This window comes from Castanea sativa, chromosome 2 (assembly GCF_040712315.1).
Source record: "Castanea sativa cultivar Marrone di Chiusa Pesio chromosome 2, ASM4071231v1".
In the NCBI taxonomy this organism is placed as follows: domain Eukaryota; kingdom Viridiplantae; phylum Streptophyta; class Magnoliopsida; order Fagales; family Fagaceae; genus Castanea; species Castanea sativa.
The window spans coordinates 53403151-53474399 of record NC_134014.1 but is presented as its reverse complement, the minus strand read 5'-3'; the positions used below and the strand labels follow the sequence as shown (position 1 = coordinate 53474399).

The window sequence follows — 71249 nt, the reverse complement described above, 5'->3', positions numbered from 1 at the left end:
CCTGTTTTCTCTCAGCAGAAAGTGCAGATCCCCCTTTCTTTCCTCTCTCTTCTCCTTATATACTTCTTCTTCTTCAATGGTTTATTCACGTGTCGTACAAATCTTCCCTTGGATACTTGTCACATCCACCGCCTTCTTGAAATCTTCAAACAATAGCAGGGAGGCTGAATTCTACTGTTCATAAGTCACTTCACCATTAATGCGGCCAGGGAGGTAGATGCAGGGTCTTTAATGCAGAGGTAGCAGCATTTTCCTTATATATTTCTCACACATCCTTACTTCTAAAGGGTGCTTGGATCACCCTCTTACCCTTCAGTTTTTTCAGAATTTTGCCTCTAACCCGTTTAGCAAGTCCCAGGGTCATTGCTGGGCCTGTCCGAGGAGACATTCTTCCTCAGACAACTCTTCAGACCTTTACAGTGCAGACTGACTTGTGGACCTAGATGCCCTGATCAAAACAAACTGGTACCAGCCAATCAAGCCCAAATGTTTATTCAAGAGTTTTTACCCCCCACAGGTGTAATTCCCACATAAATTTAGACACATAGCGCAAAATTGGATTATAATTTCAAATTCTAATTCAATTGTCTCTAAATTTTACCAATTAATATATATATATATGACTTATAAATTTGAATTTTTTTTAGTTATATGATTATGTTTTTTATGGTTTATTATATTGGACTCCTCATTTTCTACACTAAATTAACTAATTTGGCACAAAAATTTAAAAATTTAGATTAGATGGAACACGTAGCGCAAAATTAAACTCTAATTGAAATTCAATTTTTACACTAAATTAACTCACTTGGCACAAAATTCTAAAATTTAGATTAGATGAGACACATGACGCAAAATTAAACTGTAATGGAATTCAAATTTGAAATTTAATTGAATTTTCTCTCTGCTTTAACTATTATTATTATTATTATTATTATTATTATTATATATAGATAATTCATATAGAAAAATGCTAGAAATATTTTAAATTTTACTTCAAAACTTTTACAAATTGATATAACAATTAATATGATTTGTAAACGTAAACAACTTATTAAATGCATTTTTGAATTACTTTTTGTAATTGGTGATATATCTTTATAAGCCTCATGTTATAAAATTTATAATACCCTAACATCATTCATTCAAATATTTGTTTATTATTTTCTGAAGTGTCACTAATCACACCATTGCTACATTGTTTGTAAGTTTTTTTTTTAATAATAAAATTCACTATAACTTTAGCATTTTTTTCAAAAAATAAAGCATATTACACAAAAAAAATAACATTTTGTTATAAAAAAAATTATGATATTAAATACTTATTAAATATTATTTAAGTGATAACAAAAAAAACTTATAAAAAAAAGTGATAACAAAGAGGCCTTATTTAAATATATCGCTTTAGGCCTCCAAATTAATTAAGCCGGCCGGCAGGAAATGCTTTTTTTTTATAGTTTTTATACAAGTTGTTTCCAAGAAGAAGAGGAAGAGTAATAAACTAATGATCGACATAAACAGAGGCAGTATTTGAAAATCCAAGTGCTATCTGACCCTCTCCCTTGGTATTATGGAGGTGTTAATACTAATTAAAATGTTGGCCTCATTGCTTAATTACTAATGAAGTATAATCGATTGGATAGCTAATGAACACAGAAAGCGATTGACGACTTGATGTATGTATTGATAGGTTCACATAGGTCAAGTCAATTATTAACGAGAGTATAGGTTAGCCAATAGGCTCCGCAGTCGTCCATTTTAGGAAGTCCATTCTACACGCTGAGTGGGATGTGCAAGAACGAGAAGGATCTAGGATCTAGGATCTAGGATCTAGTAAACCGGTGATTTTCAGTTGCAAATTGCAAATTTGTAATGCCATTCGTGACTTTTAAAAGGGACTATTTCTAAGTCGGCAAGTGTTGACCAATTGGGAATTGCCTATTTGGACCAAAACAAAAACAAAATATAAATGGTCTACAATTTCAAATAAAATACCACCTAAATTGTTACAAGTTTTGCCACAATTATTTTATGTGTAGACTATGGGGTTCAGATTAAGTTCAGTACTTCCAGTGCACTGGATTAAGTCGGATGGTGACACGTGTCCAAAAATAGACACATGTCATAATCTCAACAAGTCCAGTGCCACTGAACATTGGATCCAAACCTCACAACTTTTTTTTTACCATAATTTGATTAGTGAAAAGTTGTGGCAGCAATTATACCATTTTATATGATCTTAGCTTAGTGAATGCAACACTCTTGGAGAGAATGTTTCAATTTTCAACTCTTATAAACATGGTGATTTTGACATACCCATAGGTAGGTGAGGCTCTTATTGGAGAGTGGTCGGATTTGTCAAATGTAAAAACATGATTTGTTGCCGGATATTATGGGAGATTGGAGCCCAACGTGTCCAATCCAAGCTATCGATCGAGCACACTTTTTGAATTTTTTGCCCCATCTTATTTGTGATTTTCTTTTCCTATTTGTTAGCGCATGACATTCCTCATAAGGTACTTCAGATATGATATTCGTAGTTGGTAAAATGAAGTTTGTCAATGCTCGACCTATTGGAATTTTAATATTAATTTACATATAAAATATAAATTTTTAATAATTATGTTATTTATTTGGATTAAATTGAGTTGATAAACAAAAATATAGGAATTTCAATTTGGTATTTGAGAGTTAGTAGCTTGCATTCCAATTAAGTCTATATACATATAAAAGATTTTAAGAACTCCCACCATAACAATAATAATCAAGATATTTATGTGATTAAATGGGTTATAATTCTCATCAATCTTATGAAGTTATAAAAAAGAAAATAGTAGAGATAAAAAAAATTTACAAAAACTTTAAAAAACTGTTGATGTGGTGAATGATTATTGGTAAATAAAAAAACGATGCTATTAGCGTGCTCAGATGATAACCAATAAGAAATTGGTCAAAACGTCGGTTTGTAAAATATTATAAAATAATTTGTGACTGTAACATTACTCAATAAATAAAACTACCACTAACATCACACAACACAAATTTGAATTAGCACATTAGTTTTAATGGCTTGGCATGTTAAAGTAATTAGACTTTGGTACATTTAATGAAGCCACCATAATAAGCAAAGCCAATAAATGGACAAATTAAACTTTTTTCCCTTTTATCTATTCTATTAGGCCATTTACAATCTCCCTAGACCATGAAAATAGGCAAATACCTCCTTATGGCTTGCTTTGTTGTTAACGTATAACAAAATATTTTGATTTACAACCTTGCTTCTTATTGTTATTGCCATTGTAACACATGTGTAACCCAATAACAGCCATACAGGCTTAACGCTATCCCCACCTTCATCTAATGTATCAGACTATTAGTGACAGTCTCTTGAGTTTCGTGAGTCCGTCACACACTTTTTTGTATCACATGTGTATAGCCTAATCCATAATTGTCATGCAAACTTAACGCCATCCCCATCTTCATCCAATATATCACTGACAACCCTTCGTGAGCAAGGTTGTCAAAATCGGAATCCTACATAGGATTGTTGAAGGTAGGTGGGATTGTAGATCCTAGAATCGAATCATGAATTGTAAGATCCTACATATTTTCAGATTTAAAGCAAAAAAACATATTGATAATGGCTTTTTATGTTGAATAATCATGTAAAATATAAATTCATTCATAAAAAAAGTAAGTTTTGCATCATATGATATAAATTTGCATGTCATACATCGCTAAGTCTATACTAACAAGACAATTATTTAAGTTTTGATCCAATGTATCTAAAAAATTCAATAAATGTTTAATTAACAACCAAATACCAAAATATTTATCAAAATATATGGAAAATATTTTCCAAGTTCTAAGTTCCAAATTTGAAATCCAAAATAAATTAGCAAATGGAAACTAGCTAACTACAATATGAAATTCAAAAGTAAGATGAATATTAAGGTATAGTGAACGTTTAATTTTTTTTCATTCTAAGGTTCTTATAACTACCGTCCTAAATTCCTAATCATCATCTTCCATTTCATCATCTATATAGACATTATATATTTGTATAATAGAGTTGCAAAAGATATCAAGATACAATTTCACACTCAACTATTCAAATTATACCACTTAACAACAATTAAAGAGCATGCTCAAAAAAATCAATCAATTAATATACAAATACAAGCATAACTAATAAAATTATATGTAAAAAATATTTTAGTAGTATTAGAATACAAATTAGCATATTGATCAAACAAATTTAACAACGTTATAGCTTAAAAGGTAGCAAAGCCAACTTCAAATTCTTTATTTAGAAATAATGAAGCATTCCTTCATTTTGATTACAAGTGCACTAGAAACTAAAAAACATTTGTTTAGGTTAACATAGTTTATAAAAATAAAAGAAAAACTCATACCACCCCAACATGAAAAAATGAAAACCCTTAAAACTTCATCAAAACAAAAAATTTATCCCATAAAAAAAAACACAAAAATTTATGTTTTTGGTAGGATTAGTAGGATCGGTAGAATCCCATACGATCTTACGATCCAATACAATCCTACCATTTTTACAATCATAGTGCGATCCTAAACGTTTTGGTGAGATAAAATCCTAAAATCGTGCGATCCTACGATCTAGATCGCGATTTTGTATAATAGAGTGTGTCATGGATCGCGATTTTGACAACTATGTTGATGAGTGTGTCATGCACTTTTTTTGTAACCTGTGTGTAGCTCAACTCACAACAACCCTACAAACTTAACGTTATCCCCACTTTATTCTGATATGTTACAAAGAGTCTCCAATGAGTGCGTCACGTTCATTTAGTTTGTTTCATAGTCCAAATTAAAGAATTAATAATTTGACAATTATAGAGTTTTATTCTTAAATAACAAAAACAACTATAGGCATTTATAATATCTTATTTGGATAAAAAATAAATAAATATTTTTGTTCAGAAATTAATGATGTGTGGCTAGTTTTAAGGGGGAAAAAAGGATTTGAGTATTAGATTAAGAATTCTCATATATTATAAGACATGCAAAAAATAACATGTTTTATCTAAAATATGAGAATCTTTTGATTTTTTCCAACCTTGCATATCGCCATATCCCTCAATAAATAAAGGAGAGAGAATGTAATTTAACCACAGTAATATATGCGACCCTCTAAAAAAATAATATATGTGACAAATTAGGTGTTGGATATATTTCAGCAATTTACTTTTGTAATAAAGCAAAAGGAACAACATACAGACCTAAATATAAGCAATAACACAAATAGATGTGATAGACAAACACAATAAATAGATATTGTGTATATATAATAAGAAATCTACAAATAATTAAAAACTCACAAAGCAAATGTGTAAAGGATGAATGATTCAGATCAAGTCTTGTGTTTGACACAATCTCCTTAAAGCAGATTTTGCCCCTCACACAATTTGTGGTGCTTTGAGACTCACGGACGTTTGCCTTCTAGCATAAACTGATCTACAGCATAAAGAAGAAGCACACTAGGTTTGCGCTCTGCAAACTACTCTATGTCTCTTTCTCTCTCTTTGACTCAAATAAATACTGAAAATTATTTTCTCTTTGAGAGAGTTTTTTTCCAAAAAGTCAATTTTCATGAATAAGGGACTATGATATACGTTAGTGAACAGACATATTGTTCAAAATAAAAACTGCTGTGCACAGACTGACTAACTTAAAAAAAAATTATTATTTGGACAAGAGGGCCTAGTCCACATATGCCAAGGCCCAACCCAATGTCTGGCCCATGAGCATATAAACGCATATATTATCTCTTTCCTTTTTTGTGTGGGACTCAGAATTTTCATCACTTTAAATAATATTTTCAAGTGAACAAATTAAACGTCAATTTCTTATTCACTCAATACTGTTTTTCCAACAATCCCCCACGTGAATAGAAATTGATAAACACAATGCAAATGATGTTGCATACACAGAGAGTAGAAGAAAAGTTCTGTATCGAAAGAAGTAGCTTGTGATTTCGAACTTTCCTTTGTGAAAGACTATCAGATATACTAGCTAATCAATGAATATGATGTCTTAAACTGTTCAGCGATTTGTGTATACCAAGACAACAAAATTCACACAACTCCTTTTCGAACATATTTCGTTCATATAGCTATGTTCATTTCGGCCCTGAACATATCCTGGTAAATTCATGAAGTACTCTAAAAAATTCAGAATTAAAACTCTCATGGAAACAGTTCACTTCACAATCATATATGTGACTCTTATTAAGAGTATCCTGTTATACCCCTCTTGGAATTCCAAGATATAAGAATCATTAAAAGCAAAACTTACCCTGAACATCGCTTACAGACATCATTATTTCATCATAAGAATTGGTGGGAGATTTTATCTCCATAGTGATAAAAACTAGTTTTCATGATTCGGTTGTCCCTTTGAACCTAGATCTTGGGTTGCCATCCCGGAAACTTTTAGGTTATAGATTTTAACCCAATTCCCATTGATGAACAGTTTACTTGCTCTCCACTCAAAAAATTGATTACAGATCCGTTTTATAATCTGGAATCATTTCCATTTGAGAGCAACTACCTAATGGTATTTTGTCTTCAACAAATATGTCGAGACTTACCATAACTCTGTGTCCTACTAATATATACAAATAGGAGGCACAAGTATCCAATAATGCATGTTTGTTTAGGTTTATAAAGACTTTTCAAAAACACATGCTCTTCACACAAGGTGTTTTCATTAGACTGTTGTCACATCTCTCATTAGACTGTTGTCACATCTCTCATGTGATTGAGACAAGACAAGTCCATCAGATGTATTAGAAAATTTTATTTATAGTATCACATCTACAACACCTACATCTTTCGAGTCGAACTTAATGGTCAACATTATCTCGGTAGCTTTTATTATAGCTACATACATGAGCATATCTCACAACGACATAGCCTCTTGTAATATATTTCATATAATACACTAGTCACATTAAACCTAAACTCATTTGACATCATCTTATTGTCAAATTTCTTATGTCATTGCATTGAAACTTGCTTCAATCTATACAAAGATTTAACAAGCCTACACACTTTGTTCCTTTTATGGGAATCATTAACCCCTTTGGTTTATTGTGTATCAAGAAAACTCACATCTTCCTTTTCTTTGTAGTCTACAAGTCTTTCCTTGCAATAGTCAATAATTCCATCAACTCTCAAACTCTTAGGTGGTAGATCCACTAATTACTATACATAGATTCCTAAGATGGACTTAATGCACTGTTGACAATCTATTTTTCAAGATGGCACCTCAGGATATCGCTTCCTTTAACTTTAAATTCATCGTCTAACATTTAAATTAGAAAATTTGGACCAAACGAATATGACATTTGTCCTTTTACTACGCTTAGGCTCAACCTCTCTTCCATCAACTCTTGATCATGATAGATACTAAACATAGACTTAAACTTTCTTTTAAGAAAGTTTAACACTTGAAATATATTATAATTAATTTTCATGCATATAAGAATAATAGATTCATAAATTAGAAAAGCACTATGCACTACTATTATGACCATAACCAATGAAAACACAATCAGTGGTTCTTTATCATTTAGGAATAAAAACCACAACATTTATCAAACACCCCCACATTTAAAAAATTTATAGAAAGATGATCACTCTTTCCATAATTTACAAGGTGTCTTAGTGGTTTTCTTTTAGAGCATCTCAATGAATAAAAATAAATAGTGGAAATAATAACTTCCCCCCACAAGTTCTATGGTAATAAAAAACTTATTGCATTCATTGAGTTATTTCTCAACTTCATTCTTATAATAAAATGAAACTCTGATACCTCATACTTGCTTACTTATAAGCACTCATAACAAACTCTTGTGCATTCCACATTTTAGATAACTCAAGTATGTCAACTAAGGCATGTAACATACATTTCATCTAAGGAAATATTACAAAACATATATTGGGATTAAACACATTAATATCCAATCAAGTTCGCACATGCCCAAAATATATATACATGCATGTTTAAATAAGGTTATACATACTCAAAACAAATTAAAAGGCTATACACAACGATCATTTATTATTCATATCAATACATAAATAATATTTTTGGCCAAAAGGTGATCATTACACTCTCTAATTAAGAGTGAAGCGCCATAATTACAGCCCCATTTTATCAATTAGAGGATCACTTGATGAAAAAGAAAAGGCCAACCAAAAACTAAAAATGGCAGCCACGCCCAAAATTGAATGCATTTAAATGGATTCAAATTTTTTTTGCCTCCATTGAAATTCTAAATTTCCTTTATTCATCTAGCCCATATTCCATTGCACATATAAGGTCGAGGACATGTTACTAGCATAAATGACATGTTTAATTGCCATTTACATCTACCCTTGATATCAAATAAATACCATATTATCAGATGTTACTACTACTGCCAATATTAAAATTCACATTACACCATGGCTTTTGAGTGGAGTTGTGGTGTGTTTTTGTGTTAGAGCCTCTTTCCCTCTCCCTTGTGTGTGTGTGTATTTTTGTTTCTCAAAAAAAAAAAGTTCACATTACAATGCAAACCTTCATAACATATGCAATTATACGGTATACCCAAATACACAACTAATACTTTAACAAATGATATCAACCATTGTGTTCATATGACCATATATGTCAATATATGTATTACACATAGATAGATTACATGCCATGAACTAGTGCTATTACAATCTTGCACAGAAATCAGAGGTCAAAACCTCATGAACAATTCATATATCACAGATCACACCTGATGTTGGCGTAATTGCAGATACACGTGAAAGGCTAGAAGCAAAGCAAACATCAATCATATAGTCTACACACATGACTCTACACCATGCCCAGCCAATTAAAAATCCAAAGAGACAAATATCCTAAAATTATAGAATATAATTAAAGAAGATGGATAGCATTTTTTTTTTTTTGATAAAAAAATGGATAGCCTTGAAAAATCAATATCACCAGCACAGTCAAACACGTAATCAACTTTGAAGATCACAAATTAAGTTATAATATAAACAAGTATATATTCATGCTAAACGATAAACACAACATTTCCAAGTTTTGCGTAGAGTATATGCAATTGTCGATTTAGTGTTTTTTCAACAAACACAAAATTCATTTCACCGTAAATCACAAAAATAAATTAAAATATATAAATCTGCACAATCAAATCACCAGCACAGTCAAACACTTAATCAACTTTGAAGATCACAAATTAATTTATAATATAAACATGTAGATATTCATGCTAAACGATAAACACAACCTTTCCAAGTTTTGCGTAGAGTGTATGCAATTGTCGATTTAGTGTTTTTTCAACAAACACAAAATTCATTTCACCGTAAATCACAAAAATAAATTAAAATATATAAATCTGCACAGTCAAATCACCAGCATAGTCAAACACGTAATCAACTTTGAAGATCACAAATTAATTTATAATATAAACAAGTAGATATTCATGCTAAACGATAAACACAACCTTTCCAAGTTTTGCGTAGAGTATATGCAATTGTCGATTTAGTGTTTTTTCAACAAACACAAAATTCATTTCACCGTAAATCACAAAAATAAATTAAAATATATAAATCTGCACAGTCAAATCACTAGCACAGTCAAACACATAATCAACTTTGAAGATCACAAATTAATTTATAATATAAACAAGTAGATATTCATGATAAATGATAAACACAACCCTAGTTTTTCCTAGTTTTGCGCAGAAAATATACAATTGTCGATTTTGTGTTTGTTCAACAAATACAAAATTCATTTCATCGTAAATCACAAAAATAAATTAAAATATATAAATCTGCACGGTCAAACACATAATCAACTTTGAAGATCACAAATTAATTCATAATATAAACAAGTAGATATTCATGCTAAACGATAAACACAACCTCAATTTTTCCAAGTTTTGCGCAGAGTATATGCAATTGTCGATTTAGTGTTTTTTCAACAAACACAAAATTCATTCCACCTTAAATCACAAAAATAAATTAAAATATATAAATCTGCTTTAAGATTGTTGGATTTATTTCAACAATTTACTTTTATAATAAAGCAAAAGGATCAACATACAAATCTAAATATAAGCAATAACACAAATAGATATGATAGACAAATACAATAAATAGATATTGTGTATATATAATAAGAAATATGCAAATAATTAAAAACTTAACGGCCAAATGCGTGAAGGATGAATGATTCAGATTAAGTCTTGTGTTTGACACAATCTCCTTAAAGCAGTTTTGCCCCTCACACAATCTGTGGTGCTTTGAGACTCACGAAAGTTTATCTCCCAGGATAAAATGATCTACATCATGAAGAAAAAACACACTAGGTTCGTGCTCTGCGAACTACTTTATGTCTCTTTCTCTCTCTTTGACTCAAATAAATGCAGAAAATTGTTCTCTCCAAGAGAGTGTTTTTCTTCCAAAAAGACAATTTTCATGAATAAGGGACTATAAATTTATATACGTTAGTGAACACACACATTGTTCAAAATAAAAACTGCTGTGCACAGACTGGCTGACTCAAAAAAAAAATTATTTGGACAAGAAGGCCAGTCCAAGCATGCCAAAACTCAACACAATGTCTGACCCATGAGCATATAAACTCATATATTATCTCTTTCCTTTTCTATGTAAGACTCAGGATTTTCATCACTTCAAATTATATCTTCGAGTAAACAAATTAAACGATCAATTTCTTATTCACTCAATACTATTTTTCCAACATTGGGCCGGCTTTTCTCTTCCCAACAAGAAAAAAAAAGGGCTTATAATAAAAAAAAAAGAAAAAAAAGAAAAAGGGCTGGCTTTTGAGCCTAAAGAATGAGGCCCAAAATCTGTTACTAGTTGTAAGTTTCACTCGACATTTCCTTTCAAACCCAACCGACCCGTTATTTAGCTCCAAAAACCCGAATCCAAATTAAAAAACCCAATTTTAACCACAATCCCCCTCCTCCCCAAACAACCACAACCACAGCCGCCGCCTCCGTCGCCGATCGGTAAGTCTCTCTCTCTCTAAATTCCTGAGAGTCTGTATTTTAGATTTGGAAAATAATGGTTGTAAACATTTTCAATAATATTGAAATTATTATGAGATTTTGTTTTCTGTTGTGATCAATTGGATATGGTGTTGGTTGGATTGTTGTCGAAATTGATGTTGGTATTGTGTATTTTATACTCTGTTTAGAAGCTGGTATTGTGGATTTTCTCTTCATTATGTTATATTTGTGAGATTAGCTATGTGGATTTTTTTGTACACACCAATTGAAGGTTTTTTTTTTTAGCACAGCCAAACACTGGAATTTTTTTTTCTTGAAAATGTTTTCAGTTGAAAATATTTTCCGGCAGAAAACATTTTATGTCGAAACAAATTTTACCCTTTATAGAGATTGAGCTGCTTCTGCCACTCCATTCTTTTCATGTTATTTTCCTTGATGGGTTTCAATTATGTTCCCTTTGTTTTGTCTCACTCTCCAAAACTCTAATTTTTGGCTGAGACAGCTGACACCTCTTGATGTTTTCAACAGAGACGTCTAGTGTTCAAATCCCCGCTTCCTCGTCATAACTATCGAATTACAGAAAAAAGTTAGCTCACGCTATTTTGATTCGCTGGAAGCTCCAAACCTTCAGTGATGGGCAAGTCACGTTCATTGTAAGACTATCAATATCATTTTTGCAACCCCTTTAATATGATTTTTTTCCCTTTGTGATTCAATTCATTTCTGCTTCATCGCTCTATATTTAAATAATTCATCATAACTATTGAATTATAGAAAAAAGTTAGCTCCCACGCTATTAGCTGGAAGCTCCAAACCTTCAGTGAAGTTGCGTTCATTGTAAGACTATCAATATCATTTTGGCAACTCCTTTAATATGATTTTTTTCCCTGTGTGATTCAATTCATTTCTGCTTCATCACTCTATATTTATATGATTTACTCATGAAAAACTATGCAGATCAGAATTGATGTCTAAAGCAGACCTCAAATTTGAGAAGAAACAGTTTCATAGAAGTAAGTTTGGATGTTTTCTATGAATTGGGCATTTCTAGAACATATTTTTCACCATGATGTTTTTCCAGTGTTAATTCTTGTGCAGTAGTCATTTGTTACCTTTTATGGTTGTGTGGAATCTTTTTGGCCTCAATTGTTTTGATTTAGGAGTATTTATTGCTGATTTTTTTCCTGCAATAATATATTGCTCGGTCAATTGTTAATAGTTGAATCATTTTTGGTTTCATAAGGATTGATTATCATAAGATTTTTTTTCTTATATATATATAAAAGATTGTCGTTAGATTTTTCATTCTTGGTTTAATTGTCTACTTTTGTGTGTTACCTATCAAAAAACAATTGTCTACTTTTGTGTCTCAATTGTCGAAATCTTAATGCTCTTTTAATATATTCTCTTTGTATTTTTTGTCGAAATTTATGAATATCTAAAACTCTTCCCTTTTCTTTCTTTTTTTCTACTATTTATCTTCTTTATTTTTTAATTTTTTTGGGTGAAATATGCAGAGGTTAGAGACAGTGTTGCTACTTTGCATGCCCAAAAGGCTATTGAGAAGGTGAGATTTTTAAATTAAATTTCTTGTTGTTTATTGTTATATTGTTGCCACTAATAGTTTAGTAGAGTTTTGACACTTGGATATGCAATAATCAAGATTGTGTCTTTGATGGAGGAACTTCATCATATTGATTAATGGTATATTTATAATTTTTGGGGAGAAAGAGTTAATATTTGGTGCTATTGGTGTGTGGTTTGAACTGTTCTTACATACTTATATGCGGTTTGGTTATTGCATTATTGAGTTTGCTGTTAGGAGTTGTAGCATCATCTGCCCTGTTTTTGTCAGTGGCAAAAAAGGTCTGGCTCCTTTACACATATTGTTTGCCCATCTATTTCTGGATTGTTTTAATTTAGGGAAAACCATAGGTCCAAACTTTTAGAGTTGAGACATTACTCCTTAAAGGGATGTTGGTACATAAAAGTTAAAATAGTATCGGAGTTTCCATAGGGGTTTAAAACGATTTGGCATATATTTTTGGTACTTGTAAAATAAATTATACAATATTAACAAAATGCAATTTTTTTTTTTTTAAATGCAAGGATGTAGACAAATTTTAATCAAGTGGTATGCAGGATCCACAAATTTTAATGGAGTCCGGCACAGAGCCTGTCACAGAGCATGCAATGAAGGACATCACAGAGCCTGTTACAGAGCCTGCATTGGGGGCCGTCACAGAGTCTGCAATGGTGGCCGTCATGAAACCACCAGAGACCATTTGGAAGTCCATGTAAAAATTGCCAATCCTTAAAATACTCTCACTTCCTTTTTTTGTTTTTGGTCTCATCTCATTGTGAAGTTAAATCACCACTTATTTTTGGTTGTTTGTTTTTAGTATTGCAAGAAGTGACCGGGTATTACGATCATCAAATTTACCACTTACTTCAGAGAAAGGTGTGAGCCATTGTTTAGATTTTATTTTCATTTTATTATGTAATTTTTTTTCTTTCATCAAATTGAATAGATTTTGTGTAATTGTTGCCTTTTTATTATATATAATATGATTTTGATCAACAAGTTTTATAGATAGGCTGAAATTCTTATAATATATGTGTATTTTTTTAGAAGTCAATATAGCAAGCAATATATTTGTATTTTTTTAATTTCTTATTACATGATTATTTGTTGTTGACATCAATACTTTATAATGGATTTAATTTGTTATGGCTTTTGTTTGGTGCTTTGTTCCATGTAATCTATATTCTTTGATTAAAAGCAAAATTTGCTGTCAAACACAAAATTGGATATGAGAGAATTCATCCGTCCAAATTTCTATGTAAGTCTATCTTTACTTAATTCCTTTTTTTTTTAAGCTAAAAAATTTGGATATTTTTTCATTAATAAATTGAGCTTTTGGCTTAATTTTGTTTTCAACCATTTCAATTATTGAATTCATTATTTTTTCATGTGTAATATTAATATCTGTGTTTTTTTATGATAAATAAAATATGAGTTCTTAAAGGTTAGAACACAATACAATTATAAATATTACTTTAAGTTAGGGTGTTATATTTATTTATTAGTAAGTTAGAGATACAATTACAGACCGGAATTGATGTCTAAAGCAGACCTTAAATTCGAGAAGAAACACCAGTTTCATACAAGTAAGTTTGGATGTTTTCTATGAATTGGGCATTTCTGGAACATATTTTTCACCATGATGTTTTTCCAGTGTTAATTCTTGTGCAGTAGTCATTTGTTACCTTTTTTGGTTGTGTGGAATCTTTTTGGCCTCAATTGTTTTGATTTAGGAGTATTTATTGCTGATTTTTTTTCCTGCAATAATATATTGCTTGGTCAATTGTTAATAGTTGAATCATTTTTGGTCTCATAAGGATTGATTATCATTAGATTTTTTTTCTTATATTTATAAAAGATTGTCGTTAGATTTTTCATTCTTGGTTTAATTGTCTACTTTTGTGTGTTACCTATCAAAAAACAATTGTCTACTTTTGTGTCTCAATTGTCGAAATCTTAATGCTCTTTTAATATATTCTCTTTGTATTGTTTGTCGAAATTTATGAATATCTAAAACTCTTCCCTTTTCTTTCTTTTTTTTCTACTATTTATCTTCTTTATTTTTTAATTTTTTTGGGTGAAATATGCAGAGGTTAGAGACAGTGTTGCTGCTTTGCATGCCCAAAAGGCTATTGAGAAGGTGAGATTTTTAAATTAAATTTCTCGTTGTTTATAGTTATATTGTTGCCACTAATAGTTTAGTAGAGTTTTGACACTTGGATATGCAATAATCAAGATTGTGTCTTTGATGGAGGAACTTCATCATATTGATTAATGGTATATTTATAATTTTTGGGGAGAAAGAGTTAATATTTGGTGCTATTGGTGTGTGGTTTGAACTGTTCTTACATACTTATATGCGGTTTGGTTATTGCATTATTGAGTTTGCTGTTAGGAGTTGTAGCATCATCTGTCCTGTTTTTGTCAGTGGCAAAAAAGGTCTAGCTCCTTTACACATATTGTTTGCCCATCTATTTCTGGATTGTTTTAATTTAGGGAAAACCATAGGTCCAAACTTTTAGAGTTGAGACATTACTCCTTAAAGGGATGTTGGTACATAAAAGTTAAAATAGTATCGGAGTTTCCATAGGGGTTTAAAACGATTTGGCATATATTTTTGGTACTTGTAAAATAAATTATACAATATTAACAAAATGCAATTTTTTTTTTTTTTTTTTTAAATGCAAGGATGTAGACAAATTTTAATCAAGTGGTATGCAGGATCCACAAATTTTAATGGAGTCCGGCACAGAGCCTGTCACAGAGCATGCAATGGAGGACATCACAGAGCCTGTTACAGAGCCTGCATTGGGGGCCGTCACAGAGTCTGCAATGGTGGCCGTCATGAAACCACCAGAGACCATTTGGAAGTCCATGTAAAAATTGCCAATCCTTAAAATACTCACTTCCTTTTTTTGTTTTTGGTCTCATCTCATTGTGAAGTTAAATCACCACTTATTTTTGGTTGTTTGTTTTTAGTATTGCAAGAAGTGACCGGGTATTACGATCATCAAATTTACCACTTACTTCAGAGAAAGGTGTGAGCCATTGTTTAGATTTTATTTTCATTTTATTATGTAATTTTTTTTCTTTCATCAAATTGAATAGATTTTGTGTAATTGTTGCCTTTTTATTATATATAATATGATTTTGATCAACAAGTTTTATAGATAGGCTGAAATTCTTATAATATATGTGTATTTTTTTAGAAGTCAATATAGCAAGCAATATATTTGTATTTTTTTAATTTCTTATTACATGATTATTTGTTGTTGACATTAATATTTTATAATGGATTTAATTTGTTATGGCTTTTGTTTGGTGCTTTGTTCCTTGTAATCTATATTCTTTAATTAAAAGCAAAATTTGCTATCAAATATGAAATTGGATACGAGAGAATCCATCTGTCCAAATTTCTATGTAGGTCTATCTTTACTTAACTCCGTTTTTTTTTTAAGCTAAAAAATTTGGATATTTTTTCATTAATGAATTGAGGTTTTGGCTTAATTTTGTTTTCAACCATTTCAATTATTGAATTCATTATTTTTTTCATGTGTAATATTAATATCTGTGTTTTGTTTATGATAAAAAAATAATATATGTGTTCTTAAAGGCTAAAACACAATACAATTACAAACATTACTTTAAGTTAGGGTGTTATATTTATTTATTAGTAAGTTAGAGATACAATTACAGACCGGAATTGATGTCTAAAGCAGACCTTAAATTCGAGAAGAAACACCAGTTTCATACAAGTAAGTTTGGATGTTTTCTATGAATTGGGCATTTCTAGAACATATTTTTCACCATGATGTTTTTCCAGTGTTAATTCTTGTGCAGTAGTCATTTGTTACCTTTTTTGGTTGTGTGGAATCTTTTTGGCCTCAATTGTTTTGATTTAGGAGTACTTATTGCTGATTTTTTTCCTGCAATAATATATTGCTCGGTCAATTGTTAATAGTTGAATCATTTTTGGTCTCATAAGGATTGATTATCATTAGATTTTTTTCTTATATATATATAAAAGATTGTCGTTAGATTTTTCATTCTTGGTTTAATTGTCTACTTTTGTGTGTTACCTATCAAAAAACAATTGTCTACTTTTGTGTCTCAATTGTCGAAATCTTAATGCTCTTTTAATATATTCTCTTTGTATTATTTGTCGAAATTTATGAATATCTAAAACTCTTCCCTTTTCTTTCTTTTTTCTACTATTTATCTTCTTTATTTTTTAATTTTTTTGGGTGAAATATGCAGAGGTTAGAGATAGTGTTGCTGCTTTGAGTGCCCAAAAGGCTATTGAGAAGGTGAGATTTTAAAATTAAATTTCTCGTTGTTTATTGTCATATTGTTGCCACTAATAGTTTAGTAGAGTTTTGACACTTGGATATGCAATAATCAAGATTGTGTCTTTGATGGAGGAACTTCATCATATTGATTGATGGTCTATTTATAATTTTTGGGGAGCAAGAGTTAATTTTTGGTGCTATTGGTGTGTGGTTTGAACTGTGCTTACATACATATAGGCAGTTTGGTTATTGCATTATTGAGTTTGCTGTTAGGCGTTGTAGCATCATCTGTTTAGTTTTTGTCAGTGGCAAAAAAGTTCCGGTCAGGACCTGCCTGCATTGCAAAATTGTAAAGATTGTCTTCCTTTTGATGGACTGAATTTTTGTGATAAAGGTCTAGCTCCTTTACACGTTGTTTGCCCATCTATTTCTGGGTTGTTTCAATTTAGGTAAAACCATAGGTCCAAACTTTTAGACTCAAAAAAAAAAAACTTTTAGAGTTGAGACATTAACAAAATGCAATTTTTTTATTAAATGCAAGGATGTAGACAAATTTTAATCAAGTGGTATGCAGGATCCACAAATACATTTTGAGGCTGGTAGCATGGTCCAATTCTAGTCTATAATGGGGATGGGAAGTTAAGGTCTAGCTCTTTTACACATTGTTTGCCCATCTATTTCTGGATTGTTTTAATTTACGTAAAACCATAGGTCCAAACTTTTAGACTCAAAAAAAAAAAATACTTTGAGAGTTGAGACATTGACAAAATGCAATTTTTTTATTAAATGCAAGGATGTAGACAAATTTTAATCAAGTGGTATGCAGGATCCACAAATACATTTTGAGGCTAGTAGCATGTCCAATTCTAGTCTATAATGGGGATGGGAAGTTAAGGGAGCAGCATTAAAAAAAAATGACACATGATGCAATATATAGGTGACTTAGCCTATTTGTTCAGCATATATGTAAATGTGAGTACCTTCATTCAATCAACCTATAGGATACAAGATACAACATTGAGTCATATATTTGCTGCTTATTTTTGGGGTTTTTTTTGGTGGTAATTTGGGGGGGGGGGGGGGGGGAGAGGTGGGGGCCACGGTTGGCAAATGTCACCACCAAGGGTGACTGGCCCAGTGATGGATGTCTACTCCCATGTGGTTCAATTGGGATCATTGTCTTGAGTTTGAGGGCATGTTGTTGGTTTAGGCAAGATACTCACTGGCTTATGCTGCTCAGATCCCAATGGGGTTGTTGACATGTTGTCAGGGCGATCAAGCTATGACTGAAGAACCTTCGTGAGGGAGTGTCTACGGCCCCCTAACTGTTTCAGCTTAAGCGTTAATTCCTTAGTGGATGGTTGCCACTATTGTAAGGCTCATGTAGGATCTTTCACAAACTAGTTCCTCCTACCCTTTTTTACCTAGCAAAAAGGAAGTGACAAATGTCAAAGGATGACAATTGAACAGAATCTTGAACCTTCATCTTTAAAATGTCAAAAAAGATAAGTTAATGTAATGCCTGGATCAAATATTTTTGGAGCACAAACTATATTGCAACAAAATTATTATATTGCCTGGATCAAAATTATCAACAAAATTATGATAAGTTAATGTAATGCCTGATTGATTGATAAAAAGAGCCCATGGGGGTGCACAAAATCTTAGCAAAGCCTTGTAAACCTCAATATTTTCTCTTTCCATTCTTCTTGAGTTTATAGTCCATATTAAGGACTTTGCGTGGAGGCATGGTTTTATTCTCCAAATCAAGGAAACTCTACCAAGAACACTCTTTTATTTAATATAGACCAATTTCGTTTGGGATAATGTCAGGACTCTATTGTGTATTAAAATTGTTTATCTTTATTTAAATAGAGAAGAATAGAAAAAAATCTAAGGTGATGTCTTTTTTTTGTTTTGTTTAAGCCTTTTGAACTAATATGTTGTGGCAAATTGTTTGATGGCACTTGTGAAATTTATTTATGAATAATATTCAAGCTCTATAGTACCTTAAATATCTAATGTATGTTCTTTCAGAAGAAGAAACTTCGAAGCCGACAGAAGAAATTGAAAGCATATGATCTCTCTTCCCTCTCAGAGTTCCTTCCTGAGTTGAAGATCCCACGGCAACCAAGTCCTGCAGCTGAGTTCAAGCTGAATTGTAAATCTAAGCAAAAGTTAATGTGAATTGTAAATCTAAGCAAAAGTTAATGTGAGTAATTGAATTCCATTATTTACATCCTGTTGCAAGCTTTAGTTTTCCTTTGCATTGCGTTATATGTCTCATGTAATACCGGGTTCATTGTCATCAGCTTGAAGGAAGGAAAACAGTTGAGTACAGTTCTTAGCCATCCTGCTTTCCAGTTGGATTCCCTGGCTGCCATTCTTCAACACCTACATAGCACACAGCCAGTTACAAATGAGTAACCAAAGAAAAAGAACAAAAATGGAGGGAAGAAGAAAAAAGCGAAGAAATCTAAGGCTTCAGATGGACCTCAATCTATGGTTATGTGATTTGAAAGATAAGTTTTTATCAATCTGCTTCTATGAGCCATATTTGTTTATATCTGATCCTCTAATGCTTACATTTTGAATACGAGATATATTCACCTGGTTAACAAGTCTATCTGGGTTTGTTTTCTGTTTCCTGGGGATGCTCTTTAGTCTGATCAGTGTAATTATTTTTCCTTTTTTATCAGAGAGAGAGAGAGAGAGAGGGTATGTTGAAAACTCTAGTTATTGTGGCCTTCTCTGTATTTTCATTTTCATTGATTTATGGGAAATTTGGTGCTGAAAAGGATTTTTTTTGTCAATTTAATGTACCTATATATACATCTTAAAATCTAGTTGGTTAATGATTGCCTGAAAGCCCCAAGATTCATCAAAAAAAAAAAAAAAAAAAAAAAAAAAGAAGAAAGGCCCAAGCTAGAAAATTTTCAAGTTTTCAACGTATATAAATAAAGGGTTGATTTAAGTCTTTTCAGACAAAGATACTTGGAAACAGGGATGGTGAAAATGATGTCAATTACTCTTTTTTCCCTACAAATTCATCTCGATTTTCTGTTAGTTATTCATTTTGTAGAAAGATGGAGAGTCTATATTCAATTAACGCAATCTTAGTTTGAGACGTACAAGCTATTTATGTGAGTCAAGTTGCTTGGAGTTTAAAACTAAAAAGTTTAGGTCTTTACCATCTGTCATTCTCTCTATATATATATATATTTTATGAACAAAAAGGGAGGTGGGAGCGACCATTGTGTCTCACCCTCCTAGGCCTGTGGTCGAGGTGATCACAAACTTCACTCTAGCTCCATGAGAAAGCTAGAAGCTTGGGCTAGTTGCAGGCAGAAATCTAACAATTTGCCCCTTGGGAATCGGGACCTGGTGCTCTCACGTTCATACCAAGACCGCTAGGTCACCTCTCTCGGTGGTCTGTCATTCTTTTTTTTTTTTTTTGGTCAACTAGATACAATAGAGAAAGAAACTAAGGAATCACAAGATTTCCAGGGCACTACCTGGCAAGACTAGCCCCATTGAGGTTAGCCTCCACAAACTCGCATAAATCCACAGGTGGATTTTCATAAAAAATAAGATTCAAGGTCTGGTTGGCACCCTTTCTAGCAAGTTTGTCCGCACACCTGTTGGCCTCACGATAACAGTGTTTGATTCTAACATGAGGACTCTAAGAAACTAGGTACTTGCAGTACTCTATCAGAGGGGAAATAGCATTATTTGAGTACTGGGAGTTAGCTAACATGTCCACTACTGCCTTAGCATCCAACTCCACTTCAACCATAGCCAAGTTTTGTTCAATGCAAAGCATCAGCCCGTCCCGAATGGCCCAAAGCTTCGCCAATAAACTCGTCGCTATGCCAATCTTCCTAGAAAATTCAACAACCCATCTTCCAAACCAGTCTTGAATTACACCACCTCCACCTGTAATTCCTGGGTTCCCCAATGACGACCCATTAGTATTTAACTTCATCCACCCAATCTCAAGTTTGTCCCATTTTACTAAATTTGTCACCCAAGTTTGAAAAACATTTGATGGGCCAGCACAAAAGAAGAACTCCAAAGAAAAAAAAGAGAAATAGTAGAAAAAGTAGAACTCCAAAGCCGTGTTACGATCCCCTTGCACCATCCAATTCACCTGAGATTTAAGTGCCCACAATTTGTGTTCTTGATCAAGAATTGCTTCCAACTCTTGAATCAGATTTCTTTCAAGCTCTAACAGATAGCTCGAAGGCCTGGTAGCAATAATCCTTTGAAGCCCATTTAAACGGGCTCTAGCCCGATTCTTCTTAGAGAAAATTTTGCCAAATTGATTCATATTTTAGACAGTAGCATAAGTAGCAAATTTCTTGATGGCTTCGTAGAGTTGAGTAGGTTGTCTCCAATCCTGAGAAACAACCTTTGGAAAGGATAAATCCAATAGCCAATACCTTTGAAATTTGAAGGGGCAGTCTAGTTGGACCTTATTTTGAGGCATTGTTTCCAGGAGCACTGGGCAATGATCAAAATGACATCTGGTAAGGTGCGTTACTCTAGCTTTCGGGTAGATAAGATACCAGTCTGGATTAACAAAAAATCTGTCAATCCTTTCCTAAATAAGGTCCTGAATTTCCCTGCCATTGGTCCATGTAAATCTCGGACTAGAGAATCCTAAATCCACCATGTTGCATTTATCCAAACAATCCTTGAATAACAGGGCTAGATTAACGCTAACCACTCTGCCACCAAACTTATCCACACCAATAAGGGGCTCGTTAAAATCCCCCGCAATAACCTAAGGCATTTTATGGAGATCAGCTACGTTAGAGAGATTATTCCACAATATACGTCTTTCAGCACTTTTAGGACTAGCATACACAGCGGAGAACATTCAACTAAAGTTAGAGGAACATACCTTCACTGTAGAATGAATTTCTTGCTTCGAGCTAGCCAGAAATGACACTTTAACTCTATCTGAGTTCCTTAAGAGCCACAATGCCCTTGCTCGACCAATAGTCTCGGTATGGATAACACCATCAAACGGTAACCTATCTGTGATATCCCGAGCTTTATCATTGCTAATGTGGGTTTACGTAACCACGAAAATAGCTGGATCATGTTGACGAACAAGATCATGAACATAGTCTTGAAAATTGGGCTTCAAGACGCCCTTACAGTTCCATACAATTATATTCATGGCTAACAGAGGAATGAATGACAACAGAAGCTCCTCAAAAGGACAGAGGACCCACTCCTTCATCTTCTTCAAAATCCATCTGCTTTGCCACACCATGGCCTATACTTGGCCTCTCCTTAGCCACCATATCACTCCTTCTCGAGTACTGGTCCTTTGCATTTAGCTCTGCCCCTTCTGGGTAAACTTTGGACTGGGAAGGCTCAATTTCACCTCCCTCCAGAATATCGGAAGATGCTCGAGCTTCCATGGCCACTTGAGCTGATGGCTGTATCTCCATTTCACAGGTTCGACTTTGTTGGCTGTTGGGACTAGAGCTTGGCGATTGCCCAAAAGGCTTCGCTTTGAAGTTGAAAGTTGCATTCCCATTGACACTCAGATTATCTAAGAAAGAAGTCCTTATAGATGTGGCATCTCCTTTGGCTGCATAGTTGACTACCTCTTTATTAGTCACAGTTAAAGAAGCCTATTTCTTGCAATTCCTTTCTTACTCCTAACAGAGAGGCTTGACTCAGCTTTTGGGCTATTATTTTCCACGTGAGGTTGTCTTGGGCTTTGGCTTGTATGATTCACCCTATTAGTAATTGACTGAACCACATTGGCCATTTGGGCCTCAAATGGGCTAAGCTCCATTGCCACTTTCCTCTTGCCTTCCCTGTGAGCAAATTTATTAAGCCTAAACTTTCCTTCCCCCTTCGTCTTAAGTGTGTTCTGATTAGTGGGTTCCATTTTCTTTGTCACCTTGCTCCCACTCCTTTTACGTGATACCATTACCCACGATCCATACATGTCCTTGGCATTGTCCACCAACGTGTCCTCTCCCACCATGCCCTCGTACAATCCTTTGTCCTTGTACGTACTTGAAGTGGTGCCTGAGTTGTCAGAAGTATGCCCAACATCTCTATGGCTCACCAATGCGTCCTTTTTCCCCTCGGTCTCCCTCACCTGAGGAGTATCTTTCTGGATGACATAGGGGCAATTTTCACGTCGGTGACCGATCCTATCGCAAGAAAAACATAATCTTTGGATTCCTTCATAACACACAGGTTGTTCCTTTCCACCAACGAGGAGCTGTGGTGAGTGGCTTTCCAATGTCCACCTGAATACATAGGCATGCAAATTGTCCCCTCGACTCATTAGCTATGTGTGTATCAATTCTTAACACCTTGCCAATCGCATTCCCAATGATTTGAAGGGCTTCTACATGATAGTACTCAATGGGGAGCTCATTCAACCTCACCCAAATTGCCACCAACGAAATATTTGCCTCGACTGGTTTAAAATTTGGTTTCCATGGCCTAATGGATAAGAAATTTTCTCCTATAAACCATGGACCATTCCTGAGCACAACCTCACAGTCCTCTTTGACAAAAAAACGGACTAGAAAAAACTCCTTACCAAGGTCTACGCATTCAATCTTCCCCACTAGATTCCATAGAGACAGCAGTTGGCCATGAAGGAACGAAAACCCTACAGATCTTCCATAGACTTTGACAATAAGGCTTTTACTCCAGGGAGACCGAATATGGGCCTTAAGCTCTTTTGAGAAAGGAACTGCGACAAGCCCTTCTCTAAGGTCAGCGCTCTCTGAATTTAATTCCTCATCTGCCTCCATTAGCTCAATAAAGTTGAAGGCTTGAACATAAGCACCGGGTATCTCTCCCACAAGCTTATCCCTGAATGACAGAGGTTGTCGAGCATTCCTCAGACTTGAAGGAAAGGAGGTCTGGCCTTCCCTCATGTGGCCTTCAAAGTCGGCGTGGCTTACACCCTTCACTTTTTTGTTAATGCGAGCTAACTCGGCTTCTTCCTCTCTAGAGAGAATAGGGGCACTCATTCTCGGTTTGTATTGTCTTTTTCTTTTTTAATCTCGTGGTCTGTCGTTCTATGTATTGGCTTTTGGAAAAATAGTCGAATCTTATATACTTTAGCCAAAAAAGAATTGAGTCATATATACATATTACTTACTACGTGTAACATTTTTTCAGCTTTATAAAGAAAAAGAATCAGCATGCACATTTTTTGTATGTGAGAACCATAATATATTTATTCGTACTCTGTCTAGAGTATATAACCGAAAAAATGAAAATGCTTTGCAATGGCTGTTATTATCTTCTTGTATACCAATACTTTCTGTTCATTCATATAGCTGATAATGTGTAAGCAATGTTCTAAATACTCCATGCTAGGTCCACTTAAGATATAGATTATTTCTCCACCGTTTACAGCAACTTTCTCAATCAGCCAAAAAAAAGCAAAAGCATCACTAACTTTCTCAATTGGATATCCAATCAACAATTATAATTTATCTTATAATATATATAGTGTGGGGGGTAAAAATGCTTAAATGCACTTTTGGGCTTGGTTTGTTGGTATAAGTCTGTTCAATCAGAGTCTTCGAGGCCCACAGGCCAGTTCACGCTACAAGGGGCAGAGGAATTGTCCGAGGAGGAGTATCTCCTCGGACGGGCCCAGTAAAGGCCATGAGAAGTGCTAAAGGATTTAGAGACAGAATTCTGGAAGATTTTTTGGGTAAAGGTGTGATCCAAACCCTCATTAGAAGGAGGAATGTGTGAGAAATATCTGAGGAAAAAGCTGCTACCACCGCATTAAAGGCCCTACATCTATCCCCTAGCCGCATTAATGGAGAAATGACCCCTGAACAATAATATTCAGGCTTCCAGCTATTATTTGAAGACTTCAAGAAGGTGGTGGATGGGACAAGTATCTAAGAGGAAAATCTGTGCTACACGTGTGAGAAAAAGAGGGATATAAGAGGACAAGAGAGGTATGAAGAAGGGGGCGGAAGGAAAAACTGGAAGACCAATTGTAATCTTTTGCTTAGAGAAAGAAAGATAATACAAGTGGTCCTCGACTTACGTCCGAGGAGAGTTTTTTGTCATATTTATCTATTATTTGCATAGATTGCGGCATTCTAGCCTGTTTATCAACTCTCCAATATCCCTAACCTAGATTTCAAACCCATACTCTACAAATTTCATTGTATAAGACTCTTTGGACCTGGATCCATCTAGTGATTGGACCGGGTACAAATTGTGCACTTACATATAGTTTTTTGAAATCACTTATCAAAAAATAAATATATTTTTGAAGTGTATCTGGTAATATTTGCATATTAAGAGTTGTTTTACTTTCACCACCAAATGCTCTTTGAAATATATAAATTCGGTAAGATGTGATATTGAGAAGGGGTTTATCACTTGTTCTGCGACACTAATTGCAGCATGCAATTTTGGTATTAGCGTGTGAGTGTATTCCCTTATCTCATTCCTCTTCCCCTATATATATATATGTGTGTGTGTGTGTGTGTGTGTGTGTGTGTGTGTGTGTGTGTGTGTCTGTGTTTCTACAAAAAAAATCAAAATTTAATTAATTAAATTGGAACTATATGTTGCCGGCTTGCACAGGAGAATCCTTTGCAATATTTATGTTGGGTTTCTTTTCTTCCACTTGACCAAAATATTAATTATTTATAAAATGATACTATTTTATAAATTTATTGCAAATCTACCTTTTTTTTATTTACAGAAATTATGTTTCTTATTTTAATTAACACTAGCATATGGCATGGGAACTGCATCTGAGTGAATAGTCAAATACTTGCCTTATATTTATTAAAAATAAAGAAATAAAAAAACTTAGAGTATGTTTGGTAACTATTATTTTCTCCTTATTTTCTATTTCCAAAAACAATTATCTATTTTTTAGACTAAAAACTTGTTTGGCAACTTAAAATGGACAGAAAACAAAAATTGTTCTCAAAACTCAATTTGTAAAGAAAACTAAAAATTGTTACCAAATATAACTTCAGACAATCTAACATATTTTTTATTTTTTCCAAAAACATAGTTTTAAAATAATATTATTTTGCAAATTCTGTTTAAGTATGTTGATGTCTAAAATATATATATACAGGAAAAATGATAAAAGGCCCAAGGGAACGATACATTGAGCCTAATCCATGGGAAATAAAAGAATTAGAAAGGAAGAGAAAGATTGAAGTCACAAAGAAAGGGAGGACTATGGACCTGAGGCCCAATAGAAGGTAAGAAGTCCATAGAAAAAAGGAACGGAGAAGGGAAGGAGAAGAGTTCAGCCCACTAAGACCTGAGGACACCGGGGATTTACTAGGAACTCTGGATGTACAGCACGACTAAAGAAGGATTAAGACAGCTCAGAAGGCCCCAAGAAACGAAGAAGCGGATGGGCCTTCTTCTCGAAGCAACCAGTAATACGACGCAAAGCCTGAAGATTTGTACAGCAACGGCTCAGAGGTAGGGAGTCGGCGTCTTGGGAACCTAGAAAAAAAAAAGGAGGAGGGGGGAAACCCACAAAAGGAAATGGCTAGGAAAACCTTCGGTTTTCCCAGAAGAAGACCTCACTTACTGGGAAAAATGACAAAAGGAAGGAACGTCAAAAATGGGTTGAGCTTGAAAAGAGAAGACAGACAGAAAGGGACTTGGAAGGCAAAAGGGTCTCAGAGTAGAAGGTCAGCGAGGCACTTTCAAAGAAAGGAACATCAAAAGAAGGAAGCTATGAAAAATGAGGAAGAGAGTAGTTAGAGGAGCTGAGATGAATAGAGGGGCTCTGGTACCCAGGGGGGGTCAAGGGAGAAGAATCAATGGTACCCCGAAACCTTAATGTGACACTATAAAAGGGGGAGAGCAACCAACGTTGGAGGCATCTTGGAAAAACTAGAGAACAGATAGAATTAATAACAAGCTCTGTAAAACTCAAAGAAAATAGGGGAATACCTCCCAGTATCCTAGGAACAACCACTATAGCATATGCTTGGATTCAAAAGGATTCAAACTTTGCAATTCTTGGAGACCTAAAAAAGTCATCTAAGTCTGCAATTTTTGAGCTTATTTGAACCTTGCATTAATCATGGGTAAGCTCATTGTAATCCGTAACTAAAAAGAAATCTATTAATGAAACATTTTCCACAGATTTAAGGATCCTGAGCAAATACTTTGTTATTTCCTGCATTATATATGTCTGCCCTGTTGTTTTCTTGTTGATCAATTCATATATTCTCGATTGCAAGTATGTGTGAATTGCAGGAGTCTTACCCTGTGCATCACTTGGTCTTTAAACAGCCTATTTAGCTGCGGTAGACCAAGCTCAATCCCCTTAAACTATAATCAGGGAGTTCGGGATCCTCGTTTAAACTTGGGCCTGGTACTATTTAAAAAAATTGACTCCCACAAAGTAATAATCTATTGACCCTTTCAAAAAAAAAAAAAAAATCTATTGACTTTTTTGTGGCTGATAAAATTTGATTCCACCAAAAAATTCAATTCTCTTTCTTGTATTTCCCATTCCACAAAACAAAAAACAAAAAACCCAAGGCCACAACTGAAAAGATTCTCCTTCATAAAAGTTTCCAATTCGGCAATTCCTCGTAGACGCCCAACCAAAACGGAAATACACAGTGAAATTCGCTTTCCATTTTTTCCAACGAAAACTCATATTTCCAAAACCCTAACCCCAAATTTCCTCTTTTCTAATAAGTTCTCTTCATGAATCAAAATGTAAATCCCACACACAATATCACACCTCAAAAAAAAATCCTTAAATTCCAAAACCACCCAAAGTAATTAAACCCTAGAAAAAAAATCTATCATCATATTTAGCCATGGATTCAATGGGCCTGAGCCTGGGCCCGGGCCCAATTCCCTCTCCCGACGGCGACGGTGGTATCGGCGGCGATGCCTGGTACGGTAACATCCAGTACCTTCTCAACATCTCCGCCATCGGCTCCATCTGCTGCGTCGTCATCTTCCTCTCCATCAAGCTTCGCAGCGACCACCGCCGGATCCCCGGTCCCACCGCCCTCTTCACCAAGCTCCTCGCCGTCTGGCACGCCACGTGTCGCGAGATCGCCCGCCACTGCGGCGCCGACGCCGCTCAGTTCCTCCTCATCGAAGGCGGAAGCTTCGCCGTGCTCTCCTCCATCGCTCTCCTCTCCATCTTCCTCATTCTCCCTATCAACCTCTACGCCGGCACCGCTTCTCTGAACGACGACCAGTTCTTCAAAACGACGATCAACCACATCGCCAAGGGCTCTCCTTTGCTCTGGATCCATTTCCTCTTCGTCGTCGTCGTCGTCGTTTTGGTTCACTTCGGTCTCTCCGCGATCGAAGAGAGGTTGAGGTTCACTAGGTTTAGAGACGGGAGTGGAAATCTGAGCGATCCGGCCGCGAATTCAACCGCGATTTTCACTATAATGGTGCAAGGAATTCCAAAGTGTCTCGGCGCCGATGATCGAAGCGCTTTACACGAGTATTTTCAGTACAAGTATCCCGGAAAAGTGTACCGCGTTATTCTTCCGATCGATTTGTGTGCCTTGGACGATTTAGCCACCGAATTGGTTAGGGTTAGGGACAACATTTCTCGTTTGGTTGCGCGAATACACTCGCGCGAATTCAATGAGATTGAGTTGAATTATGTGAATTCAATGTGGAGAAATGTACTTGAAAAGTTGGGATTCACAGATGAAGAAAAGTTGAGAAAGTTACAAGAATCGCGAGCTAAGTTAGAGACCGAATTGGCTGCTTATAAAGAAGGCCGAGCACAGGGTGCTGGTGTTGCCTTTGTTGTGTTCAAGGACGTTTACACGGCGAATAAAGCAGTTCAGGATTTTCGGAACGAGAGGTCGAAGCGGTTTGGGAAGTTCTTCTCCATTGTGGAGTTGAGGCTGCATAGGAATCAATGGAAGGTCGAGCGAGCTCCTTTGGCTACAGATATATATTGGAATCACTTGGGTTCGACGAAGTTTCAATTGAGATTGCGGAGAGTGATGGTGAACACTTGCTTGCTGTTGATGCTCTTGTTTTTCAGCTCTCCACTTGCTGTGATCAGTGCTGTGAAAGGCGCGGGTCGGATTATAAATGCAGAAGCTATGGATAGTGCGCAGTCATGGGTGGCTTGGGTGCAGAGTTCGAGCTGGCTTGCGAGTCTAATCTTTCAGTTCTTGCCAAATGTGATTATATTTGTGAGCATGTATGTAGTAATCCCGTCTGTTCTTTCGTATCTCTCTAAGTTTGAACGGCATCTTACAGTGTCAGGGGAGCAAAGAGCTGCACTTTTGAAGCTGGTGTGCTTCTTCTTGGTGAATCTGATCCTCCTAAGGGCTTTAGTCGAGTCTTCGTTAGAGAGTGCATTGTTGAGTATGGGAAGGTGTTATTTGGATGGGGAGGATTGTAAGAGGATTGAGCAATACATGAGTGCATCATTCTTGTCAAGATCATGCCTTTCCTCGCTTGCGTTTTTGATCACGAGCACGTTTTTGGGTATATCGTTTGATCTATTGGCTCCTATTCCTTGGATTAAAAGGAATATTCAAAAGTTCAGGAAGAATGATATGCTCCAGCTGGTCCCTGAAACTGAAGAATACCCATTAGAGCATCAAGAAATAGATGGTCTTAGGAGACCATTGATACCCGAGAGTATGTATGACAGTCCTAGATTCAATAGTATTGAATCTATCGACATCCCGGGCCAAGATCTTTCTGTATATCCAATCAATAGAACATCAACTGCCCCGAAACAGACATTTGATTTTGCACAGTATTATGCATTTAATTTGACAATATTTGCACTGACCATGGTATATTCATCATTTGCTCCACTTGTGGTTCCTGTTGGTGCAGTTTATTTCGGCTATAGGTATGTGGTTGACAAGTATAACTTTCTGTTTGTATATAGAGTCCGGGGTTTTCCTGCCGGAAATGATGGGACGTTAATGGATACTGTATTGGGCATCATGCGTTTCTGCGTAGATCTGTACTTGCTCTCAATGCTCTTGTTCTTCTCAGTCAAAGGAGACTCCACCAAGCTGCAAGCTATATTCACACTTGGGTTGTTAGTAATGTATAAATTGTTGCCTTCTAATAATGATGGTTTTCATCCAGCTCTTTTGGAAGGCATACAGACCATTGAGAATGTTGTAGATGGGCCAATTGATTATGAGGTCTTTTCTCAGCCTAAGTTCGATTGGGATATATATAATTCATGAGTGGAGCTGTAACTGTAACACATTATTGATCATTTAGTTGCCTTGGGCAGAGATCCTTCTCTGTTGACCTTATAGAACTAAAAAAAAAAAAAAAAATTATCTGTTGTTCATATGTAATTGTAAACGTGTTTTATTATATTTATTCATTCTTGTTTACTTTGTATATATGCTGCTAAAATCTCACATAGTACATTGTAGTCTGCAATGCATGTAATGCAGATTATCTCCGACTTTGTTTTGAAGCCCCACGATTGGTGAAGGTCTGCTGGAGGTACACAATTCATTGGATTATGCACATTCCTCCAATTCTTTCTTTTTTGCAACCCATTTTATTTTTTTCTTCTTCACTGCTTATGACAGTTGCATGCTCATTCATAGGGTTCAAGTACAGCAGTGTGAAATTCATTTTACTTCTTGTAACTAGCGTCTTCATGAAGCTATTTGGGAATTGTTTGAATCTCTAAATCACTGTAGTTTTGATGAATTTAACTACAAATGATTAGTAAAATAGATGACTGTAGTTTCGAAAATGTCTCAATCCTTTGCTAATGTCTACCATTGAAGGCAAGGTACCTTGAAATTATTTAATCCCTCTATTGTATAATACATGTGGTTCTCATAACCAATATAAGTAAAGCCATTGTGAGTTTTAGTGACTATGTGGACTCTTTAAAACTAGGAGTGGATAAGAAATAGCTTCTTCTTATTGATGGGAAGACCACATGGCTTCTTCCCATTGTATTGAATAATATCTCCACCCACTTTTAAATCTTGATCATGGCCTAACTAAGCATTTTATTTCTTGCATCTTGTCATTAAAAGTTGGAAGCAAAATTTATGAGGTGCTCATGTGAAAAAACTGTCTCTCGCTATCCAAAATGATGCATTGAGAAGGGTCAGATTAGAGCTAATTCTTCATTGTTATTTGATTACTGATTTAAGGATTTAGCTCATCAGTTACTGAAAAATGAAGAAAAATTAGCAGCACAAAGTGCATGACCATGTATAACAATTATTCTATCATATATATATATAAAATTAGCAGCACAAAGTGCATGACCATCTATAACAATTATTCTCTCTTATCCAGATTTATCTTGTTAAAACAGGCATGCTTTACAAGCAAACAAGTGGGGTCAAACCCAAAACATCAAGTAGTCCATGCTGCAAACGTGAGGGTACATGCAATTCCGCATGACCTGCCTCATGATAGTAACCATGACAAAGAAACTGTTGTGATGCTCTAAATGAATATTTGAAAAATTATAATTGCATTGGAGAAAGTGTTGAAAATGCAATGTGAGCTATATTTTGGGAGTTTGATGACAAGTGGGTGCAAATTTACTTGGACCAAATGAAATGTAGGCAAAGATGAGAAATAGAGAAAAATTAGGAGATAAATGCCAACTGGTCAAGACACATCCTATAACCATTCTTAGCCAAGCAAATGCTCTCTCTCCTACACTTGAGCAGGTTTTACAATCCAATGTGGCTTCACTTATAAGAAATTTCGCACTTGCAACTCTCTCTCTTTCTTTTAAACGTGTGGCTAACCTTTAAATTAACTGAAACTTTTTAATTAATTACCATTTTGATGAAGAAGAGTTAAATTGTGAGTCACAAGTAAGTTGTTTCATTTACTTGTGACATTGATTTTCTTCTTCAATTTTGAGGGTCAAGGCAGGAGAGAGTTATGCAATATTGCAATATGCATCATTCAGCAGTGAAAAGCAATCTTGTTGATTCAGGTTCAGAAACAAACAAGCTTGGGTCTAGAGGCAATGACCAGCCCCTCTGCCCTAAGCCCCGTCGGATTGGGCCTGCCATTCCTGATTTTCTCAAACCCCAAAGATGTGGCAAGCACAGGTTTGATTGTTTGTTACACTGTTCCTCCTTTAACTGTTCAATTTTTTTTCCCTTCTACTTTAAACTCAAAACATTAATGCTAGCATTATAAAATTGTGCTGAAGATTTGCTATTAGAATGAAAATTAAATCTTTTTTCAATAATATCATACAACTTACTGTTATGCCTTGTAATCAGCCAACCAAATATAGAGGGGAGAAGAGATATTCTGAATATAATTTCTGAAAAAGTAAGTACATGTTATGTTGTTGTTATTATTATTTGTTTGCGTTATATTATTCTACTCCAATATTTTCCTTCCTCAAGGAGTTTCAATGTTTAATACAATTTGATCATGTCTAATTGTTTGATGTGAGTGCTTACACAGAATAGTACTGATGGAAGGGATTCTATATGCAATGGGTGCACACCATCATGTTATCCGGGGTCCCCTCCAGGAAGAACAGATAACCCCTTGGTTCACGACGTGCAATTTATTCATCAGATGGAACTTCTTTCGCCGTTTACACGAACTAAGCTCTCTGATAAATTTGGCTTCACATCTGCCTCTCCAGTATGAGAGCTTTAGAAAATGATGCAACAGTTTTGAGGAAAGAATATGATTGTCCTTCAAATGAGATTTCCTTCACTAGGAGCACCATTTTGAGGGGTTCTTTTATTGTAGCACTATTAGTATGAGTATGCGCTTTAAATCTTAATTTTGGGAATCGGTTTGTAAATATTGTGAGATGAATGCATTCAAATGCAGCTTGTACATATTCTGAGAGGGCCATGGTTTTTTTCTTGTATATTCACCATGTCAATTGTGGTCATTGTTAAAGATTATTTGGTTTCAAATTTGTTTTGGTTGGAAAATATGTAAGGGCGATGAATATCTCATTAATTTCATTATATACACAAATTACGCAAAACGTAAATCAATAAATTTGTTGAAACCATAAAACTCATCTTGCCTGCTAAATAAATCTTCAAAATCAAACTTGTTAAACCTACCCCTCCAAACGGTTAAAGAAAAAAAATAAATAAATAAAGGAAGAACAATCCAATGAATTTTACTTTTTCAAAATATGTAGTCATGTAAATTTTTTATTGAGAATTTTAGTTATTAGCTACAAGTTTGTAGTTAAATTTTGCTCTCGATTTAATGAGTGAGACTTACTAATATAGTTTTATGTGAGATTGATAAGTGCATATTTAATTTAGAAAGCACGAACACTTAATTTATAGTGCTCTATTCATGTCATATCTGTCTCATACATATTGCCATATTGTACCGTGTCTGTATCCTTACTCGTATTAGTGTCTGTGCTTGTTAGCATTTAATGGTATTGTTGGAATATTCTATAATTACCCCGCCAGTCCTGCGCTCTAGTTAAGTACAATGTCAAGATAAACATTTCCACAAAACACAAAAAGACATACTCTCTCTCTCTCTCTCTCTCTCTCTCCATCTTTACTCAAGTTCCTACGGTTTGAAAGTTGAAACTATCAATCTTCCAATGGCTCTCTGTCTGAGAACATCTTCAAGAAGTATTCTCTATTATTTTAAATCTAAAATGGGTTTGTTGAGCTCTTCTTCGAGTTCTTTAACCCATCAGCATCATCAAAAACCTCCATTTACAGCTCCCACGGCTCAAAATCTAAGGGACCCATTTGCAAATTTCTCTACTAAGGTGAAACTTCTCTCCCCTCGCCGTTTTCAATCTACCAAAGTCGAAGAACAATGGGATTGTCTCAATCATGATCATCATAATCAGGTACACCCTGAATGTAAACTTTGTATGTGTGTGTGTGTGTGTAGCTTTAGATTGTGTCTTTCATTGCCAGTGTAACAGTCATATAGTGTTCAAATGATTGAGTTTCTTGTGCTGTTTGGGATCTCTGTGTTTGATGAATTATAATGTGCTTCATTGGAATTAGTAGCGAGTGCAAATTTGGGGTTTTAAGGCATTTGTTAACAAGGGAAAACAAATGGGTTTACGCCAATAAACTTCATCATCTCCTTTTACTTAGCAAACAAGAAATTTTAAAAAGAAAAAGAAAAAAAAGGGTTTAATTATCAGCTCAGCTGCAATGCACTTTATTTAAAATGAGGAAATCAAGAAATACACATGTAAATAAATCGCTGGTTGCAGGACTTTTGAGTTTCCTAGTAGCTTTGAGAAAAATAAAATTTGGTGCAACAGATTGTGAAGTTTTCTACATCTTCCTAGAACTGAGACTTTTTTGTTGACATTTGATGTTATGTTTTATCATGCATAAGATGCAGTTTGGTTGCCCCATGTATGGTCAAGTATTTAAGAGAGATTATACATTACACTTAAAGATGACATTTTTTTTTACCTATTTAGATTAGTAAATAACTTTTTAGATTTCATTGGTCCATCTCCTATCACTACTGATGTCTTAAGGTTCAAGGAAGCAGTCTTTATGATGAGTACAAGGTGAATTTTCAAGGCTATTTCAGATATATATATATAAACACACACACACACACACACACACATATATTACACTAATTTTATTATCAAGTAATTTGGTAAATTAAAAATGTGTTATGAAATGAAAATTTTCATGTTTACTCAGCAAAATTTTGCCATGGCATGAATTTTAAAATATTAATAATAAAAAAATTGTATTATGATTTCATGTGCATATATTTGAGTATTTCTGGAAGCAAGATGGAGAAGGAATGGATTCTTATACAATTTGAAGGGACGTCATGGAGAGTTTGCTAATCCATTTTTAAGTTGACCATTGTTGGAATGATTACTAAGCAGAGCTGTACGGGCTGTACCACTCTTCAATTAGAAGTGAATAAGCATTTAGAATTTTAGAATGCTGAATATGGGTATAGATAAGAGGCACAAGCATCATCACAGACTTAACAAGACAGTATGCAGGCCAGCATAAAATTTATTCTGAAATTTCTTCAGAAGTACCCTTAAATCTCTAGACAGGGCATCATGCGTTTTTTTTCTTCTTCTATTTTTATTCCAAACTACACTTTTTTCTTATATTATTATTATTTTTTAAAATTGTGTGTGTGTGATTTTCATGCTCATTCAGGTCCCTTTTTGTTGCAGGTCTTAGATTTCCCAGGAGGAAAGGTTGCATTCACCCCTGAGATGAGGTTCGTATCTGAATCACCTGTGGAGCGGGTACACTGCTACCGTGTACTTGATGACAATGGGCAGGTGATTATGAGCAGCAAATTTAAACAGGTATTCCACCTTTAATTTTTCCCCTCTCAAGATGAAGTAATTCATTTTTAATATATTTTTCCTTGTAAAAATATATCCAACAAAACAGATCTTTATGGGCTAATAGGTCAGTGAGGAAATTGCTGTAAAAATGTACAGTGACATGGTTACGTTGCAAACCATGGATTCTGTTTTCTATGAAGCTCAGAGGCAAGGAAGAATTTCCTTTTATGCAACTACAATTGGAGAAGAGGCCATTAACATTGCATCAGCAGCAGCACTCACCATTGATGACCTTGTCTTCCCTCAGGTTAGAAGCACATGCATGAAATACATACTCGTGTTACTATTCTTCTAAGCAGTATATAATCACCAAAATTTCCATTCCCTTGCCCATGAGTGAGATTGTGAATAATGCAAGAAGAAAATTTGTATGCTGTGCAGTACAGGGAACCAGGGGTTCTGTTATGGCGTGGTTTCTCCCTCCAAGAATTTGCAAACCAATGTTTTGGAAACAAAGATGATTATGGGAAAGGGAGGCAGATGCCTATCCATTATGGGTCTAACAAGCACAATTACTTCACTGTAGCAGCAACAATTGCGTAAGTTATAAACTGTTTATGTCGTAGTGCTTTCATGTATAGGGACAGAGCCAGAATTGCAAGATTGGAGGGGCCAAAGTAAATAGTAATGGTCATAATGAAGCGTGACCAAACATAGGGGAGGCATATAAATTCTCTCTCACTCTTTCTCTCCCTCCTTCAACACTCACACACAGAAAAAGTGGGAGGGAGGGAGGGGGGACACCTTTATATTTCTGCAAAATTAAGGTCAGAAGTAAGGGCAAAACTATAACTTAGAGAAAGTTTGGGGGCCATGGCCAAACTATCCATGTAACTTCACTCCTGTTCATGTAGAACCTTTTGCACTCTTCATGAAGAAAATGACAGCCACAAATATACCTTCTTTTTTGCAGTACGCAAGTTCCCCATGCAGTGGGTGCTGCATATTCTTTGAAGATGGACAGAAAAAAAGCATGTGTAATCACTTATTTTGGTGATGGCGGCACAAGTGAGGTGAACATATAATTACTGTATTACCCAAAAGAGACCTCTCTCCCTCTTAATTTTTTGTATAGGGGAGTTTGGACACAACATATGGAATGAAGCCATTGGACGTTTTAGGAAATTATTTTTATTATAGTTTCAGTAACCATTTGACAATAGTATAAAAAATGAAAGATACTATAACCCATTACTTATCAAAAAAATAAAATAGATACTGTAACACATTGCCTTTAAGGGAGAACTCTTAGGGCCAAAACATCTCTTCATATCCTTATCTACCATGGCTGGCTGTGACTCCTGAATTCTAGGTAATGATTTCAATTCGTTTTCCATGACTTATTCTAGAAAGTAAAAGAATACAGTGCTATCAAGGTAATGAAAGACAAATGAATGATTTTATTTTCATTAGCTGTCCAGGGAGCCTTATGAATTCACTGACTCTGGATTGTGGTTGTATATTTTCTGATACATCAAATCATTTTAGGGAGATTTCCATGCTGCTTTGAATTTTGCGGCAGTTATGGAGGTGCCAGTTATATTTTTCTGTCGGAACAACGGTTGGGCTATCAGTACCCCTACTTCAGACCAGTTTCGAAGTACTCTTCCTTCTCATGTGCATTGTTTTACTTTAAAATTCCTTTTACAGTCTTTTTAAATGAGGATATTAACCTGTTTGTGGTATTGTTTCGCTGGCAGGTGACGGTGTTGTTGTTAAAGGCCCTGCTTATGGAGTTCGAAGTATTCGAGTAGATGGTAATGATACTCTAGCCATTTATACTGCAGTTCATGCCGCACGTGAAATGGCAATTAATGAAAACAGACCAATCTTGATTGAGGTAAATTAATTATCTATTTTGTCAGTTTTTTGGGCCTTACAGTTTTGATGTTAAAAATAGATGTCTCACATTCTTATGTTCAGTTTGATTTTTTTTGTTGACAGGCCCTAACATATCGTGTGGGACATCATTCCACTTCTGACGATTCCACTAAGTACCGTCCAGTTGATGAGATTGAATGGTGGAGATCAGCACGAGACCCTGTTGCTAGATTTAGAAAATGGATTGAAAGCAATGGTTGGTGGTGCAGTGAGAATGAGTCAGAGCTAAGAATGTCTGTGAGGAAGCAGGTAAAACGTACAGTATCGTTAAAAGATATTTAAATAAGATAGACATATAGTGAAACTAAAACTATATTTCCATGTGTTAGTTCCTCGTGCCTTTTGAAACTAGTAACTTATAGGAAGCAGGAAACACCAGTTTTACAAAAAAGTTATGAATTGGTATTTGGAAGATCAACGCAAAAGTGTTCTGTTGGAGCTTGCAAAGTCAAGTGTTAGATTTACTACTGAATTGATTGAAAAAAAAGAAAAAAAGAAAGAAAGAAAAGAGGTCTAGATAAAGGCGGAATCACGTGCTTGCTAGAAGAAAGCAAGATGTTCATAATCAAAGTTTGCAATAAAGGTCTTTCTCCTGCAGGCTTTGCTCTCTCACCTTGAAAAACAAAACCAACAAATAAATACCAGAAAGTTAGAGCAATTTCTAACGCATATAACTTTGTCTTAAATTTACTAAGAATATTGATGGTCTAACACTATGCTTCAGAAAATAAAGGGACATAACTAACATTTATATTTTTAGGAAATAGACTAAATACTGCCAATATTATATGATACAACTTTGATCCATTCTGTAAGAACTGCAAATGAGTTATTATATAAGCCATTACAGATCATTTTAAGTTGTTTTAAATACACTATTGGGGCCCATAGTTATATTGTATAATATAGGTTTGCAAGTTTCTAACCAATGACACTTTTCATACAGATGTTACATGCAATTCAAGTGGCAGAAAAGGCCGATAAACCACCAATTGCTGAGCTTTTTACAGATGTATATAATGTTCCCCCATCAAATCTTTGTGAGCAGGAGAAATTTCTTAGAGAAACCATGAAAAGACATCCACAGGATTACATGCCAGATGTTCCTGTTTAGATGAATCCAAATGTGCATGTATATGCAGCTTAGTTCATTCATGAAAGCTTGGACATGTTTTCTTGCGCCTGATATTCTTTTACTGCTAGGGTAGTGAAAGCATATCAGATGGTTGCCATCTAACTTTAACATGCACCCGGACCTCCATCTTATTAAGAACAACTGCCTTAGTACCTTGCTTTGCTGCATCTTTATCAATCTATGCCAGCTGACATCCGTAATTTTGACATGGATGAAAAACTGATAATTGATTTGCTAAAACTAGAATTGCAAAGTGCTAGTCTAGCATCATTGTGATAAAGAGTTCAACTGAATAACATATCTTAAATTAGCAAGCACGCCACTTTTATAGCCGCATGAAGGTTTTTGCATTATGCACAAGGAGGCCACCTGTAACTGCATTATAATTAAAAAAAAAAGAAAAGAAGGGAGATACAAAATTCTGACTCTGAAGTTGAGAGCATTAAACCAAAAGGGTGGACTAGCGACACTGAACAGAACACCCAAAACACCATACTTTCACAAACTTTTCATTGGTCCTACCACAGCACGTATAATAGGGGCAACTTGGCAATGCTACAAATACAACAGTACAACAATGTTATTATTGATTTTCATGTGATCTCACTACTAACACTATTTTATTATCCACCATTAACAATGTGTCACCTCATACATTTGTGAAATTTGTTGTGCCCTTAAGTCTTATCAATATATGAGAGTATGTAGTCTTTTCGGTGGCTTGTTCAGTGTCTAGAGGGTTAACCAAACCAAAAGAGTGGAACTAGGGTTAACCAAACCAAAAGAGAGGAACTAGTGATACTGAACAATTAATGATAAAATCATACTCAGAATATTTTAGAAGTGTAAATGTTTGCTAATTCAGCTAGTAAAGTATCTTTACTATAGTAAACAACCCTATGAGGAACATTGTGCCTTATCCATCAGGCAATGTCGGTCCACTAGAGAAGACCAAAGCCATATTGGGAGGTCAATGACCCTACCATGCAATAACTTCTGATGTTAGATAAGGCTAGAGTTGTAAATGAACCAAGTCATTTATAAACAAATTTAGATTTGGTTTTAAAAAATAAACTATTTTATCTTTATTTATTTAGCAAACAAGTCAAGCTCAAGCATAAGTTTAAACTCAACTATTAAATTATTCAAGTTTAAACATAACGATTTGTTTGTGAACAAGCTTGTGTATAAGGTTTAGTTTAAATATATATAATATTTTATCATTATATGGATACATGTATAAAAACATAACTTGATATTGGATTGTGAAAATTATAAATAAGTTCCTAAGATATCAAATTATAATTTTATAATATAAATGTGTAGTAAAAATTATACTGGTACATATTTACAAATTCCTAAATGAAAACCATTTTATCTAAGTAATTCAAATAATAAAATTTCAACTATAACTTATTTATGAAATATTAGCATAGAGTTGTGAATGGATAAAAGGATTGATCAACAAAACCCCCCACCACAATTACTAAAATCAATTTGTTATTAAAATATATTTCACATCATCGAAACAATTACTATCTGACACACTCCAAAGAAGGTTACTCAAAAGGAAAATTTGATGATCTTTGTTTCTTGCAAGTAATCCATATAACCATTTACTTAAAGAATAATCATGTAACCTTAACATTGATAGTAGTCACTTGCGGAAGCTACCCATGGGAAATCGCGGAGAAAAAATGATCTATTGGATTTTAAGACACCTCAAATGATTAGAAGGGTCTATTGGATTTTTAAGACAAACACCTCAAATAAATAGAAGAAAAGGGAAGAGAATATTACTAACCTCTACATACACATGTTGAAAATCCCAAATGATGACAAATTGCAAGTTCAAGAAGTAAAAATATTAGGTTTACCGTTTATGTTTTCAGTTTAGTTAGGTGTATACATTTCGGGTAAATGTACATTTTGCCAGATGTGTAAACAATGAGGATTATAGGGTTTTTAGTGGGGAAAGGAATAGTAAGGTTTTGGGGATAAAACAAAAGGGAAAAACCTAAGATTTGGGTTGCTATTAGACTATTAGTCAACAGTCCTGATAGGGCTTTCTAAGAGTTCTATTAGGACTATTTGATGGATGTGTAGTTTTGGGTTTTAGAGTTTTGGATTTTTAGGGTTTAAAGGGTGACAAGGTTTAAGTCGTTGGGTTTGGAATGAGGGGAGAGTGGAGAGGAGTAGAGTAAAGTTGGCTAAAAATAAGCTAATTTTGGGCAAATTTTACTTTACTCTACTCTACTTCTCATCTCTCTTCCTCAATCCAAACAGACCATTAAGAACAGAAGAAGATTATTCAAAAAAAACTTCTAGGCATCACACCTAAACTTCCTAAGTATCACATTTAAAGTTCCTTGGCATCACAACTCAGAAAAGGTTATATCACACAAACCAATAACAAGCTTCATAACTTCTCTAAAAATTTGAAAACTTTATTATTCTCCAATATGACTTTATTTTATACTCCTGACTAGGACTTGGACTCCTTGGGCACTTTTACTAAACCTAAACTAAATAACTAAACTCAAATGAAACCAAAATAAAAACTAATGGACTAGCACAACCCATCCTAGAAATTATGAAATTACAAAATTGCCCCTACCACTTAAAAATAAATAAAACAAGATAAAACTGAGATTTGACCCCTGCCTGCATCAACATGTCTTAAATCATTCATTCTTCTAAAATCATCAATGGCTTGCTCAATTTAGCACATTGTCAATTATTTTACCAATCCTATAAACATTAACAAAACTGACAATACAACACTAGTCTCCTCCACATAAAATAGCCGATGTGAACTTCATGGACATTACTAAGATTGCTTAAACTGCAACCTTGTGTGCTTAAGCATTTTCTTTTGCTCGCTTCATCAACTCTATGAATTCCTGAAAAGCTGTAGCAAGAATACCTTATGTCAATACTATGATGGGAGTTATGTCATACGTTCTATATAAACATAATTCACAATATGGGCATAGAGAAGCTGCAAAGAAGAATTAAAAAGGAAATCCACAAAACCAGCTCTTCTCTCATCCATTTAGCCTGTTGGACTCTGGAATTTTTTGAGATTTGCATTAGCCATGACTTACTTTAATACATATCTCAAGGAATGCTCTAATACAAATAATGTGAGCACCTTCCCAATGGGTGATAATTGATTCTGTATGTGCATGTGCGAGAGAGAGAGAGAGAGGGTGTCCATTACCATTGTCTGAATCATGAGGTCCTGGGGATGCTTCAGGGTGATATTGAAGAGACATGATGTTTTGTGCAGGGTAGGCAAGACCAGCACAGCTTCCATCATTAAGATTGACATGAGTTACTTCCACACCCTCAGGAAGTGATGCAGGGTCAACTGCATAGTTGTGATTCTGCCAATTTATAAATTTATCGTGAAAACACTCCCATAGAAAGAAAAATAAATATATATATATATATATAATTTACAAACGAATTACATTACTTTCACAAACTGTAATTCTTAGTTTTAAATTACTAATGTATCAGTATTACTGAAAAAAAAAAAACGATTTGTCAATGTCATATTTAACTGTTTCTCAGAGAAATGTTCAAATGTGATTAAGGGAGAGAAAAAGTTAATAGATAAGAGTTAAATAAAATTAACACACCTGAGCACTAATTTCAACATGGCCACTCCGAAGGTTACGAACCGGATGATTTCCACCATGGTGACCAAACTTCATTTTAAAGGTTTTACCTCCTAATGCCTGGCCAAGCAACTGATGACCCATGCATATTCCAAAAACAGGAAGCTTCCCCAGAATTTCCTTCACTGTTTCAACAGCATAAGGAACCGCAGAAGGGTCTCCGGGGCCATTGCTGAAAAGAACCCCATCTGGCTTTATCTTTAGAGTCTCTGAAGCTGGCCAAATTGAAGGGACAACTGTAATCTTACAGCCATAGGATGCCAAGCGTCTAAGTATGTTATGTTTGATCCCAAAATCATATGCAACAACCTTCAGTTCATATAAAAGCAACAAAAAATAGTAAGAACAAATGCCAAATTATTTAGGGGAAGTAATTTCAAGAAAACTTAAATAATGCTTACGTGAAAAGTGTTTCCATCTCTCCCATTGGCGTTAAAATCCCACTGTGACTTTGTGTTGTTAGTCCATTCATAAGGGGTCTTGCATGAAACACCACTTATCAAATCAACACCTGCAAATTAAAAGCAAGAAAACTATGGACTTAAAATTTTGGCAGAAAAACTAGGGAATAGGGACTTAAAATTTTAATATTTGGCCAATGACCTTTATGTCAACTGGCACCTCTTAGTGTTTCCAATGGACATCTATGGAGACATCCAGGTAAAAATCCTCCATCCCCCACTTGAAATGTTAATATTTACAAATCCCTTTAACTAACAGCATCAAATCCTTACCAACAATGTCCCATGAACGGGACAATTCCAATAGTTCCTCATCTGTTTTAGATTCTTCTGTGCTCAAAACACCGATAAGGCTTCCATCTTGCCTTAATCTACGGGTAATAGCACGTGTGTCAACATCATCTGCAGGATAATGGCACAGCATCAAAAGCAGAAGGGAGGTCAGAAGTTACATGGAGAAAATAGCTCGATAATTTAAAATTGCACAAGTCAAAAGTATTGGTCTTAAGATAACTCATGCTATATTAAATAACTTACAAATCCCCATGATGTTCCTTTCTGCTAAATAATCACCAAGTGTTTCTGCACATCTCCAATTTGAAGTACTGGAAGCAATTTATAAAATAATAAATGAGCACAGCTCAACAACAAAGTTGCTAGCATGAAAGTCCAAAGCAGCATTAACAAACTGTACCTGATACTTAAGCTTCTAATGACTAAACCACCAAGGAAGCATTGCATTGATTCTTCATCATCTGACATGAAAGACATCGAAATTAGATTTCAAATAGTCTCCAAGACATCAGAGTTTGCAATGATTCAACGGACAAATTTCACCCACCAAAATTTACACCAGTGTTGCCGATATGCGGGTTTGTCATCAGGACAAACTGTCCAGCATAACTAGGGTCTGTAAGAATCTCTTGATACCTGCAGTATACATGTAATACAACCAAAAATCAAATTCCAAGAATGAGCAGGCACGTTGCACAACTAGTCAACTCATGAACCTTAATAATAAGTTCTCTCACTATTGTTAAAAGTGCACCTAGGCATGGTTAAAGCACGAAGTACCAAACAAAAAGCACTCCTTGATCTAAAATAGAAGCATGTTACAAGTGTTAAATATGTACAAGTGTGAACTTCTTGTGGAAGCTCCAAGTGCAAAAAAGTACACCTTTCATTTCCATCATAACATATAATTCAAACAATCAAAACCATCATCAGCATCCAATTAATAATAACACTTGATTAGTTTTATGTTACTGTTCATTCAAATGTGCATATCATGTTCAATACTTCGTGTTTTGTGAATCCCAACTTTTCCTTGCAACTTGCTGAACATGCCTAACAGTGGCTGGTTTTCTAATAGATTGACAACATTGTAAAGCAGGTCCCCTTTTTCAGTAGATGAGATTAGGATGAAAGTATTATCTCAAAGCTTCTTTTCTCTGGCTTGCTCTTCCAAATCCAATTTTGGCCTAGAAATGCTAACATTCTGTTATCTTTATGAAAAAAACATTTCTCAAATCCCCAATCAGCACTGATATGTTGGACAGAACTTGGTCATAATTGGCAACGTTGGTATCTGTCAGCATATTGATGTGCTAGAAACAAGAAAGATATTTGATATAATGTATGAATTAATATGTTTCTCATGACTTTCTTCACTAGCTGATTCTTTTTCTTGTTTTTATTTTTTATTTTTTTATTTATAAGTAATTTCTTCACTGACTGATAATGTCTATGATATCACTTTTTACTACATCACACCCTTGTGAACAACGTGCAAATGTGGAAGCATCTATATCACTAACAACTATATTACTGTAAATTTAGCGAGAAAATGCAAGTTCCTTGACTTAGTTGTACTTCCAGAAAACATAAATTAGTTTCAAAGGTGTGCAGTTATTTGTGTAAGTTAAACCATACCCACAAGTAAAATTGATGAAACACCATCAATAACAATTTCTTCTAGCTTATGGAAAAAGGCCACCCTATTTTCATATCAACAGTCCAAGCCAATGCAAGGGTGCGCAGTGGATAGTTGAGAATACAACATGAAATACGCAGGGACAAACAAACTCTCACAAGTTAATAACAATGGATTAGCCCATGTGGCACGCTTAACAAATCTAAAGAAATGAAAATTTTAAAACTACTTATCCAGGTATAAAGAATTTATAGACCAGCTCACCCTGTCAAGGACGTATTGAATACCACTTCACCAACTTGTGTTCCCGAAGCACCAAATGACTTAGCCCTCCAGATTGAACCATCTTCTAACACAAGTCTAGCATCTGAAGTTTTCCAAGGCCTTTCTGCCACGCCTAAAGCAATAAAGATTGCATCAACTTTCAAGTACCACAACTATATGTACATATATTACAATATTAGTAATGATGGCTACAGTGATAGAGCATTCACATCAGTTCAGCTAAAACAACATAAGCCCCCAAATTTGGCCAATAAACCCAAAAAAAAAAACACACCCATCAGCTCATTTATTCATTATACAAATAAGATTTCGCTATAGTGTGCCTGTTCAAATCAAGAAAATTTGACATTTTAACGAAATAGGAGTATAGAATAGATAAACAGGTGTGCGCGTTTTGCAAAGTGGTTAGCTAATATAGAAAAAAGTGGGTTCTTATTCTAAAATAGACAGTAATTTTTACACAAGCTTTCTGGCTAAACTACCATTTTCGGTCTCTCAATTATGTGTTAAGTGCTTAGTTTAGTCTTCAAAAAACGGTTCAATTTCACCAAGTCCACCAAAATTAAAAGCCAAAATATGGAATCACACCCGAAGGTTGACTGGATCATATTTGCTGTGACTGCGTGTAACTGATGGACCAATAGAAACTTGGTTACTCATGAGGGGAAATGTAAAAGTAAAGAGGAATTGATCAGGTCTGTGGCTGACGATGTAGAAGAAATCAAGCAAAAGGAACAACCACAGTTGAGGCACCTTCCAAAGACCATACGCCCATGGTCCCCTCCTAGGCAGGACTGGTATAAAATTAACACAGACGGGGCTGTTTTCAGTGAGTCTGGGAGCTGTGGGTGTGGTGTAGTGATAAGGAATGAAGAGGGACTAATTATGGGAGCAATGAGTAAAAAGTGGGACCTGCCTTTGGGAGCATTAGAGATAGAAGCTAAAGCAGTGGAAGATGGGGTTCAGCTTGCTTGGGATCTCGGCCTTAAACGGATTATTATTGAGAGTGATTCACAAATAGTGGTCAGCTCAATTCGGGACCAAAACTTAGCACCAAGTAGCATCCAAAAATTCATAGATGGCTTACTATTGGATCTTCGATGTTTTGAAGCGTGGAATGTGTCTCATATTTGCAGGGGGTCCAACTCTGCAGCTCACATTATGGCAAGACATGCCAAGTCTGTAATTGATAGGGTCAAATGGATGGAGGATACCCCACCCATAATTTCTGCACAAGTGCAGCATGATGTTTTTCTGTATGAAATCCAATTTGTCTTAAATGAAGTCTTAAGTTGAGAATCTAAAAAAAAAAAAAACCCAAAATAAATCAAACAAATCATACTTCCTTTGAACTCTTTGGTGTTTTATCAATACTAATCAAATTTTTTGAACCACAGCTTGAACCACTCAATCAGTCAATTTGTAAACCAAATTTCACAACTTGTTTTCAGCAACACCATAGACCGAATTGACTATAATCAATAGTTTAAAAACAAAAAATATATATAGCATTGTATAATCGCATGAATGGCCAACCACAATATGATACACACACACACCAAAAAAAAAAAAAAAAAATCTAAATATTTACAATTTTTTTTTTGTTTTTGCTGGGTTTTAAATGTTGAAAATAAAGACATGTAGAGAGGAGGGGATTGGGTTACCTGTGGAGGCACGGTCGGAGGAGAGAGAGACAGAGCATCTAACGGTGAAAGCCCTAAGAATGGAAGAAGGATTGGAAAGAGGCTTTGATGAAGTAAAGCAGGTGAGTGGGTTTGTCACAGCCAATTCCATTGCTTTGCTTACCATTTTCTAAGTCTCACAGACACTGAACGCGGCAGTTAAGTTTTCGATGAGTTTAGGTTTTTGTGAGTTTTTATAAAGAGTAATTTGCCAAAGATAAAATGGGAGCGCGTAAGCTTTTTCTCAGCAAGGTCAAAACTGAAAAGTTTCCCAGTAGTAGTGGTAGAACTTCAGTGGTAGAATGTACTGAAAAAGCATTTTCTTTTTCTTTTTTATTTTAGGTTTTATATATTATATGCTTATTATTTTCCGTGTAATTATCTTATAAAATGTTACAATAATTTAGTTTAAGTAAAATTCTATTAGATGTATGGTTTAAGAGTTTGAAAATTATACTTCAACTAAAATTTTATAACAAAAAATTTAACAAATATAAACCCTGCTAAGGTTGAAACCCTTCATACTCACTCAAATTTCCACAAAGGAAACACATGGCAAATTAAAGATTTTGCAACGTTGTATCCATAGAGTTGCTCAAAGTAAATGCGAAGGTAAGAACATGTTGCCATCTTTCATGCTTATACTCTCTCTGATTACTACTTTATAATAGTGTTATTGTTGTGATTTTATTAGTATGAAAAATCTACATGTGAAAAATTATAGTTGTAAAAAATTGTATTTACGATTAAAACATTAGATTTAATCGTAATTTTAATTTAATATATAACAATTTCACCAATCAAATTTTCTTTAACGTTGCTATAATTTGTACTACTAAGTATGTTATATATAGAACCCTCATATGACCTTGGAAAAACCACTTTACAAAAAAAATTGTCATTAATAACAAGAAGAAGAAGAAGAAGAAGAGCTTACGTCAAGTAACAAATCCTGGGCCAATGGTGTTTAGGTCGATTCACAGTTGACACTCGGCTCCGTATGTATGTATGTATGTCTCTGTCCTCACAATCATCTAGGGAAATCTAACGCACATATCATGTGAAATTTAAATAATTCTTTCTTATTTCTTTTTTTTCTTTAATTTATAATTTTATATATATTGTAGGTGTGTAAGTGAGTGTAAGTGTGTAACCTGTTCTTAGAATAGGATTCAAAATGTACATTAATAAAAACCAACAGAAAATAGAATAGACCAACTATTATTTAATGTTTAATATTGATTTCTATATGGTAACTTGAGGGCAGGTGCAGGCGTGCAGTCCCAGTGATTTCTTTAAAGGAAAAGCTATCAACTTATCATTATCATAAGTTCATAACCATTTGATTGTTTCAAAAAGAAGAAGAATCATTATTAAAAATTTTTTTTAAAAAAAAAGCCCAAAATTTTATAAGCATTACATATCAAATTCGAGCTTGAGCACTATAACCATTTGGTTGGTTGAAGTAGCTTAGGACTTGGATAAAGCTTTAGAGCTTGTATCCAAAGCCAGTAATGTCCTTGCAGTATTGGACAGGAAGGTCTAGAACCCATCATCCAATGTTCAACAGAACATTGAATTGAAATAAGGTAGACAATAACAAAGTAGAAAGCTTTCCTCACTCTGTTGAGATCACTGAGCATTTTCTCTCAGTCTATTCAAATTTTGTTCTGAAGCACAGCAACTAGCTTGTGCAAAGCATATTGAAATTTACTGCACCTACAATCTTAAAAGAAACAAAATTTGCTTGCATGCTAACGCGTCATCAAAATACTAATTCTTGAATGAGCCAACAAACTGCGTGGTTTGGTTTATTAAGCAGATGAACTGGAGGCTGCCTCCTTTTCGTCAACTGAAAATGGTATAGGTTTGGTTGGGGCAGGCAATCGGCCGATGCTATCGACTTTATCCCTTTGTTTCGGGGGAGGCCTAGCTGCTTTGGGCAACAACCTGCCTTTCTTTTCAAACCACTCAGGCTTGAGCAGTGCTCGAAAGCCCAATTTGTTGTAATACACTCTTCTAACAGACCCACCAGCAGCTTCAACTGCTTCCTTTGCCCTAACTGTGACCCTTGAAACCTGTCAACGTCATATATAAGTATGGTTTTGTGTTTCACGAAAAGTGCTCTGCTTGTGCTTGAAATATCCAGATAAAGTGCATTGGCATTTAGTTCTTTTTTTTTTTTTGATGGGGGAAAAAAAAAAAAAAGAACTAAATGCTAAACTAAGGATACATCTTGGATATTTTCTTGACAAACTAGCACACAAAGGAAACACTAATGAACTCCAAAGGGTTACTCAATTTAAAAACACCTGATGTCTCATTGAAAGTGCAGCGCATAAATATGGTAAACACCTAGAGTCTTCAAACTAATTACTTAGCCATGAACCTTGTTTTTTTTTTTTTTTTTGGAATAAAACTACTAAGCTCTGAACGTTTACAAATAAATAAATAAATATATATACATATATATATATATATATATATATATATATATATATATATATATATATTTTACTCATCCATATGCATCATACATAAAAATTATTCAATAGCAAAGTTTAAAATTTCAAGATTTTAGTAAATGTTGACTTTTATGACCATTGAGAATATAATGAAATCACCAGGACCTAAACTGTGGGATTAAAATGATACAGCACGTACATATTTTTTGATAAGTAATACAACACTAAAATATAAATAGAGACATAGATATAGATGCTATCATTTTTTTTTTCTGTATTCTACATCTGGTTGAAGTGGTGCAGTTGAGTATAATAGAGGCATAGATATAGATGACATCATTTTTGTTTTCTATATTCAACATCTGGTTGAAGTGGTGCAGCAGCACTCTCAAGTCTCAACCCACCAGGTTGATATATGAAGCATGAATGATGCCTGAACAATACTTATGACAGTGGTGCAGTAACAATATTTGTGACAAAAGCAAAAAAATTCAATATGAAGCATGAATGATGCCTCGACTATATGGAAGAAGAGGCATGGGCAGTATATAATGCAGAAAGACCTAAGATAAAGATTCACCTCCAGATGAATTGGCCACTTGATTTGCTCAGCACCTCGTCCCATCAATCTTACTCCATCTTTTATTTGCTTTCCTATTGCCATTGTATCCTATTGCAATAGTTATAGCCAGAATGAGCCAAAGCAAATGAAGGAAAGGAAAGGAAATGGTTCGAATTTGGAAACTAGAGAAGGAAATAAATGTACCTTAAGTGTTTTCATTGTAATCAATTCAGAAGAATCTATCTTCCCAGCATTTATAAGTTTGGCAATTTTTCCCAAGCCTACTGGCTGCCAGAAAAGATGAAGATTTATAAATTTGGCATTTATGCTCAAATAGTTATCAGGATGTAAATTTAATGAAAGGTAACACAATCGGAACACTCTTTTCAACAAGAAAGGCCAAGTAGATCAATCTATCCTAAATATTGAGAGAGAGAGAGAGAGAGAGAGAGAGAGAGAGAGAGAGAGAGAGAGTGAAAGTTCGTGATAGGAGCTCCTGCCATAGCCATTAATTCTGCAACAAAAGATCAAGATCCAGACAAAGAAAATAACTAACTTTTTTTATTTGGATGCAAGTCAGTGATAAAAAAATTAAATAAACAATAAGTTCTTTTAGTCAAAGCTTCTAAATGAACATGGTAATGTTTAAACCAAAAAAAAAACATAGCAAAGGTGCCTAACATATGAGTTTTTGTGGTAAAAAGCAAGAGTTGCCAAACTAACTATTAGCTGTGAACTTCTACAAATAAATATATGTTCTTCTCATCCTATACATCATACATATAAATTATTCAATAACATAATTGAACATTTTAAATTGTTGATGAATGTTAACTTTTATGATCCATTGAGAATGTAATGAAACCACCTGAACCTGCACTGTGGATTATAAATAATACAGCACCAAAATATAAGTAGAGGCACATATATAGATGACATCAAAATTTTTTTTTTTGGGGGTAAATTTCACAAAGACCAAACTTTTTATGTTGTTGAAATAAGACCTTTAACCTATTTTTTCCCCACGAATATGGTATTATACCAATAGACCCTTCTATTAGTGTTCCATCTAATTGCTAACGGAGAGATCACATGGTTCGCAATAAAAATTAAAAAATAGAGCATCTTGTAAGGTAGTCAAAGGCAAAAGGCGATCTTAAGGCACCATGGCCTTGTATCACCCAATGTGTGAAGCGACAAAAAGGTGCTAGCCCAAGTAAAGCGGGGCATTAAATTCAAAAAATATTTATAATACATATAGAACTTAAATCATATGTACCTATTGTATTGAAATATTATAAAATGAAATGTTTTTAAATGCGTTGCATGAATAAATTAGGTCTACCAAATGATTTCAAAATAGGATTAACTTGGTTTAGGATCTATTAATTATTTTAACAATAGGTTTTATAACATGCTTTTTAACTTGCTACCCTGCAGCTCAAATTCTGCATTAGATCCAGTTAAATTAATAGAGGGCAGTCAGAGAGGTGTTCAAGTTACACTTGGTGTAATTCTGCAAGAGTTACACCGTTTATAGCAATTGATTTTCATAAGATCTAATGGTTTCTTTGAATTCAATTTCTGTGCTTGTTGGAGTTTGACACATAGAGGGGAAAAAATTAGGCTAGGCTCTCTGGGGTTAGGAGAGTGGAGGCCCGGCTACCTCGAATTAGCCAGAAATCCTGTTTTAGTTATTATGTACTAGGATCAATATGGGGGGATTCCGAAGTTTCTTCATTGAATCTAAGTTTTTTCAGTTGGTGGTGGAGGAAGGAGGGAATTTTTTTTCTCTTAAGATCTTTGAACGGGGAAAATTCTACATGCAATCGGTGTTTTTGGGCAAGAGAGCAGCCCTTTGGTTAGTACGGAATCTGGAACACTTTGTGATTGGGGTTAGTCCTAAGCAATTTTTCACGCTTAGGGAAGGTGCTACGGCGTACACCTTACAACGGGGGTCCAACTCTTTTGGGCAGTACGCATCAGTGACAGAGCTTAAGGTTGGTGGGCGGCGGCGAACTATCATTATTCCTGCAGGTAAATTACAACATGGATGGAGAATTTTTGGGGTTGAATTACGAAGGATGTTGGAACCAGCCCAATATGCGCTGGGTGGAGTGCAGTTTGTACCGTATAGGTCTAAGCAGATCCCCAAACATCATCCTCCCAGGTCTTATGTGGAAGTTGTCAAAGCTCCAGTGCAGGCGAGGTTGAAGCATGTTCAGCAGCCCTTCAACAATGATAAGCCTAAGGCTGATTTTGTGAAGAATATTGTGGAGTTTCCTAGTGAAAAGTCTCATACACAGGTTGTAGCTTTTGAAACGCAGGATGGTAGTTCTCATCAGGCAGCCGTGGGTGGTGGGGAGGGTGGAGCAGGTGATATTAATGGCAAGAATAAACTTGATGAGAAAATCTTGGAAGGAAATAATTGTAATATTCCTTTGAAACTTAATTTGAATTAAAAAATGGTGGAGTTTGGAAAGTTGTGTGATAATAGGAAGGGACGTTGGCTGGGGAGAGGGCTGACTGTGAGTGTGAATGAATTTGGAAAGAGGCGGGTATTATGGGATGCTGTTAAGGGAGAACAACAGGCTGGCAAATGGGTTCCACGTAATTCTGTTTCTACTAAGGCAGTGGGTATGGGTCCATCCAAGCTGAAGGCCCAAGCCTCGTTGGGTAATGAAGAACCCACGTTGGGCCTGGGATTGTTAAGCCCAACTAATTTTGAGGCCGGTGAGAGCTCACTTAGTGGATCTATGAGTCTCGGAGTCTTCTTTCCGGGAAGGAGTCACTTTGCCAAGTCCGGGTGGAAATAAACTTGCCACGAAGGTGTATCGGCGCTCGATGGTCGGACCCAACACATCGGAGCATCCAGCGATGCCGGGTCGAAGGCATCGGCGATCTCTTCCGGCACATCGGAGCACACTGACATCGCCGACGGCTCAGATGGTCACCCATCACCTCGGTGCAAACTTCGACGGCGCGCGGCTCGATGGTCTTCGGCGCACGAGGTTGAACTTGAGGTGGTCGGCTCGGCTCGGTTCGTCTAGTCCGGCCACCCAGCGAGCGGAACCGGTGGTGGTGGCCCGAGTCTCCCGGAACGAGGTTCCGGCGTTAGATGCTCCGTTTGGGTCGAGGTTGGGGCCGGTGGTGTCATCGAACTCAATAACGGAACAAGTTATGACTCTTGATGACCCGATAGTGTCGGAGGTGGTACCTTTGTCGTCTTCAGTGGCATCGGAGGATGGGGTTGAGGACTTTGTGGGGTTGGAAGGATTGGATTATTCTGACTCTGAGGGAGTTCATCTCCCTGGCCCAAATATAAGGGAATTGGTTGGAGATTTGGATAAGACTTGGGGTAACTCCAAAGACTGGATTTTACAAATGCGTGATGGCCGGCAATTAGTACTCCCATTATCCCTGTATCATTCTCCAGATTGTTTGTCAGTCTGCTCTAGTATAGAGGGTGAGTGTGTACCAGGCAGCGTTCCTTGTACTAATGGAGGGCAGAGGGTTACTTGGGCAGATGAGAGTGAGGGGCTAGTAAACTCCTTGGTGTGGTTCCGGATTAGTAAGTGAGCCTTGGGAGTACGATGGAAGGTTGAGGTCTTCGAGGGAGGTGATGAGCCGTTAGTTGTGGTACCTTTGGCCAGCGAAGGTCCGTTGGAGTTGGAGTCTAGTCATATGAAGGAGATTGGGTGTAAGGAGAATGAAGATAATTGTCAACTATCACAATGGGTAACAAATAGGATTAGGGCTTTCAAGAAATCTGTGGGTACTTCACTAGAAGGTTTTGAGGAGCAAGAATTTATTATTAGCCATAGAGGCCAAAAAGAAAGATAGACAGAAACTTGTGGTGGGTGATCAGACGAAGTTGGTTAAGTCCGGACAGAAGGGGCAGCGGGAGCTGAAAAATTTGCTGTCTTCTTTGAATGTTGAGTATGATATAAATAAAGCAAGGAGTGCAAGTTTTGAGCGGGCGGTTGTGTCTTATCAATGAATTTGAAGATTATTTCTTGGAACGTTAGAGGGTTGAATGAGCGGGATAAAAGGTTCAAGGTTGGAAACTTGATTAGGAAATGGGGGCCAGATGTGGTTTGTCTTCAAGAAACCAAAATGGGGCTGATTAATAGAGCAGTGATTCGTAGCTTGTGGGGTGGCCAACATGTTGACTGGTCATACTTAGGCTCTTGTGGTGCTTCTGGTGGGGTATTAGTGATGTGGGACACTCGGGTAGTGAATAAATTGGAGGAGGCAGTGGGGAGATTTTCGGTTTCCTGTAAGTTTACGAGTGTCGAATCGGTTTGTATGGGCGTTTACGGGTGTTTATGGTCCTAATTTATACCGAGATAGGAGATTATTATGGGAGGAACTTTGTGGCTTGAATAGGCATGGAGTGTCCCATGGTGTGTGGGGGGTGACTTTAATGTGGTTAGGTTCCCTTTCGAACGATTGGGGTCTACTTCTTTCACTCTTGCTATGAGGGAGTTCTCCAATTTTATCTCGAACGGGGTCTCATTGATCTCCATTGCAAGGAGGTACTTTCACTTGGTCTAATTCTAGAAGAAGTGTTTCGAAGGCTAGGTTGGACGGATTTTTGTTGTTTTGCAGATTGGGAGGATAAAGTCCCAACAATTTCTCAAAAACGGTGTCTAAATTGTGTTCGAATCATTTTCCAATTGTCCTTGAGGGTGGATTTTTTCGAGAGAGGGAGTATGCCATTTAGATTTGAGAATATGTGGTGAAGGATGAAGGTTTTGTGGATAGGGTTCGGTCATGGTGGGATTCCTACAGGAGTTCATGGTGTCCACGAGTTATATTCGCTACTAAATTAAAGCTCCTTAAAAATGATCTGAAAAGATGAAATGTGGAGGTGTTTGGTCATGTTGATGTTCGGATTAGAAAATTGTGGAAGGACCTTAGTGTTCTAGAGAAAAGGGAGGAGAGTCGGGGATTATCGCGAGAGGATAGGGTGGAAATGGGCGGAATTCGTGATGAGTTAGAGAAAGCTATCTGTTGGAAGAGATTTGTTGGAGACGGGAAATCGAGTTCTTTGTGTTAGGGAAGGAGACAAGAATACTAAGTTTTTCCATCGTATAGCTAATTCTCACAGGAGGGTTAATTCTATTGATAGGCTTATGGTGGATGGGGTGTTGTCATCGGACCTGGCTAGCAAGATCTATCTCTCAATTTTATAGGCAGCTTTATTTTGAGGAGGTGGCTCACAGACCTGTCTTAGATGATGTAGATTTTTCTAGCATCTCGGTGGAAGATGCGAGTTGGTTAGATAGGCCTTTCGAGGAAGAAGAGGTGTTTCAGGTGATCCATGACTTTAATGGTGATAAGGCACCTGGCCCGGATGGCTTTTCCATGGCATTTTTCCAGTCTTGTTGGGGTGTTTTGAAAAATGAAATTATGGCTGTATTCCACAACTTCCATACTCAGGCGGTGTTTGAGAAGAGTCTTAATGCTTCATTCCTAGCCCTTATTCCTAAGAAAGTGGATGCTGTGGAGGTCAAGGATTATCGGCCTATTAGCTTAGTTGGTGGGATGTATAAAATTATTTCTAAGGTGCTGGCTAATCGGCTTCGTAGGGTGGCGCATGGACTTATTTCGGATTCACAAAATGCTTTTGTGAAGGGCAGACAAATTTTGGATTCCGTCTTGATTGCTTCTGAATGTATTGATAGTAGATTGAAGTCGGGAGTTCCGGGGGTGCTATGTAAGTTGGATGTGGAGAAGGCGTATGATCATGTGAGTTGGGATTTTTTAATGTATATGTTGCGGCGTTGTGGTTTCTCAGAAAAATGGAGAAAATGGATAAGGTATTGCATTTCAACTGTGAAGTTTTCCATTTTGATCAATGGTAGCCCATCTGATTTCTTTGGAAGTTCTAGAGGACTTCGGCAAGGGGATCCCTTATCTCCATTGTTGTTTGATATTGTGATGGAGGCGTTGAGTCGTACGTTGGATGTGGGCTGTATCAGCTTCAGGCAATTCTCGAGCTTTTACGTAGTGCGGTATGACTGGTTCTTCAGTAATGGTATCTCACCTTTTATTTGCGGATGACACATTGATTTTTTGTGATGCTGAACCTTCTCAGATTGCTAATTTGAGGGCGATTCTTGCTAGATTTGAGGAGGTGTCAGGGCTTCGTATTAATTTAGGGAAATCTGAGTTGGTACCTGTTGGAGGGGTACCCAATTTGGAGGCTTTGGTGGGTTTGTTGGGGTGTGGACAGTCTTCTCTGCCCTTGAAATATTTGGGCCTTCTTTTAGGTGCAAAATTCAAGGACTTATCTGTTTGGAACCCTATTCTTGAGAGAATGGAGAGGAGATTAGCAGGTTGGAAGAGAATGTATTTATCTAAAGGAGGTAAGGTGACACTTATTAAAAGCTCACTCTCGTCCTTACCTACATATTTCCTTTCTCTTCTTCCTTTACCGGGTAAGGTGGCTAAGCGTATGGAGAAGTTACAGAGAGATTTTTTGTGGGATGGGATTGGTGGTGAACCTAAATTTCATTTAGTTCATTGGGCCAAGGTTTGTAGGCCTTTGCAGGATGGGGGGTTGGGTATAAGACAGTTGAGTAATTTTAATTCTGCCTTATTAGGTAAATGGTTGTGGAGGTATGGTACCGAGACTGATGCTTTATGGAGGAGGGTTATAGAGGCAAAATATGGGAACATGTGGGGTGGTTGGTGTACGAAGAAGGTGACAAGTCCTTATGGGGTCAGCTTGTGGAGATATATTAGAAGTGGTTGGTTGAACTTCTCTAAACTTCTTGTTTATGATGTGGGGGATGGTACTAGAGTAAAATTTTGGAAGCATGTATGGTGTGGGGATTGTACTCTCCAAGAGGCCTTTCCGGAGCTATATTGTCTTAGTAGGTCCAAGGACTCCTCAGTGGCTGAAGTTATGGGTTGGTCTCCTTTAGGGAGGTTTCATTGGAACGTGCAATTTCGTCGTCCACCAAAAGATTTGGAATAGGAAGCTTTTGACCGGTTCATGGGGCTAGTCTATTCCTCGTCACCGAGAGGGTTTGGTCCGAGATAAGGTTTGTTGGAAGTCTACAAGGAATACAAGTTTTGAGGTTAGAAGTTATTACGAGTTCCTTCTACCCTAATAATCTTGTTTCCTTTCCATGGAAAATGATATGGCAATCGAAGGCGCCTCCAAGGGTAGCCTTCTTTTCTTGGTCTGCTTCCTTAGGTAAGATCTTAACAACGGACAACCTTCGTAAAAGACGAGTGTTAGTTCTTGATCGGTGCTTTATGTGTAAGAGGTGTGGGTAGTCGGTGGATCATCTCCTACTTCATTGCACCATAGCTTGGGAGTTGTGGTCTTTGGTTTTTTGTTTGTTTGGAATTCAGTGGTTTATGCCTCGTACTGTTATTGAGGTGTTTGAGGCTTGGCAAGGAAAGTTTGCGCGACATCGTCACATTGATGTTTGGAGATTAGTACCTCACTGCTTGATTTGGTGCATTTGGCGAGAAAGGAATGCTAGAAGTTTTGAGGGTTGTGAACGATCTTTGCTGGAGATTAAGTCATTTTTCTTACACACACTTTTTGAATGGAGTGTGGTTTTTTCTCATTTTTCTTGTTCTTCCTTTTCTATTTTTCTTGACCGTTGTTCTTTTGTTTCTTGATTTTTGTACCCATAGTACATCCCCAATGTACTCATCTTGGCTTTTTCTTTATTATTTTTAATAATATTCTTACGTTATTTATAAAAAAAAAAACATGCTTTTTAAAATTAATAATCTAATAATAGGTTTTACAACAAACTTCTATAAAAATAAAATAAAAATAAAATCTACGGCTCTTGCCTTAGCACCGTTTTCATGACTTAAGGTGGTCACCTTGCTCTCCTAGACTCTAAAGGCGAGTTCCTCACTAAGGGCACTCGCCTTTAACTACAATGGCATCTTGTCATTGTTCCCCTCCCTTATCTTCTTCTACCCCCCCCCCCTTCCCTTCTCTCACTCTCTCTCTCTCTCTCACACACACACACACAACATTTCTTTTTCCCTTTATTTCTTCTCTCTCTCCTTTATTTGGGATTTCATATCTAGCATCCACTATTGCTCCAAGAACTCAACCCAGCTCAGCATATTCTGAAAGACAACCCAGCACCAGCATCAATCTAAGTGGCATCACTCCAAATACCCAAACTCGCCTTCGATCTTCGTTGGTGATAGTCTCTAAGTACTCAGGATTTGCAAGTGGGTTCGTTGATTCATTTCATTGAAAATGGGTCTGATTTTTTATCATTCATTTTGTGATGAGTTCACATGCGATGGTGGTTGTTTGATGGTTGAGGTGGGCTGTGTGGTGGAGGCTGTAGCAGGGTTGTGATCTAGGTGCCCATCATCACCAAATTATTGAAATTTTAGCATGCAACAAGCTTATGAAGTTGGCAAGATTGTTAACTAGTATTTGCCTCCCAATAACTAATTACCACTCTTGAGATATGATCCTTAGGATCTACAGATATGTCAGATTCCTTAAGTGTAGATATGACCACAATGCATTACTTCTATGGAATAAGGATAGTCTCCAGTTTTCATGCAACTTAGAAAAAAACTTCCACAGCCAATATCTAGCAGCAATATTGGAGCAAACTCCCAAAATTTAGGAAAATTCTAGGCCTAAATTGCAAAATCTCATCATCTCATGTAAGACTAACCACCCCAGATTCACGGGTTCAAGTGATCATTCTCCTAAAATGGCTGTCCACATAAAGCTTGATCAGCCCACCACTTTTGCTGGGTCATGTACCAAAATCTCTATTCACTTAATTTTCAATCCATCCTCTAGGTGGGACCTTTTAAGTTTTGGCCTCCATTATTACTCGGCTTGGAAAGATTACAACTGACATACAAAAAAAAATTACTTGACACATCCAAACCTCACCCCACTTGTCTACCAAGCCAAACCCCAATGACCAATTGGCACTCCCCTCATGCATACAGAGATTATGTCAAAACTGTTACTGCAACAACTTTTAAATCCATCCAAAATGTTACAGAATATTAGAACATGGTAAACAATCTAAGCTTGTAGTTTAAGGGCATAAGCATTTTTTTGATTGGTGGTTCAAAGGCATAATCATTAATCAAACAATATAATAACCCACTAATTTCAAAACTTAATGCACTTTTAGCGACGAACAAGTTAGAAGCCCTCTTTTCCTGATAATTTTAAGTTTTATTAGAAACAAGTTAGATTCTTTTCATGTAGATAGTGATTAGAATATGAATGATAACTTGAAGCCAGCAGAGCTAACCTAGGACCCTCTAATGAAGTACTTGAATCTACCAACCAAGAGAAATATGCTGTTACAGTATTTGCTCTATTGTCCTTACTTAGATATCAGACATTGACTTCTATCCTCGATGGTTTGTGCAATGACAGAACTAGCAGTTAACAATGAATTACATCCATTATGTGGTTGATGAAAACAGATTGCTTCACTGGTTTTTTCTTTTTCCTTTTTTTTTTCTTAAGTAAGAAATTGATTCATATTGCAAAGGGGGCACAATCCAAGAACACTGGAAGTATATATGGAGAACACCCAAAAACAAACCTATTAAGATGCATAATCTTAAAAATTACTAAGATTCCAATCTAACTATCAGTTCCCAAAACACAGACAAATCATCAAACACATCGAACACAAACCCAAAACTCCAATTTTCTTGCACTTTCTCAGCAACCAACCAACACAACAAAGACCCCATTTTTATTTTTCAAAAAAAGAAAAACAAAAGGGTACCTGAAAAGTGAGACTAAATGGGTTATGGAAGCCACGCTTGGGCAAGCGACGACGAAGTGGGGTCTGACCCCCTTCAAAGCCGAGCTTCCCAGAGCCTCTGGCTCTCTGTCCCTTGTGACCCCTCCCAGCGGTCTTGCCTTTCCCTGACCCAATTCCTCTGCCCTTCCTTGTCTTCTGCTTCCTCGGGACCTTGTCTCTCAGATCGTTCAGACTCAAAAGGCTGTACCACCTAATGCTCTCAAAAACTGTGGGCGCTTTCTGGACAGTCAATATGGAAGTATTAGAGTCAAGGCATTGTGTGAAGCGTAAAGGTTGGAGAATGAGATTGGGATTGGGATTGCGGAGTGACAGGATTGAGTTGGAGAGAATGGAAGAAAGTCTTCTTCTCAACATTTCTTCTTTTCTTTTTTGTTGTGAAGCTGAGAAGTCTCTGTGGGTTTCAGCTCATTTTGGGCGTGGACTCTTCACTTGGAGTGGTGAGTCTAAGGTTGTTGTCATGTCCCAAATGAAACTCACTGAGGCTTTAGGAGTTTTTAGGGATGGCCGGATGGGTTTGGAATAGGTTTTTCAGTTAAATCTAACGCACAATTTTATTAACCAATAAGATTTAAACATTATTTTCTTTTTGAAAGAAATTATCTTAAATACAGTTATATGTTTAAATATATCTAAGAAACTTTATCTAAATTTCCTATAAGTCAAATATTCGATAAATTATTAATTAAAAAAACATGCAAATTTCATTTTCAATTAAAATTACTTGCATTGTGCTAAGAGTTTTGTTACCCTTGAAGGGCTCAAATTCCTCCTCCTTCAGCTATCAAATCATTTTTTTTTTTAAAAATGTCATGCACCTATACATTTTTGTCAATTCCATCTTATGTCATTCCCTTCATTATGATAATGGCCAGATAACTCATAGATTGGGTTGTAAACTAGTCAAACCAAGTATTAAACACTCATGTTTGTTTATTTGATTTTACTTTGTATTCAAGCTCATTACTAATCAAAATTACATGTTCAAATTTGGTTCCTTTTTTTTTTTTTAATGTCAAACAAGCTCAAGCTATTTGATTAACTTATTCTTTTCTCCCATATATATATATATATATATATATATATTAATATCATAATTAAAATTTTTTTACTCCACAAATCTATGAATTTATATTTTTTATTATGAATATACCATTTATGTTATCAATAAAACCACAACTTATAATTTAGTATCATATGAACTTATTTACAAACTTATATAATCCTTTTTCAAGTCTATATAATTATTGTAAGTGCACAATTGCACCTGGACCCAAAGACAATCACGGGCTCAGGCCCAATGAGCCTTAAACAATAAAATTTGTAGAGTGTGGGCTTGAAACCTATGTTAGAAGTACTGAGAGCTTGATAACAGGCTTTTATAAACAAACACAAGTAAATAACGAACGATAATGACAAATGGATCTCCTCGGACTCGAACCGAGGACTACTTCTTTATTATTTCTCTTTCTTCCTTTAAGATTACAATTTCTTAATTTCTTTCTTCGTTTCCCATCCCCCTTTTCTTTGGCCTTTACCCCCATTTTATACTTCCTTCCCTGATACTTTTTGAACAGTGACTAGAAGTTTCCACCTCACTGTTCAGGGGTCACCTCCCCATTAATGCGGCCAGGGAGGTAGGTGCAGAGCCTTTAATGCGGAGGTGGCAGCCTTTACTCTTGATATTTTCTTTAATACTGGTGCATCTAGAAGATTCAGGATGTCCCCTTTTAACCACTAGTCTTTCCAGAGTTGTGCCTTGACCTTTATAATGAAATCTTGAGTTCTCTTGGATCTGTCCGAGGTGAAACTCTCCCTCGGCTGTATCCTCGGACCCTCGGCGTATGGGCCAACTCATAGAGTTTAATCCTGGAGCAGGTCGGCCCTCCATGTTACAGCCCAAAGACCCATATGCCCACTTGGGTCCTTTTACTCCCCACAATTATATTTCTAGACAAATATATATAAATAAAAATATTGTATTATATATAGTTGAATCAAGTCTCATGTTCACAGGTGTGTTCTAGTTAACTTAGCTGGTAAAGTTTTTGATAATTGAATAAGATATTTGAGGTTCAATCATCCTAAAAATTTAGGATTCAACTCCAAATCTAATAACGATTCACAAATTTGGATTGAAGAGTATCCGATTTATGGTCAAGATGGTCAAAAAAGTAAAGTGATATCAATATCTTGTATTACTTTTTCCCTTTTTGTTTTATTTGGATTATATGTGTTTAAAACCAAAAGACCATATTTTATAAAGATAAAAATCAAAATATTTTATTTATATTTGTGTTATATTTATGTTTATGTTTATGCTCATGTTTATATTCTGTGGCCTTGTTAATTACGAAATCAACGTATTTATATTTTACAGCAATTTTAATTATTCATTATACATGTTTCAATTGTTTGCACTAGAACTTTAAGCATTTTGCAAATATTTATAAGGTGACTATAAAATTTTGTTATAAGGTTTAATTCTTTTTTTTCTATATTTTTAATTTACTATTTATTGAATAAGATTTTTTTTTAGAATATATTATAGTACATTATTAAAACAGTGTAAAGCCTAGAAAATCAAAATCAATTTACTATTTTTTTTTAAATGTCAAACAATTTAACAGAAAAAAGAAAAAAAAACTTTTTATCTACTAAAAGGACCACTGCTTAGAACAGAAGGTTTGCACAGTTACATTATTAGGCTCTTAAACTTGCTAGTCAACCACATTAATCTGTTTGAAGTGAAGAGTCGCCTTAAATTATGTCGAAGGATGCAGAGAACTTGTCTAATTTACAACAAGGAAAATGCTTTTATCATAGCATTTGTTTAAAATTTCATTGAATTGTGTGTCGATTTGGGTAATTGATCTTACTTGTTTATTCATCCTAACAAATAAATGGTGAAATTTTGTTGGTTCAATTCAAAATACAGCTTTGCTAATGATTATCATTTGTAAATATGATGCTACTAAAACTAGTAATGCACCAAAAATTTGGATTGAAGAATATCTTATTTATGATCGAGATGATCAATTAAAGTATAGTGATATCAATATCTTGATTTAGTTTTCCCCCCCTTTTTTTCATTTGTATGATATATGTTTAAAACCAAAGTGTGATATTTTAGAAAGCTAAAGGACAAATTATTGTTAAAATAATAATAATAATATTAATAATAATAATATGTTTAAATTGTGATATCAATATCTTAATTTAGTTTTCTCACTTTTTTTTCATTTGTATGATGTATGTTTAAAACCAAAGTGTGATATTTTAGAAAGCTAAAGGGCACATTAATAAATAATAATAATAATAATAATAATAATAATAATAATAATAATAATAATAATAATAGTTACTATTATGTTTATGTTAATGTTTATGTTTTTTATTTTATTGTCATGTTAAGTATGAAATTAGCGTATGCATATTTGATTTCTTTTGTTTAGGCCTGTTTGGAGAAAATCATACCAGTGTTGCAAGAAATTCATGAACTCGTTGGTGCTAAATAAATTTACCAACACATATACCTTTTTTAGAAACTATTAACATTGCATTTCAAACAACTGAAGTTAAAAGATTATTAGGGGTGAATATAATAGTTCAAGTTACCAAACATTTGGTTGGCTAGAACATTATATAATGTTAGTCGCGGACCTGTGCATTGCGCATGATAATATTTGCAAGGTGGTGTCATTAAACTTATTTTTTGCGATTTGGACTAATTTAATATATAGTAATGTATTTTATAATCATATTTTCATTTATTATTGTGTGGGCGCAGGATCATCCTCAGGAGCCAAGGGCGGACCTTGTTGAACCCCGATTTTGGAGTTTTTTCCTTTGTCCCACATCGCCAGTTTTCCCCCCCACTTGCTGACGTATATGCTTTGACGCAAGTCAGTAGTGTACCATTAGTTGTTTGTGGGCGCAGGATCATCCTCAGGAGCCAAGGGCAGACCTTGTTGAACCCCAATTTTGGAGTTTTTCCTTTGTCCCACATCGCCAGTTTTCCCCCCCACTTGCTAACTTATATGCTTAAACAACTAATGGTACACTACTGACTTGCGTCAAAGCATATAAGTCAGCAAGTGAGGGGAAAAACTGGCGATGTCAACTAATGGTACACTACTGACTTGCGTCAAAGCATATAAGTCAACAAGTGGGGGGAAAAACTGGCGATGTGGGACAAAGGAAAAACTCCAAAATCGGGGTTCAACAAGGTCCGCCCTTGGCTCCTGAGGATGATCCTGCGCCCACACAATTATAAAAACAATCATAAATATAATATATATATATATATATATATATATATATATATATTTATATATAAAATTTATGTTGTGCCAAAATGAAAACAAAACAGTTTTTCTCAGGAACTCAAAAGGTAAATTAGCGGAAATATTAATTATTTAATAAAAGTTATTTTCTTTTCTTCTTCTTTATCTCATTAGTTTATTATTTGAGATCTTTAAGAAAAAAAAAATTATGTTTGAGATTGTTTATTTATCTATTCATTTTTCACGTATTGAATTAGATGTTAGATTAGATTATGAAAGTATAAACACAATACTTCTTCTTTTTTCAAAATATTTTCTCTATTTTTCATGATCATGTTAGATTATAGTTTGTCAAGGAATGAGATAAATGTCTCCAACTTTTCTTGTTTAGATGGAGTTTGTTTCTCCTAATTTTCTTGATGTACTTTAGGTTGATCTAGCTGGTTTTTTTTAATATTATGATTCACAGTTTTCCCCTTAAAAAAAAGGAAAAAGAAAGAAGCAGGAGTTCTATAATATTCGCAACAAAAACTCTCCTTTCTTGTCTAGTCACTCATATAGTCAAAAATCACAAGGCTAAAACTACCAGCATCATTTTCAACTCAGATCATTTGTTACTAGTTGTTATTGTTGAGGTAATAAAGTAATCTCAGTGATAAGTTCAAATTTAAACCAATAACAACTAACTATCTATGATTTATTATAAAAATATTGTGGACTTAGCACTACTTATTTCCCTTATACCTTGTTTACTGTTTATAAGGAAAAAAAAAAAAAATCTGTCGCTTATGACACAAACTCAACCTTGGAAACTGAAAATGATTCTTGATCGAATTCTTTTGGTGGAAAGTAACTTTAATTGCCATTTATTAAAAAATAAATAAAAATAAAAAATACTGGCAAATGGTAATCGAAAGTAAAGACATTTCTTTACCGCTGGACCTTGCACACTGCAAGCTATTTACAAGTGCAAATTTACCTAGGCCAATAGCTTCTCTCTATGTATTGGGATAAATACTTTCAATTCTTTAGCTAATTCAGAATTGGCAGCAGCTACTACCTTATTCACCCAATAGTTACATAATGTGGCCATAATAAATAAAAAAAAAAAAAAAACAACAACAACAACTGTCTTCACCTGTGCACAGTCTTTACCTTGTATCATCATCTCAATGTTTACCAAGAAAGTGAAAAAATATAAGATGGAGCTTATATAAGAAATTATCTTCCACATATAAATGGAGGAGAAATCATCATAGGTAGAAACAAAGGACATCTTCCCAAGAATTTGGGTAACTAAAACTATTGCTTACCAGCTCCATTCCATGTGGTTGTTCCTGGTCCTCGACCTTCTATTTGGCGTAGCTACCTTCACTTTAAATCTTGATATTATTTTCTCTTTGATATCATCCACAAAGTTGAAATAAGCATCCCTCCAATTCTTCTTGTACATCATGACACCAAGAACTCCCCATAGTCCAGTCACATACCCTGCAGACATAAAGATATACAACCATTCTATCTCAGGTCCATTTCCTTCGTCTTTCCCTTCATTGTCAGCTTGAGGTGGCTCCGGACTCACACACTTTGATAGTGGAAAGCCACAGAGTTGAGGGTTGCCAATGTAAATGGAAGGATCAATAAGGGTCTGCAGCTGATTGCCTGATGGAATTCGTCCTGACAGTTTGTTGTAGGACAAGTTCAAATGGCTTAGAGACGTCAGTGCAGACATGCTTTGTGGAATTGAGCCAGAAATCTGGTTTCTTGAGAAGTCCATGGACTCCAAGAACCTTATGTTGCCAATCATGGCAGGCATGGTCCCTGTCAAATGGTTATTGGACAAGTTCAAGCCACGTAGTCCAGCAAGGTTTGTTAACTCTTCTGGGATACTTCCTGTCAATTTATTTACAGAAAGATCCATGTTAATTAGGTACTTAAGTGTCTTGGTGTACTCGAGCTCCTTCCCTTTCATGAACTGAACCAAGTTTTCGCCATATGTAGTTGACCATTTATAAATACCAATACCACTTGTTGTCCCATTTCCAGAAATCATGCCCCTCAAATTGCCGAAACAAAGAGGGATAATTCCCGATAGATTATTGTGTGCGAGGTCAAGTACTTGAAGCTCAGCGAGCTGGCATATTTCTAAAGGAATAATGCCATCAAACATATTTGATCGTAGGCGAAGAATTTCAAGGCGCAACATACTCTTCCCAATCCATCTAGGTACACTTCCGGATAATTTATTTTCACCAACATCGAAAATAACCATGCCCGTACAATTTCTCAATGACAATGGAAGCTCTCCCTGAAGACTGTTGTTGCTTAGGTGCAAAGATTGCAGTGATGTTGCATTTCCAAATGAGGTTGGGATGAACCCAGAAAGGTTGTTGGCTGAAAAATCTAGAACAGCCAAAATCTTGAAATTTCTCCAACAATCTGGGATGTCACCATATAGCCTGTTTTTGGAGAGATCAAGAACTCGCAGGGTATTTATTTTGCACAATGAGTTTGGGATTGGACCGCTTATTTGATTACCAGAAAGAAGTAAATTGTCCAATGTAGGCGTCATGTTGCCAATGTCTTCTGGAATCCAACCTGAAATTAAGTTGGCAGTGAGATCCAACCTGTTTAAGATGGAAGGAAAAATTGGCAAGGGACCTTCAAATTTGTTGGAACTCAGGTATAGATTCATGTAGAGAGTATCTGGTTTCAAAAATGCTGGTAGCCTGCCCCTGATTTGGTTGAAGGATAGGTCCAGATAGGAAAATTTCATATTGGGAAACCACTGCGGAAGAACATCTGATATGCTTGTATTAGAGAGATACAATGTGATAACCCTTTTTTGCGTTTGAAGCCAAGCAGGAAATTGAGGCCCAATATTGCAAGATTTCATGTTTATATAATTGAGTTGAAATGGGGGCACCCAGTCAGAATTTACTTTTAAAGCCAAAGAGTTGAAACCAATGTCTAGCTCTTCTAATCTTGAGAGATTTGCAAAGTGAACTTCAGAAATGGTTCCTTGCAAGAGGTTGCTGGACATGAGTAACTTCTCAAGCATTGAAAGTTGCCCAAAAGATTCTGGGACTGTTCCATTTAGACTATTATGAGAAAGATCTAAAATTCTCAAGTTGGACAATCTCCCAAATGATGCTGGAATCGGACCATAGATTGAGTTGTTCGCGAGATCAAGGATTTTGAGATTTGAAAACTGTGAAAACCAATCAGACAAAGGACTTCTAACCTTGTTCCATCTCAAACTCAATTTCTCTAAACGATTTGCAGTGCAACCGGATATAGTCTTATAAGGCTCTGATATTGTTTCATTTAGTCTGTTGTTGGCTAAATCCAACACTTCCAAACTACAAAGATTCCACAAAGAACCTGGTATGCCCCCCTCTAATGAATTAAAAGACAGGTCCAGTACAACCAAAGAAGTGAGGTTCCCCAAAGCACTTGGAATTTCACCTGTTAAATTATTAAAGCCAAGATTGAGATGCACAAGGCTTGTCAGGTTAGCCAACCACATAGGAATTGTAGAGTTAAAGATATTGGCTGAAAGGTCAAGGACTTTGAGCACACTCATGTGCTTAATAACACCAGGGATGGGGCCCTGCAGTGCGTTTACACTAATATCAAAGTGTTCAAGAAACATGGAATTAACATAATCATGGAACAGGTTAATATGATCACCAAGTCTACATGATGACAAGCGTAAATGAGCCAAAAAAGGTAGCTTGTTGAGTACCTGAACCAAGTCAAAGGCTTCACTAAGGTTCACCCAGCTCAAGTCAAGGCGTCTCAAAGATGAAATATGTGAAAGCCATTGAAGGTTTCTTACTGAGAGCTGAAAATCATACTCGCTTGGACCGCTACTAAGATCGAGAGCATGCAACTTAGACAGATTACCAAGTTGCTGAGGGACTACACCATTGAAGCGTGCATTAGAGAGATTGAGATACCGCAATCTTTGCATTGAACCAAGGAAAATGGGAATTCGGCTTCCCATGAAATCATTCCAGCTCAAGTCCAAGTGCTCCAAATATGTCAACTCCAGCAAAGACGGGTTAACAGCTTTTGCTTTTAACCGATTGGAAACTTCAATAACATATCCAAATGAATCTGGATAGACCAGGTTTCGGAGGTCAAGCTTGATGACATGTCCAGTGCTGTTGTTGCAGCCAACTCCTTCCCATTTGCAGCAATCTTGGCCTGTCCACGAAGAGAGCCGAATGAGGTTGCCGGTTAGGCTGTCTTTGAAGTCTTGAAGAGCCAGTCTTTCTGCTTCTATGCAGCCAATAGTTGAGGTTGCACTCGCACACCAACAAAAGTGTGAGCATTCAAGGAAGAAATCAACAAGAGCTAGAAGTACAATAAAAGAGAACCTCCCCATGTTGAGCATACTCTCATTAATGTCTGAAACATTCAATATCTAGTAATCTCTATATGGAGACTGAAAAATATCTCAATGTATTGACTATTCAATATCCATGCGACCAGGCGGCAGGGATTGTGATTAATTATGATGGGAGTGGGTAGTTCAACTGCAACCAGAACCATTTTGATGTCGTAAGTCAGTCAATCCATTGGGGCTTTCCTAAACCGTCAAATGGATGGGCATGGACTTTTCCATAAAAAGACGGAGAATTTGGTGCTGGACTGCTGGCTTGCTATGTGGGCAACACGAAACTTATGAAATAGCATGATGAATAAAAAACATTACTGTATAATAATTTTGTTTTTTTAATTATTTATTACGTTTACTTTGTATTAGAGATGGTATAACTTTTAAATAGTAAATATAACTAGAGATGGTATAACTTCTAAATAGTAAATACTAAATATAACTGTAGGGACACAATTTTCAGACCAAGCCCAAAATGTAAGGGATCTTGGCCCAGTGAACCTAGTACAATAAATTTGTAGAGAGTGGGTCAAAGAGCTAGATTTTAGTGCTTGGATAACAGTTAATATGGTTTTGGATGATGAGCCAACAAGAATTGAACTCGATTTGTACCAGAAAGTTGGTTCTCGGCATAGTCTAAGAAGCTCTGTTCTAGCATATATTGGATGACAATGATTACAGGAGTTGTTAAGATTGCTGTAGTGCTTTCTCTTCTCCTTTTTTCATCCCCTTCTCTGGGATCTCTACCCTTATTTATATTACATCTCTCCCTTCATCATTACCCTGCACGTGGACCACATGTGGACAGTTGATGATTGTCCCATCAGCCCCCTCTAAAAGTCTTCTGGGGGGCTGTAAGGCTGTTATAATACCGTTCAGAGGTCACTTCCTCATTAATGCGGTAGTAGTAATTTTCCCTAAGATATTTTTGAGTCCTTATCCCTCTTGTACGTTCATGATGCTCGTTGCTATCATTAGAACTTCCTGGAAGGTCATCCTTGATCATTAGGCTCTATACCAGATTTGCGTTTGGCTTTATCCGAGGAGATAGTACTCCACGGACTCGGACCACCCATGCTTCTCGGCCAAAACCACATGCTCTCGGCCAAATTCCAAAATCCATGACCCCACAATAACTTTATTTGTAAGAAGTTATTCGTATTAAGCTTTATAATATTCAAGAGATCATTTTCAATTATTTTACATGTATTTTTTTTTTTTTGAGAAACACACACACACACATTACATGTAATTAGAAAGAAAGAAAAAAAAAACAGGATTCTAGATAGAAAGAGGGAAAAATGCAAATTTTAAATTAATATAATTAAAATGTGAATCAACAAATATTTCATTATTTCTACTAATGTAAGTGTATAATTATTTTTTATATTCTTAATTGCGTGTTATTAAATTTAATTTTGTCTTTTGCTTGACTTTGTTTCAATTATAGGTAAGGCAACTAAATTTAAGCAATAATGTCATATTCCAAATCATTTTTTATGTGAATCTTAAGAAAATAACCACAAAAAATTATTTTACATAAATCATAGTGCAACACCTATAAATAATTATATAAAAAAACGCAATTACCCTACTAATACCATGTTTAATCACATAGTAAGAATCTAGGCTATTACAGTGTTGGTACATATGTTACATGCCATTAAAAGAGTTAGGAAATGTAACTTTTATTAGATAAATATAATTAACATTTTATTTATTGGTTGATGCAATTATTGATTATTATTTTCGTTCTATTTTTTCTCTCTAATTTTTAAGAGCACCTTTTGCAGATTCAAGCATTGAATAAGTGTTGACTAAATATTTTGTTATATGAAAGTCATAAAATTCACAAAATTGTGTTGATAAAAATCTTATTTTTTTCTAAAATATTTATTATAGAACTAATTTAATAAAGAATATTATTGACAAAGTTGAGTGGTTCTTTTTCAACCCATTTTTTTTCAAAATATTGAATAAGTAGACTATAGATTAATTTTTACATTTTATTATATAGTCTAATTTACTTATTAATAAAAATCACACATATTACACAGGAGTCATGCACATAACATAAATCTTAGAAAAAAGAAAAAGAAAAAGAAAAAGTAGTGTAGGGACATTGGGCCCAGTAATTTAAGCCCAATCCGAGGACATCAAGTGATCTAAGGGTATGTGAATGTACCTCATAAAGAAAATACTAGGTAAAGAAGCGATAGTGTATGAATAAATATGTCCGAGGAAGACTGTGTCATCGGATAATGAAGTCGAGGTAATAGAAGGGAAGGTTTAATATCCCTAGGCTATGGTATAGAAATTCCTATAGTTTCGGGAAGACACGATACACGTAGAGGATAATAGAAAGGACGGTGGAGTATCTAAGATAAAGCTGCTACCACCGCCTCCGCATTAAAGGCTCTGCAATTGATATGCTGGCTGCATTAATGGAGAAATGGGACATGAGCATAAGGTTTGGAACTTCGTCCCTAACTCCAGAAGACTTCAGGGAAATTGGATGGGACAAGTATCTAAACCAGCGTTATAACCATGAGGTGGAAGATGAGAAGGGGAGGAAGAGGAAGTATAAATAAGAAAAGTGACCTTCAGAAGAGGGAAGGGCTTTCTTTAGAGAAAAAAGAAAGAATAGTATATGATAAATCTGACTGTCCACAATTGTAATCTATCTTGAGAAGCAGTATTATAAACTATCCTCGGATTGTGTCCGAGGAGGAATTTTCATTGATATTCTTATAGATAACTCCCTATTTGTGCCATTGGGCCCAAGGCCCATTTTTCTTTGTTGTCTAAACCACCTTTGAAATCTAGATGTCAAGCCCACTCTTTACAAATTTATTGTAAAAAAGGCCTTTCAAGCCCTTTCCCTTCTGATTGTGGGTCGGGAGCTTGAATTATGTCCTTACAATTGGCGCCGTCTGTGGGGATTCTCGTCTTTAAAGAGGTTTAACATCATGGTGGGCTCGGGACCACAACACCGTACGGAGTCTGTGGGGTCCCAGCATGAGGATCACTCCTTGCATCTTGAGCACGAAGAGAACCGAGAGGGTAGTGTGCATACTACGCAAACTACCAGAAGTAGGAGTCATTCACAAGGGGGAAGCAGAGTTCCTCCCGAGGAAAATACCAAAGCTATGCAGAAAGAAATTGACAGCCTAAAAAGGAAATTGTGTCATGAAAGGCGAAGGCGAACTCCTTCTGTCTCCCATCCCTCTTCGGAGGGTTCCGGGGATGACAATTACAGGTAGAGATCCAGAACTCCCCCAGATGAATCTTTCTCTTACGAGGAAGACAACCTACATAGGTGGCAGGGTAAAGACTATTCC

General features: G+C 35.6%; 7 protein-coding genes across 8 annotated transcripts; 4 read left to right on the top strand and 3 right to left on the bottom strand.

Annotated features, from left to right (window-relative positions):
- The first annotated feature begins 10943 nt into the window (after positions 1-10943).
- LOC142623682 (uncharacterized) lies at positions 10944-19770 on the top strand. 2 transcript variants are annotated; one of them, XM_075797126.1, is made up of 13 exons: positions 10944-11083; positions 11612-11736; positions 11858-11920; positions 12041-12096; positions 12601-12650; positions 13226-13380; positions 13486-13544; positions 14759-14808; positions 15390-15544; positions 15648-15706; positions 16926-16975; positions 18995-19169; positions 19270-19770. In XM_075797126.1, the coding sequence occupies exons 2-12, from the start codon at positions 11717-11719 to the stop codon at positions 19142-19144; spliced, it is 867 nt and encodes a 288-aa protein (XP_075653241.1). In that variant the 5' UTR covers positions 10944-11083; positions 11612-11716; the 3' UTR covers positions 19145-19169; positions 19270-19770. The 2 variants fall into 2 exon arrangements, with proteins under 2 accessions (XP_075653241.1, XP_075653242.1); XM_075797127.1 differs by lacking the exon at positions 11858-11920.
- A 7695-nt stretch (positions 19771-27465) lies between these two features.
- LOC142624574 (hyperosmolality-gated Ca2+ permeable channel 4.1) lies at positions 27466-30348 on the top strand. The gene has a single exon (XM_075798185.1). It carries the CDS (start codon positions 27802-27804, stop codon positions 30181-30183), a length of 2382 nt encoding a protein of 793 aa, XP_075654300.1. The 5' UTR covers positions 27466-27801; the 3' UTR covers positions 30184-30348.
- A 1528-nt stretch (positions 30349-31876) lies between these two features.
- LOC142624575 (uncharacterized) lies at positions 31877-32951 on the top strand. The gene is made up of 3 exons (XM_075798186.1): positions 31877-32049; positions 32227-32278; positions 32417-32951. Exons 1-3 carry the CDS (start codon positions 31877-31879, stop codon positions 32606-32608), a joined length of 417 nt encoding a protein of 138 aa, XP_075654301.1. The 3' UTR covers positions 32609-32951.
- A 501-nt stretch (positions 32952-33452) lies between these two features.
- Positions 33453-38482, top strand: LOC142623892 (2-oxoisovalerate dehydrogenase subunit alpha 2, mitochondrial-like). Its single transcript, XM_075797373.1, has 9 exons — positions 33453-33806; positions 35136-35273; positions 35380-35562; positions 35697-35854; positions 36229-36328; positions 36804-36915; positions 37016-37155; positions 37260-37445; positions 38143-38482. The coding sequence occupies exons 1-9, from the start codon at positions 33549-33551 to the stop codon at positions 38308-38310; spliced, it is 1443 nt and encodes a 480-aa protein (XP_075653488.1). The 5' UTR covers positions 33453-33548; the 3' UTR covers positions 38311-38482.
- A 2514-nt stretch (positions 38483-40996) lies between these two features.
- Positions 40997-46695, bottom strand: LOC142625900 (carbamoyl phosphate synthase small chain, chloroplastic-like). Its single transcript, XM_075799649.1, has 10 exons — positions 46361-46695; positions 44676-44808; positions 43320-43408; positions 43173-43233; positions 43016-43083; positions 42752-42880; positions 42419-42528; positions 41979-42326; positions 41555-41720; positions 40997-41242 (listed from the first exon to the last, which is right to left on the bottom strand). The coding sequence occupies exons 1-10, from the start codon at positions 46503-46505 to the stop codon at positions 41193-41195; spliced, it is 1299 nt and encodes a 432-aa protein (XP_075655764.1). The 5' UTR covers positions 46506-46695; the 3' UTR covers positions 40997-41192.
- Positions 46696-47748: 1053 nt separating this feature from the next.
- Positions 47749-59726, bottom strand: LOC142626246 (uncharacterized). Its single transcript, XM_075800047.1, has 4 exons — positions 59182-59726; positions 49610-49693; positions 49424-49513; positions 47749-48456 (listed from the first exon to the last, which is right to left on the bottom strand). The coding sequence occupies exons 1-4, from the start codon at positions 59572-59574 to the stop codon at positions 48193-48195; spliced, it is 831 nt and encodes a 276-aa protein (XP_075656162.1). The 5' UTR covers positions 59575-59726; the 3' UTR covers positions 47749-48192.
- A 4773-nt stretch (positions 59727-64499) lies between these two features.
- On the bottom strand, positions 64500-67896 carry LOC142626414 (receptor-like protein EIX2). The gene has a single exon (XM_075800236.1). It carries the CDS (start codon positions 67894-67896, stop codon positions 64813-64815), a length of 3084 nt encoding a protein of 1027 aa, XP_075656351.1. The 3' UTR covers positions 64500-64812.
- Between the last annotated feature and the right edge of the window lie 3353 nt (positions 67897-71249).

Coding starts and splice junctions, on each gene's coding strand:
- LOC142626414 (XM_075800236.1), bottom strand. CDS start 67,896: ATGGGGAGGTTCTCTTTTATTGTACTTCTAGCTCTTGTTGATTTCTTC.
- LOC142624575 (XM_075798186.1), top strand. CDS start 31,877: ATGCAATATTGCAATATGCATCATTCAGCAGTGAAAAGCAATCTTGTT. Junction 32,050..32,226: donor CAAAGATGTGGCAAGCACAG/GTTTGATTGTTT, acceptor CCTTGTAATCAG/CCAACCAAATATAGAGGGGA. Junction 32,279..32,416: donor TGAATATAATTTCTGAAAAA/GTAAGTACATGT, acceptor GTGCTTACACAG/AATAGTACTGATGGAAGGGA.
- LOC142623682 (XM_075797126.1), top strand. CDS start 11,717: ATGGGCAAGTCACGTTCATT. Junction 11,921..12,040: donor TCAGTGAAGTTGCGTTCATT/GTAAGACTATCA, acceptor AAAACTATGCAG/ATCAGAATTGATGTCTAAAG. Junction 15,707..16,925: donor ACCACTTACTTCAGAGAAAG/GTGTGAGCCATT, acceptor TGAAATATGCAG/AGGTTAGAGATAGTGTTGCT.
- LOC142623892 (XM_075797373.1), top strand. CDS start 33,549: ATGGCTCTCTGTCTGAGAACATCTTCAAGAAGTATTCTCTATTATTTT. Junction 36,329..36,803: donor GTGATGGCGGCACAAGTGAG/GTGAACATATAA, acceptor AAATCATTTTAG/GGAGATTTCCATGCTGCTTT. Junction 37,156..37,259: donor ACAGACCAATCTTGATTGAG/GTAAATTAATTA, acceptor TTTTGTTGACAG/GCCCTAACATATCGTGTGGG.
- LOC142624574 (XM_075798185.1), top strand. CDS start 27,802: ATGGATTCAATGGGCCTGAGCCTGGGCCCGGGCCCAATTCCCTCTCCC.
- LOC142626246 (XM_075800047.1), bottom strand. CDS start 59,574: ATGTTGAGAAGAAGACTTTCTTCCATTCTCTCCAACTCAATCCTGTCA. Junction 49,514..49,609: donor TTACAATGAAAACACTTAAG/GTACATTTATTT, acceptor CTATTGCAATAG/GATACAATGGCAATAGGAAA. Junction 48,457..49,423: donor AGTGGCCAATTCATCTGGAG/GTGAATCTTTAT, acceptor TGACGTTGACAG/GTTTCAAGGGTCACAGTTAG.
- LOC142625900 (XM_075799649.1), bottom strand. CDS start 46,505: ATGGTAAGCAAAGCAATGGAATTGGCTGTGACAAACCCACTCACCTGC. Junction 44,809..46,360: donor CTCCGACCGTGCCTCCACAG/GTAACCCAATCC, acceptor TTATTGCTTTAG/GCGTGGCAGAAAGGCCTTGG. Junction 42,327..42,418: donor GAGATGGAAACACTTTTCAC/GTAAGCATTATT, acceptor TATGAACTGAAG/GTTGTTGCATATGATTTTGG.